The sequence below is a fragment of the Pygocentrus nattereri genome, chromosome 17, assembly GCF_015220715.1.
Source record: "Pygocentrus nattereri isolate fPygNat1 chromosome 17, fPygNat1.pri, whole genome shotgun sequence".
NCBI classification, from domain to species: Eukaryota; Metazoa; Chordata; class Actinopteri; order Characiformes; family Serrasalmidae; genus Pygocentrus; species Pygocentrus nattereri.
The window spans coordinates 17,474,073-17,546,161 of NC_051227.1; the positions used below are offsets into that span (position 1 = coordinate 17,474,073).

General features: G+C 40.3%; 2 protein-coding genes across 3 annotated transcripts in view; both read left to right on the plus strand.

Annotated features, from left to right (window-relative positions):
- Nucleotides 1-17,889: 17,889 nt before the first annotated feature.
- Nucleotides 17,890-42,299, plus strand: LOC108440473 (solute carrier family 25 member 36-A-like). The gene is made up of 7 exons (XM_017719340.2): nt 17,890-18,223; nt 24,222-24,386; nt 32,535-32,612; nt 36,819-36,919; nt 38,082-38,148; nt 39,609-39,898; nt 41,193-42,299. Exons 1-7 carry the CDS (start codon nt 18,183-18,185, stop codon nt 41,384-41,386), a joined length of 936 nt encoding a protein of 311 aa, XP_017574829.1. The 5' UTR covers nt 17,890-18,182; the 3' UTR covers nt 41,387-42,299.
- Nucleotides 42,300-51,901: 9,602 nt separating this feature from the next.
- spsb4b (splA/ryanodine receptor domain and SOCS box containing 4b) overlaps nt 51,902-72,089 on the plus strand; it is a 35,425-nt gene continuing 15,237 nt past the window's right edge. Inside the window, exon 1 of one of the 2 annotated variants that reach the window (XM_017719332.2) lies at nt 51,902-52,047. The gene's annotated coding sequence lies outside the window, so the exon portion shown is untranslated. Of the gene's footprint in view, nt 52,048-62,448; nt 62,590-72,089 lie in introns of those variants that run through there. The other variant, XM_017719334.2, reaches the window with a different exon arrangement.

The following is a 72,089-nucleotide window of genomic DNA, read 5'->3' on the forward strand; positions in this document are numbered from 1 at the left end:
TTTTGCTTGTTTTTTCATTGAAATCCATGAAGCGGGTGGACAGGCACTCAGTGAGTTGGCATGGAATTACCCAGTAAGTTTCCTTTCTGGAAACTGTGCCTGGTTAATGTTTACAGTACTGTGTAAGGTTCCCTTTGAAAAAAACCCTTTGCTTAGGAACAGGGAAGAACAAATCAGTTCAATCAAAACAAGCTCTGTCACGTTTGTACCATATTCTTTTAGCACAGAGAGCACAGAAAGCATTTGTTCATTAACTTTATTAATGTAAACTTAAACAGTATCCAATACTGTGATCTATGGTGGAAAAAAAACAAGGCTGTCTCCTAACCAAACAATGAAAATGCTTTATTTACCACTGAGAAAATCTAAAAATAAGTACAAGTGCTTCACACAGTGATGGGTATTCGGGCTACAGTCCACAGGTAGGAGCAACAAAGCCTACCTAGGTTTCTACAGAACATTCTACACATGTACTGTGGAGAGCATTCTAACAGGCTCCATCACCACCTGGTATGGAAACTGTACTGCCATTGAGTGGAAAGCTCTGCAGAGGGTGGTGTGGACAGCCCAGCACATCACTGGGGTCCTAAACCTTTTGGACTTATACACCAGCTGCTGCCTGAGGAAGACCAGGAGGATTCTAAAGGACTCCACCCACCCAAGCCACTCTCTGTTCTCACAGCTGCTGAGCGGGAGGAGAAACAGAAGCATAAAATCCAGAACCAGCCAGTTCCGAGACAGTTTCTTCCCCCAGGCTATCAGGCTGCTGAACAGCCAGTAGTGCTGGTGTATTGGTCTGTAGGCCTGCCACTGCACCTCTTGAGTCATCATCTCCATGGACAATCACCACTTCATCCACATCTCATCAGACTCACACTGATCCTCTGCACCTTCAATCTAGCAAAACTGTATTTACCCACATAGACTGACAACTTGTGCATCTTCTATCCATATCCTGTATAATCTGGAAAATTCTATATTAGTGTCTATCCCTGTGTACCTGCATCTGATTTATTATCTACTTCAGACTAAAGGTACATACAGAATGTGAACAACAGCATGTTTCATAGTTTTATTTCACAACTTATTACTGTACATTGGGATAGTGCAATAGTAGTGTATATTGTGTATATGTGTATATTCAGAGTCAGTGTGAGAATATATATATATATATATATATATTGCTTTTTCTTCTTAGATATTTATATATACGCTCACCGGCCACTTTATTAGGTACACTAGTAAAAGGTTGGACCCCTTTTGCCTTCATAACTGCCTTAATTTTTCGTGTCATACTTTCAACAAGGTGTTGGAAACATTCCTCAGAGATTTCGGTTGGTTATTTGAGTTACTGTTGCCTTTCTATCATCTCGAACCCGTCTGCCCATTCTCCTCTGACCTCTCACATCAACAAGACATTTTCGTCCACACAACTGCAGCTCACTGGATATTTCCTCCTTTTCGGACCGTTCTCTGTAAACCCTAGAGATGGTTGTGTGTGAAAATCCCAGTAGATCAGCAGTTTCTGAAATACTCAGTCCAGCCCGTCTGGCACCAACAACCACGCCACGTTCAGAGTCACTTAAAACACCTTTCTTCCCCATTCTGATGCTCGGTCTGCACTTGTCTTGACCACTCACTTTCCACCTCTGTAAATGTGATGTGACAATAAACGTGATTTGATTTGATTTATATCTGTGATAATACTGGGATTGATTTGTTGTTTGTTATAAGTGCCACTAGAGAGCGCTACAGATACAGGAAGGAGTTAATGGATGGGGTAAAAATGTAACAGTGCAATCTCAAAGTCTGGTGGCAAGAAGTTCCAGTGAGGATTCCGTGCAGGCTTGTGGCTGGATGAAGAATATTTTGTTGGATGAGGCCAAGAGCAGATTTGTGGTCAAATGAAGCAAAAAAAGAAAGTGTGGTTGGATGAAGGCCCTCTATCTTTATCAAGACAATTGAGAGGGCCTTTGATTCAATGAGGATCCTCTTGCTGGATGAGGTACAGAAAATAGGCTTATAGCTAAATGAAGAACAGCTTGCTGGATGAGGCAGAGAAAGAAGACCTGTGTTAGATGAAGTAAAGCAAGAAGGCTTGTGGTTGGATAAAGCAAAGAAAGGAGGCCTGTGGTTAAAAACGCTCCCCCTTTATCAAGCAGAGTGAGAAGTAATGCAAGTAGATGAAAGCCTCTCATTAAATGCAGCAGAAAAAAAAGTTTATGGCTAATTAAAGAACTTTAAGCTGGATGAAGCAGAGAAAGAAAGCCTGTGGTTGGATGAGGTAAAGAAAAAGGCCTGAGGTTGGATGAGATAAAGAGAAAAGGCCTGAGGTTGGATGAGGTAAAGAGAAAAGGCCTGAGGTTGGATGAGGTAAAGAGAAAAGGCCTGAGGTTGGATGAGGTAAAGAGAAAAGGCCTGAGGTTGGATGAGGTAAAGAGAAAAGGCCTGAGGTTGAACAGAGGGCTTCTGGCTGGATGAAGCTGAGAAACAGCAGCCTGTGGATTCGGCAAAAACAAGGAATTACACAATTTGTGTCAGAGCTACACATTGTGTTCTTTTAGCTTAAATGTAACACTATAAGCTCAATATATAGAAAATAGACCAACTCAATAAATTCACACATATTAATACATTTATTAGAAATTCTGTAATTTAATGACATTGCCCTAGGACAGCAAAATAAAGGTTGAAATAAACAAGATCTAGAATTGATGGTGGAGGAAACAGCCAACAGAAAAAACCTTTTTGGTTTATTTTACAGTTAACTGTTGTGAAACTCATTAAAAGTTACAGTTTAAGAAGTTTATCCTATCGGTTTTTACAGTCTAAGTCAAGTGTGAGACTGTTGTAAAGTTAAGAACATATATATATTTTTAAAGAATATCACTTATTCTGTGGAAGAAAAGCTCAGGAAGAAATAAAGGAAGTTCTTAAAAAGTTAAATATGTAGATGTTCGTCCTTTTGTGAATCCATCTCCTGTTTTTTCTTTTTTTTTTTGGATTTATGTTGTGCTTCTTCCCCCCTTAAATGACCTTCCACATTTGCTGTTTTTGTTTGATTTAATCTATTTTACTGTACTGAGTGGAATTTTAATTGCTTGAGATTCTGTGCAGAGACTGTTTTATCAAAAACTCACTGTTGTGTGCACTATAGAAGATTCATGGGGTCAACATAGCACTAGAGTAACCTACTGATTAATTTTGCTATGTAAATGATTGATTTACTGTGTATCAGTGCTCAGACTGGAGCAGTGCAGTGAGATCTGGAGCAGTGGAAGTGAAAAGCCTTGTCCAAGGGCACGACAGCAGACAGCTTGCTTTGAGGATCCTGCCTAATCAGCCAGAGCAGCGGTCAGCAGCCCAAATGTTAAGAAGAGCCATTTTGTCTCATTTCAGCAAAAATCAAACCACTTTGCGAGCCACAACATTTTATGCCCCTTTTTCAGTTTAACATCATGGCTGCGAACATGTCTCAGTATGTGCTAATGTGATAATACAGGCAGAAAATATGAATAAAAATACAAGCTTACTTTGTTCTGCTTCAATCTTTAGCTAAGGTAGCATTATAGCTGCTTTTCTTGCATCTCTAGCAGGATGCTTTCCCGCTAGAACAGTTTCTCATTGCAGATTAAACATATCCATAAACCAACTGGATCACTTATAAATGCAGATGATTCTGTCCATTTGTCAAGCCCTCACCCCGATAGTCACAAAGTGCTTTGAAAGACTGGTTATGACTCACATCAAAGCCAACATTGACGTCACCGGAGATCCACACCAGTATGTGTACCAGAAAAACCAATCTACAGAGGATGCCATCTCCTCTGTGGTCCACACTGCCCTCACCCACCTGGAGAGTAAGGATTCTTACATCCGTATGCTCTCTGTGGATTTCACAACGGCCTTTAACACCATGATTCCCCAGACCCTGGCTTACAAACTCCACACACTTGGACTGAGCACCTCTCTCTGTAATTGGGTCCTGGACTTCCTGACTAACAGGCTGCAATCTGAGGATCCACAACATCTCCTCCTCCACCATCATCCTCAGCACCGGCTCCCCTCAGGGCTCCTGCTTACACTGCTCACATATGACTGTTCAGCCGTCCATCCAGGCTGTTATGTTGTAAAGTTTGGGGACGACATGGCAGTGGTTGGATGCATCACAAATAGTGATGAGTCTGGCTGTAGGCAGGAGGTGGAACACCTGAAGAGATGATGCAGTGAGAACAATCTCTGCATCAACGTGAAGAAGACAAAGGAGATGATTGTGGATTTCAGAAGGGGCGACACCATCCCTCCCCTCCCCCTACATGTCGGTGGATCTGCAGTGGAAGTGGTCTCCAGTTATAGGTACTTGGGTGTACACCTAAGTAACAATCTTACGTGGAGTAATAAAACATCCAGCCTGATCAGGAAGGCACATCAGCGCCTCTGCTTCATCAGGCAGTTGAGGACTCGGGAGCTCAGTCGTCACCTCATTCTACAGATGTGTGGTGGAGAGCGTTCTGTGCTCCAGCATCACCGTGTGGCATGGAAGATGCTCTGCAGCAGAAAGGAAAGCTCTGTAGAGGGTGGTGAAGGCTGCACAGAGGACTGTTGTAGTCAGCCTTCCCACCACCATGGACATTTACACCTCCAGATGCAGAAAAAGGGCCACCGACATCATGAAGGACCCCACTCATCCAGCACACACACTTTTTGTCCCACTCCCCTCAGGTAGGAGGTTGCGGAGCATTAAGAGTAAAACAACCAGACTGATAAACAGCTTCTTCCCTGAAGCCGTAAGACTCTTAAATTCCAATTAGACAATCACTGCAATGGCACTTCATGTCCACTTATTTATCTCTGCTGCTGTACTGAATCAGTGCCTCTACTACATCACCCCTACATGTCCCTTTATACATTATCAGTATTAAGATGTACTTTTTTGCCTAAAAATCTAATTTTGCCATGGAGCCACAAGGTGGCAGTAAAAGAGTCGCATGTGGCTCTGGAGCTGCATGTTGCCGACTCCTGAGCCTGAAATCTGAATGTTTGCTTCCTTTACCATTAGACGGCCTGCAGTAGGCAAAACTTCACCAAGTTTTTATAGAAATAGAACAAAGAAACCAAGGGCGGAAGTCAGCCAGTGTGCCGGCTGAATATGAATTCTGAAAAGCGAAAGGAGGATACAACAGGTGGTCTTTCCAAATCAAGAAGACAATATACGAAGAGTTTAATTCTTAAATGCATTATTGACCATGCAAGTTGTTGGGAGTGGGCTGCAATAAATTTCAATACTATATTAATATTAATACCATCTTTATTAAAGAAATAAAAATGTGTTTTCCATTTTAAAATCATTATAATAAAAATTTTTACAGTTGAGATAGACAGACAGACAGACAGACAGACAGACAGACAGACAGACAGACAGACAGATAGATAGATAGATAGATAGATAGATAGATAGATAGATAGATAGACAGACAGACAGACAGACAGACAGATAGATAGACAGACAGACAGAGACAGACAAATAGATAGATAGATAGATAGATAGATAGATAGATAGATAGATAGATAGATAGATAGATAGATAGATAGATAGATAGATAGATAGATAGATAGATAGATGGACGGACGGACGGACGGACGGATGGATGGAGGGCCGGCGGGCGGGCGGACGGACAGACGAACGGACGGACAGATAGATAGATAGATGATTTGATTTGTCTGAAATCAACCTACAGACTTCCCTGGAAGTCTATTTATAGCACTAGACAGACAAAGTCTACCAGACAGAGGATACAAACTGATAAACCGTCTGCAAGTCCAGACTTTGTTTTTTGTTTGTTTTAAGAAGAAAACAGCTTCAGCAGCAAAAGACGAGCATTGTTTACTCTCAAAGTTCACCACAGGAGCTTGAGTGATACAGTGACCGTCACGGCTCACTTTCCTGCAGCGTGCCAGAGCAGCTGCTGCACCACACGTGATGAAAACAAGAGCTTTCTGGCACTGAGCTGCAAACTGAGGGCCAAGTCGTGCGAGATGTGGGGGTACGCGTCCACTCTGAAAAGGGACATGGTAGAAGGACATGGAAATACACTGCACAGAAATTCACTTCTGCAGTGGGCTCTTTGGAAATATGCAAAATGTTTCTTATTACCCACTGAAGTGATAGATTTGACCTCTTTTCAAAAATTTTCTGCGCAGTTGTGAAGAGATTTCCAAAATGAATGGCATTTTAAAGCAGTGGTGGCCAGCCCGGCACCTTCCTGCACACTTTAGCTTCAGCACTAATCCACCCCACCTTCTTCAGCCAATTATCGGATTCAGAATTTAGTTTAATGCTTCTTTAGCTGTGTTACATTTGGGTTGGAGGTTAAAGTTGCAAGGATGGTAGGTCTCCAGGAAGAGGGCGACCACTGTTCTAAAGGTCATACCTGTGTCAATAAACTTGAGTATTTTTTTTTTTTCAAGTTTTTTTTCAGTTGCAACTGAAGCACATTAAATTTACTGGAATTAGCTGCAATAAGGGATTTTAAGGTGCAGACTCCTGGCGCAAATAAATCTCATGGGCCAAATTTTGCTTCAAGTTCAACTTTGGAAAATGAATGTTGTCTAACAATAGCGCAACTGGTTTAACACTTTTTTAAAACTGAACTTGCAAAATGCTAATTTAAACAGGACAAGTACAAACTTTTAACTACAACCCCATTTCTAAAAACATTGTTGTGTTTGAATAATGTGATAATTGTATGCTTTTTTTTGGTGAACATTTCCATGTGACTCGAGCAGAAGGTACAAACCCCTGAAGTAAGGCGTTAACTTAATGCTGTGGCTTTTTTTAAAAATATTGTACCGCTTTACCTGAAAATATGAACATGCATCATCTAGAAAATGAAGAATATTGAGCAATCCAAAAGAAATCAGAGTAAGAGCTCACATGCACTGAGAAATCTGATTAATGAGCTCAAATCCAGACTCTTTATCAGATTTCTCAATCAGACTTTTAGACGTAGATCTAAAAAATCAGAGTGTGCTGTTTACATGGCCATTTGAATAATCAGATAACTGCAGAAATCTGATTATAATTGGATTATTGAGCGCATGTAAATGCACTTATTGAAATTGTACTGAACAAAGCCTGTGAATCATGTTGGACACTGCAAGTGGGGCTAACTACCCCTTTTACTAACCTAGCACATCAAGTCATAATGGAAACTCTTCAGAAAGAGAAACTCTGAATAAATTATTAAGGGGCATCAATAATGTTTGCAATGTTAAATTCCCCGTTTGCACCAGCTGTGGGGCTCGGACTACTCTGTCGTTAGTCAGTTGCAATAAATTAATGATTCATTCAAAAATGATTGACATGCAATTTTGATTGTACAAAATTTATTTTGACACACAGCCATGTGCTGGCTTTGAGAAATATACCCCCAGGTTTGGAGCTTTGTGGGTCAAATATCACACTTCATGTGTAAACAGTTGGACAGAACAATGAAAACTAGTCTGTCTTGATTTTTCCTCTAACCGCTTCAAGTACTTGCTGTCTGCATCAACAGCAAAACCTGCATCTCCACCGTCTACAGCTCAATGAAGATTTAAAAGTGCAGTGGAAACTGAATAAATAGATTTATATACTCTATACAAAGAACACAATATAATAGACCAGTCCAATACATTACTAGTCTAAGTAATAGTGGTTTTATTTAAATTGGCTTCTTCACACAAAAAAAAACGATTAGCTATTGAATAATGAGCCTCAATATGCAACAGGACTGGGGTCACTAAAAGTTCGGTAGGGAATCAATTCTTTTGGTTCTTTTTAGGGTCAAAGGTTTAGATATGGGTTGGAATTATTGGAAATTGTATTACACATAGGCCATGTGGTGGCGTGGTGGGTAGCGCTGTTGCCTCACAGCAAGGAGGGCCTGGGTTTGAGTTCCTTGCAGGGTGACCACGGTCCTCTCTGTGTGGAGTTTGCATGTTCTCCCCGTGTCTGTGTGGGTTTCTTCCGGGTTCTCCAGTTTCCTTCCACAATCCAAAAACGTGCAGTCAGGCTGTTTGGACATGTTAAATTGCCCCTAGGTGTGAATGCGTCTGTCTATCTGCCCTGCAATGGACTAGCAACCTGTCCAGGGTGTATCCTACCTTTCACCCAATGACAGCTGAGATAGGCTCCAGCACCTCCTGCGACCCAGAAGGAGCAGCAGCTTAGAAGGTGTGTGTGTGTGTGTGTGTGTGTGTGTGTGTGTGTGTGTCATACACATTTAAAAGTGATGATTCTTCCAATGTTCTTTAGTAAAGAGAATGGTTGTATAAAGAGCCATGAACACTCAAGGTATGATCAAACACTTTGCATGATCAAAATGTTCTTTGCATTATGAAAGCGTTCTTCAGATTGATGGTTCAATATGGTTCCATATAGAACCTTTTTGAGAATATACAATCATTTTTTTTTTACTAAAGAGCCCTTGAAGAACCATCTTCTTTAAGCGTATAGTCAAGTAATAGTGGTCCCATTTAGATTGATGTATTCACACAAAATAAATGGTTAGATATTTATGGTTTCTCTTCACAATGAGTTTAGAAATGGATTGTTGGAATTGTTGGAAATTGTTTTACATGTGTTCTGACATGGCTGATGAAATATACTTTCACCATAATATCACCACTTACCACCTCCAATAACTCATGAAGAATAGAATAGAACAGAATAGAATAGAATATCTAAAACAATGCATTTCAGTTATCAGCCCTTGCTTAATCATATATTTGGCACTTTGACCACATAAGATTGTACTTATCAAACTGGGAAGGGGGCCTTTTTGAGGGCGTGACTATTGATCAAAGTATGTGTGATGTGACATTGTTCTAAGAACATTAGCAAAAGCTGATGGGATCAGGCCTGAATCAAATTACACCTCTTCACTAAGACCAGGACACAGGACACGAGCTTGTGAGGTGAAAGTACTCGTATCGTAGATGTGCGTATCGATGGTGGTGATGGGAGTATCTTTTATATTTAATAGGTCTCTTTGTATCTGCTGCACTCTCAGAAATAAAGTTACAAAACTATTACTGATGCCCCTCTTGTCACTAGGGTGGGACATCTCAGTACCTTCAGTCAGGGAACATAACTGAACCATAATCCGCTGAAATTATATTTTCTAAGTTGTACTGACTCCACACACCCCGTCTCGCCTCCAGGCTTTGATTTTATTGTTCTGTTTTAAAACATTTGGTTATGAAAAGGTTCAAATCTGTACTTTTCACCTGGAAAAACTTATTTAAGCAGATGCTGAGGCGTATAGTGAGCAGAGGTCTCCAACTTTCTGTACAGTCAATTGCTACAGAGCTCCAAACTTCATGTGGCCTTCAGATTAGCTCAAGAACAGTGTAGAGAGCTTCATGGAATGGGTTTCCATGGCTGAGCAGCTGCATCCAAGCCTTACATCACCAAGCGCAATGCAAAGTGTCAAATGCAGTGGTGTAAAGTGCTGCCACTGGACTCCAGAGCAGTGGAGACGTGTTCTCTGGAGTGACGAATCACGCTTCTCTGTATGGCAATCTGATGGATGAGTCTGGGTTTGGCAGTTGATAGGAGAACAGAACTTGTCTGATTGCATTGTGCCAAATGTGAAGTTTGGTGGAGGGGGCATTATGGTGTGGGGTTGTTTTTCAGAAGTTGGGCTCGGCCCCTTAGTTCCAGTGATAGGAACTCTTAATGCTTCAGCACCAAGAGATTTTGGACAATTTCATGCTCCCAACTTTGTGGGAACAGTTTGGAGACGGCCCCTTCCTGTTCTAACATGACTGCGTACCAGTGCACAAAGCAAGGTCCATAAAGACATGGATGAGCGAGTTTGGTGTGGAAGAACTGGACTGGGTCCTGACATTAACCCGATAGAACACCTTCAGGATTAATTAGAGTGGAGACTGCAAGCCAGGCCTTCTCGTCCAACAGTAGTGTCTGACCTCACAAATGTGCTTCTCGAAGAACGGTCAAAATTTCCATAAGCACACTCCTAACCCTTGTGGAAAGCCTTCCCAGAAGAGTTGAAGCAGTTATAGCTGAAAAGGGTGGACCGACATCATAATAAACCTTATAAATTAAGAATGTGAAGGCAGTCGATCGAATACTTTTGGCCATATAGTGTATAATAGAGTGAACTGCTCTTGTTCTAGAAAACTTTCCTTATTGAAATATGAGGTATGTTATGCTTACACTGTATCTGCACTGGAATCGCCAACGTTCCTTACAGTTAGCTGGCTGTAGTAGTGCGCTCGTGTTGTGACATGGTGGCCAAAGTTCTGCCTTTAAAGCTTTCTACAATGTGAGTATTTAGAGAACCAGAGGGTGTTCATTGTTATTATCTTTGAAATATGTATCTTTAGCCGCTGTAAAATTACAAATTGGCATTAATCATTTAATCAGGTTACTATGTTATTGCACAATTATCCTGAAGTAACTATGTAAAAGCTACACTTTATAATAAGTGGTTACCTGTATAGGTTCAGTGAAATTACAGATTGACCATCCAGATGTTGCATTTGTAGCTGTATAACACAAAACACATTTTAATTAATTACACAAAAGTCACTTTTACAGATTTGTGATGCTGTAAATACTAAATACTGTCACATCACAGAAAAGTTTAAAACCAGAAGTTTGATTAGGTCACCATGCCAAGCATAGGAGTACAGCCAGTTGAATGTTAGGAAAGTTGCCGATTCCTGAGCAGATAGAGTGTACGATCTCTCATATTGTAGGCAATTGCACACCTGTTACAATCGGTCTTGTTTGAAAATCAGTAGTTCACTCTATTACATGTGTTATTACATAAGAGAGAATATGCTGTTATAACTATCAAGATACATTAAATAAAAAACTGGATACATGGATATGTACAGAAGCTGCTGTAATCCATTTATAACAGTACATACACCAGTAGTTATATATTCATAGCATATATTATTAATGTATAACTACACAGTAATAAGAGCAAAAATACAGGTCCCTGAGGACTAGGACTGCTTTAGAGAACCCACAGTCGCTCCAATGAACCTTTTTAGTGCAGTTATTTTCGAGGGCATATTTGCCTTTTCAGAAATGGAGTTTGTTATGTTTATTTGTCATATTTATTCCTACACAGAGATTTGAGCCAATAATAGCCATGAGGGAGGTTGTTGTTTGTCCATCTTAGACTGAACTGTGTCTGTATTTGTTCTTTATCTTCAGTTTAGAATTTTTGTTTGTTTTAAGGCTCTTGGCTTGCTCACTGTGTAACAGTGACTCAGCCAAACTCTGTAGTGTCGGAAATTATGATAAAATATGTCCTTGAATCACAGTATAAAAGTATTAATACGATCATTCACTTAGAAATTATTGAAATAAAGTTATAGTCATATAGCTGAGGCAGACAACTCTTTTCAGCAGAAAACAGGCCTAACGTTTGCATGCATGGGACAGAGTGAACTTCTGACCCAGGCATGGGCAGTGCATCACATAAAAGGGTTTTTGATAAGGCACCTGGAGAAGCTTGAAAAACACTGCCTGCTCAACAGAAATATGCTCTTAATTAGAAGACTAGTGAAGAATTGGCAAAAACTAGCCCACAGGTGCCCAATGAAGGGCCTTGAAGAGGTCAGAATGACCTGATATGGAAGGGATGAGAAAATTATATAAAAAATATATCTTAAGATTGATGGGAAATAAGGGTTATCAAAAGATTCAGTAAACCAAGACACAATGGGAACTTAAAAGTGATTCAAGGTCATATAAAAAGGAAGGGGTGATGAGTGCACCCCAAACAGGGTATAAAGAAGGATGCTTTGTACTGATCTTTGCATTTGGTTGTCCGGAAACCATCTTGCCACCTGAAGCTCAATAAATGGAGAAGGCCTTTTCCTTCCTTCAGAAACAACTCACTGACTGAATTTAGTTTTTTCTTTTACTTTTGCAAGAATGCTTTTTAATCTTTTTTTAATTGTGTTACTCTTTTTGCATAGGAGAACAGAATAAGTTTAGAACTAAAACTGAACTTAGAATTAACTAGTTATAACATAACACACTTGGGGCAGAGGTGGATCGTCCCGACAGTAGTCTGAGCTTTGAGAACATTTATTGCTGGTAATGCATAACAAATGAAACAAGCAAAACACATTCTTTTATGAATTCATTCCTGGTACATGGTTAGAAATTAAGGTTCTGTGCAGGTACCTTATTAGTTCATCAAGATACAAACACTTTAAATGTTCCCTCAAAGGTACAGCAGTGGTTTTAAGGTCCAGTTGGGCACATTAGATTCAGATTCCTTTATTGATCCCAGGGGGAAATTGCAGTTGTTACAGTTGCAGCCATTTATGTAAAAATAAACACTTTACTAATAATTTAAAACAATATATAGAATTTACAGCATGTATAATTTAAAACAATATATAGAATTTACCGTATGTATGTGCACCAGATTTAAGTACTCTACACACACAATTGTTGTTATTGCACATATGAACAGTTTTTTGAATCACACACTGAGGGAGGAGTTATGGAGTTTGATGGCCACTGGTAAGAATGACTTCCTGTGGCGCTCTGTGGTGCATTTTGGTATGATGAGTCTTGAGCTGAATGAGCTCTTGTGTCTCATCACCGTATCGTAGAGTGGGTGGGAGCCATTGTTCATAATGGCCCGCAGCTTAGACAGCGTCCTCCTCTCCGACACTGCCGTCAGCGAGTCCAGCTCCACACCCACAACATCACCGGCCTTGCGGATCAATTTGTTGAGTCTGTTGGCATCTGCCACCCTCAGCCTGCTTCCCCAGCATGCAACAGCATAGAGGATAGCACTCGCCACCACAGACTCATAGAAGATCCTGAGCATAGTCTGGCAGATGTTGAAGGACCTCAGGCGCCTCAGAAAATAGAGACGGCTTTGGCCCTTCCTGTAGAGGGCGTCAGTGTTCTTAGCCCAGTCCAGTTTATTGTCAATATACACACCCAGATATTTGTAATCCTCCACAGTGTCCACACTGACCCCGCTGATGGACACAGGGGTCGCCGGTGCCTTGTCCCTCCTCAGGTCCACCACCAGTTCCTTTGTCTTTGTCACATTGAGCTGCAGGTGGTTCCGCTCGCACCATGCGACAAAGTCCTTCACCGTTGCCCTGTACTCATCCTCCACTCCCTTGCTGATACATCCAACTATTGCAGAGTCATCAGAAAACTTCTGAAGGTGGCAAGTCTCTGTGCAGTAGCCGAAGTCCGTGGTGTAGAGGGTGAAGAGGAAGGGAGAGAGGACAGTACCTTGAGGAACTCCAGTGTTGCTGACCACTCTGTCCGACACACAGTGCTGCAGGCGTACATACTGTGGTCTGCCGGTCAGATAGTCAACAATCCAGGACACAAGGGGGGCATCTACCTGCATCACTGTGAGCTTATCGCCCAGAAGAGCGGGCCAGACGGTGTTAAATGCGCTGGAGAAGTCAAAAAACATGACCCTCACAGAGCTGGCTGGCTTATCCAGGTGAGCATAAACTCTGTTGAGCAGGTAGATGATGGCGTCTTCAACTCCCAGGCGGGGCTGATAGGCAAACTGGAGGGGATCTAGAAAAGGCTGGACTATGGGTCGGAGCTGATCCAAGACGAGCCTCTCCATGGTCTTCATGACATGAGACGTCAGTGCCACTGGCCTGTAGTCCTTGGCATCACTGGGTCATGGCGTCTTTGGGACAGGAACAATGCAAGATGTCTTCCACATCATGGGGACCCTCTGGAGACTCAGGCTCAAGTTGAAGACACGTTGAAGTACTCCACAAAGTTGGGTAGCACAGGCTTTAAGCACCCTGGGTGGAACCCCATCAGGGCCTGCAGCCTTGTTTGTGTGGAATATATTTTTCAAGGTGAAAAATGTATTTGTACCCTTTCCTAACCGAATGTTTCAAAACAGAACAGTAGAATAAAAGTCTGGAGACGAGACGGGGTGTTGAGCCTTCAACTTTCTTCAACTACTTAAATGGCCATGGCCCAAGGTTTTTACACTTCTATGACCAATAAGAATATAAGATCTTCTCTACTGAATATGTTCTATTAAAATAATTCAGCTAGTTTGCATTAAGGTCCCTATAGTTACTGAATAACAACCCTTAGTATGTAAGAAGCCCAGGATTTTAAGGGGGTGTAGAATAATTACCAACGGTTCTTTAGGGAATCAATTCTTTCAGTTCTTTTTTGGGTCTTCATTCCAAATACCCTTATTACTATATATATACACTGCTCAAAAAAATAAAGGGAACACATCCTAGATCTGAATGAATGAAATATTCTCATTGAATACTTTGTTCTGTACAAAGTTGAATGTGCTGACAACAAAATCACACAAAAATCATCAATGGAAATCAAATTTATTAACCAATGGAGGCCTGGATTTGGAGTCACACACAAATTTAAAGTGGACAAACACACTACAGGCTGATCCAACTTTGATGTATTGTCCTTAAAACAAGTCAAAATGAGGCTCAGTATTGTGTGTGGCCTCCACGTGCCTGTATGACCTCCCTACAACGCCTGGGCATGCTCCTGATGAGGTGGCGGATGGTCTCCTGAGGGATCTCCTCCCAGACCTGGACTAAAGCATCTGCCAACTCCTGGACAGTCTGTGATGCAACGTGGCGTTGGTGGATGGAGCGAGACATGATGTCCCAGATGTGCTCAATCGGATTCAGGTCTGGGGAACGGGCGGGCCAGTCCATAGCTTCAGCAGTCCACATGAGGTCTAGCATTGTCCTGCATTAGGAGGAACCCAGGGCCAACCGCACCAGCATATGGTCTCACAAGGGGTCTGAGGATCTCATCTCGGTACCTAATGGCAGTCAGGCTACCTCTGGCGAGCACATGGAGGGCTGTGTGGCCCTCCAAAGAAATGGCACCCCACACCATTACTGACCCACTGCCAAACCGGTCATGCTGAAGGATGTTGCAGGCAGCAGATCGCTCTCCACGGCGTCTCCAGACTCTGTCACGTCTGTCACATGTGCTCAGTGTGAACCTGCTTTTATCTGTGAAGAGCACAGGGCACCAGTGCGAATTTGCCAATCCTGGTGTTCTCTGTCAAAAACCAAGCATCCTGCACGGTGTTGGGCTGTGAGCACAACCTCATTCTGTGGATATCGGGCCCTCATACCATCCTCATGGAGTCGGTTTCTAACCGTTTGTGCAGACACATGCACATTTGTGGCCTGCTGGAGGTCATTTTGCAGGGCTCTGGGAGTGCTCCTCCTGTTCCTCCTTGCACAAAGTCGGAGGTAGCGCTTCTGCTGCTGGGTTGTTGCCCTCCTACGGCCTCCTCCACGTCTCCTGGTGTACTGGCCTGTCTCCTGGTAGCGCCTCCAGCCTCTGGACACTACGCTGACAGAGACAGAAAACCTTCTTGCCACAGCTCGCATTGATGTGCCATCCTGGATGAGCTGCTCTACCTGAGCCACTTGTGTGGGTTGTAGAGTCCGTCTCATGCTACCACGAGTGTGAAAGCACCACCTACATTCAAAAGTGACCAAAACATCAGCCAGAAAGCAGAAAGGTACTGAGAAGTGGTCTGTGGTCCCCACTCCACTCCTTTATTGAGTGTGTCTTGCTAATTGCCAATAATTTCCACCTGTTGTCTATTCCATTTGCACAACAGCTGTGAAATTGATTGTCAATCAGTGTTGCTTCCTAAGTGGACAGTTTCATTTCACAGAAGTTTGATTTACTTGGAGTTATATTGTGTTGTTTAAGTGTTCCCTTTATTTTTTTGAGCAGTGTAGAAATATGTCCACATATGCAGTCGTGACTGACGTGGCTTTTTTCTGAATTTCTACAAACACCATTTTATTTTATGGTAAATTAGTTTGGGCTAGTTTATGTTTATGAACAGAGACCTACAGTTCAACATAGTAAAGGAGCTCATTTGTGATCCTGAGTTTAAAGCCAGTTTTTATTAAACTTAAACTTGGAACTAAGTTGTAAATAAATCTTAAACTGAAACTTTGCTTGTGTGTAAAAAGTGATTTCAGAGCCACTCGGTTCTCCCTGATGGAAACTGTTCACCTTCAGTGTTTTGTGCTAATGATCATTTTAATAGACGTCAGCGTCACTAATTAATGACGTTCTATTAAAAGACTGGTTTACCAAGAGAGACGATGGAGGATTTTCACCTGAAATGAGTTCATGAAGCCAGTCTTGTTATAAAAATGATAACAGGACATCAGAGCCAGAATTACTTTTTTTTTAGCACTTTTACTTTTGATACTTAAGTAAATTTGACAGTAAATACTTTAGTACTTTTGCTCAAGTGGAGGTCTAAAGGAGGAACTTCTACTTTTACTGGAGTAATATTTTACCTTGTGTGTCTCTACTTTAACTCTTTGTCCACCACTGGATTCCAGTAGAGGCAGAATGCTAAACTCTGCTATATTTACATTTGTTTATTTATTTTATTTACTTCCCACCAACTTTCCTGATGCCACATAAACCTACAAAGTAAGTTCTGCTGATAGAAACCAAGGCTGAGTGCCGTGAATACATCTGAACAGTCCTGATGCCAGGCGCTGAAACAGTGGTGCTTGCCAAACAAGCAGTAACAGTAGAGCCACATTGATGTGACCTTCAGACAGGGCCTTATTCTGAAAATGTTGGGGAAAAACCACCCAAAACCTGCATTGCCTAAGTGCAGCTAGACAATCAATACAATTAGGGACATTGTTTGTGTTTGTAACTGCGAACGTGCGCTATAGGTCCTGTGTTTACAAGGCTGTGTGCGAGCTTTTGCCTGACCTCTGTTGACAGTACAGACCACGAGGCAGCAGCAGGCCACTCCATTCACATTCGATAATCACGTGAAGCCTGAGTGACTGGGGGCGGGATCTGCCAGCATCAGCCAATCAGATGCTCTGTTTTGCGTTGTAAGTCTTCTGATTGGCCGGTCCATGTGGCTAAACCGCCACTGCTACAACTACTGGAGTAATGCAAAGTTCGATTCAGTTCAACGAACCGAATCTTTTGAACGGAGTCTTCTACGCATAGCTTTTAAGATCAAACGTTTTAGTCTGATTTAACTCCTATTAATGCGCATTATTTAATATATAAAATGTTAGTGAAATAAAAATGTCAACTTTAACATTACCAACTTGCGTTTAAAGGGGAATTCCACCAAATGTTCTAAATTCCTACCTAATTACGTGGTTAAGATGTGAACATAGCCATTCAGATGGTTTGGTGTGAAATGCTCTGCTCTAGAGAAACTTACTGAGTCAGAATTGTTCTCAGTGGTGACGATAGGAACCAGACGTCCAGCTCTAAAAGCTCCCTCAGACAAAGGTGTTACATGAAAAGGTTATGAATGTCTGAGACAATGTTTTATAATAGTTTTGTGATAAAGTTTTAGCTTAAAACGTCTTGATAATTCTTTTATTTCGATCAATTCATGGTGGGTAGGTAAATGCAGAGTGTTGTAAGGCATTGTTGTAGACATTGTGACCCCTGGTTCCTACCCCCACCACTGTAAAGAGATACGAGTTTCTACAATTAACCACACCAAATCACTCTGAATGACCCTGCTTATATCGCATCGAAAGAATTGGGCAAGAATTTTGACAAGTTGGTGGAGTTCTCCTTTAAAGTGTTAAGCAAATCTCTTGGTTAAACGTGTACGAAATCAGGATATTTGTTTCGTGTATACATTAAATATATGTTAGACGACTGAAGCAATGTAATGCTCATGCATTATTTGATTGTATTAAGTTTTTGTTGTTTGGTAACTTAAAATAGATTCGTTCGTTCGTGTGAATCGATTCAACGCTTCGAAGCCCTTGTTCAAAGTCAACCGATTCGTGCGCGACTCACTACAGTGTAAACGTAAAGCGGGAGCGCAGTTGGAGGCGGGTGTGAAGTTGGAAACGTCTTTGTTTTTTTGTGTTTTTTTTAAGCTTTTTTCGCTTAAATGGCATGTAGCCACACAGTGAGACCATATTCAGTCCCTCATGCAGACGACTCGGGGGTTATATCGCAAAGGAGCACAAAAATCCTCGTTTTATTGAAGCTCCAGAAGCAGCGGTGGTCGAAGTGAAGTTAGCCGAGTTTGGGTTCGCCCTCTGCGGCTTCAGCTCTGCCGCCGCCTCGCTGCCCTGCGGATCTCCGGAGAATATGTGTGAAGATGAGCCAAAGAGACACACTGGTTCATCTCTTTGCTGGAGGGTGAGTAACTTCAGCTCAGGACAGGGCTGTGTTCATATAGTCTTGTAGCTAAGCTAAGCTAATTTGCTTAAGTTATATTTGAGGCAAAGGTCAAGATTCAACAAGCTTGAGCTTCATTTAGCTGCCACGAGGCAGCGGGTGACTCTGGTGCTCAGTAACAGCTCTAGGTCAGTGTTTATGCATATGAAAGTGCAGAAATGTCAGCATATGGAGAGGAGGGTGGACAAGGAGGTCAACGTGACTACAGACACGTTATCTCACCCCACTTAGTACGTGACCGAACTCAACTGTCAGGTCAACACGTGAGATACTGCTTCAATAATAACTTGTTCTAATGTAAATTACATTATTAAACCTGTTTGCAGTCTAAATCAGGACTGTTGAACTCTAGACTTGGAAGATTTGACACTTCAACTACCTCATCTTCCAGCTCTGCTTCTGGTCAGCACCTCAAAACCAAAGCATTCAGTTCAGCTCAACTTTAATTGTCCCATAGACTTTTTAAAACATGCAGAACATAAAATACACAAAAGAATATAAGAAGAAATTGCTTCAGATTGGTTGATGGTTGATATTGGTTAACTATATAGGTTAAACCAGTAAGTATATAAGTAATCTATCAGGCCAACAGGTGAATTATTGCTTCCATAATAACTTGTCGGAGGAAAACCTCGTATCTCCAAAACGTCAACTTTACAGGAGAAGGAAAAACTACTTTACTTTTAATGGAAGTCAATGGAACCAGACGTCTTTCCAAGTCATTTTGGGCCATTCGCCATGAAATTTACAGACAATGTAAAGAGCAACAGGTATTTTCAAATTCTGTCAGAAACTGAAAAACACCAAAATTGGACATATGAAGTTTTCTTCTGACAGCAGCGATATAGAGCTTTACAGGAGGCTTTGCCTTTACTGTAAGTCAGTGGAACCAGACTTTTTCCAAGCCATGATGGGTCATTTCTTTTGGTCCATTCATCATGAAATTTACGCACAATATAAAAAAAAACAACAGGCATTTTCAAATTATGTCAAAAACTGAAAAACGACAAAAAAAAAGGGGATACAAGGTTTTGCTCTGACGCCAGTGATATGTGGCTGTCTTATGTATTTTTCCCTGTTTTGGGATGCATAAAATATAGAAAATAGGAAATACACAAAAGAACGTAAGGTATTTAAGCACATATCGCTGCTGTCGGGTGAAAAATGGTAACTTTACAGGAGAAGAAAAAAACCTGCTCTACTGTGAATGGAAGTTAATGGGACCAGATTGTTGTCCAAGCACTTTTGGAGCATTTCTGTTGGACCGTTCACCATGAAATTTCAGCACACTGTACAGGTCAACTAGCATTTTAAAATTATGTAACAATAAAAAAAGTACAAAACATCAAAAAAAAAATCATACATTGATAAATATCTCTCTCTTCTAATGCGATACAGTAAAAGTAGTTTCATATACGTAGTTAAACGTCCAGTAGTGTGTGTGTTGACGCCTATCTAAGTTCCTGAGATTCTATAGCACTGTCAGTAATACTCAGGAGTTCAGTTGGGTGTGTTAGAGTAGAAGAAACCGAGTCCCAATATGTCTTGTTAGACACTACGTGCACTAGTTGGGCCCTGTAGTGCGCTTCACAGAGAATACCGAATCTCAGTTCTTCAGGTGTCAGTAATATTCACACAAGGCTGTATCTGAGTGTGCATGTTCTACTGAAACCAGAGAACAGTTCAGAAAATGTTCTGTGTCATCTGTGCACATTTTTAATGTCCCTGCTGTCGGAACAAAACCTCGTATCTCCATTTTTGTTGTTTTTCAGTTTTTGACATCATTTGAATATACCTGTTGTCCTTTATATTGTGTGTTAATTTCATGATGAATGGACCAAAATAAACAGCTCAGAATTATTCAGAAGGAAGTCTGGTTCCATTGACTTACATTAAAAGTGGAGTAGGTTTTTTGCTTCTCCTTTAAACTTACCATTTTGCCGATACAAGGTTTTCAAGACCGCAGTAGTATGTCTTACTCATATGTATTACTAATACTTCAAAGGACTGGTTCAGAGAAAATCAAATGTTCCCCCCCTTTTGTTCCCAACGCGATCCACTAAGACACGTTTGGTGTGTGAAATCTTCTTTCATTCTGCACTGAAGCTGCAAGGCTGATGTCGCTGACAAATAATGGAAGCTTGTGGAAGATTTCTATTATAGACTCTGAGCACGTCTCAGCATTTGGGGTGAGGGATGAAAATTTGGACATAACTTTTAACTTATTTAATTTCCTGCACATTTGCATTCACTCAGTCATTTGAACGCTCACTCCAAGGCTGCGGTCTGCAAAAGCTCCTTTCACTTCTGTTGCATCATCCTAGTGTTTCTTCCTTTTGCTAAGAAATCCAAAACATGGTTCAGCCAGTCCAGGCAGTGAGCTGGTTTCCCAGGTCAGTCAAGTCCATTCATGTAAAGTATGCTTAGTGTTAAAAAGAAGCTCAGATTATTTTTGGTACATGGTTTCACCATGAGGAACAGATTGGCTTCAGTTACTGGTAGCCCTCTTATAAGTGAGCTCAAATGCATGGCAGTCATCTGTGTTTTGATTGGTATGTAGGCTTTATGTGCCTGCTGAGCGTCCAAACTTAGACCGGTGTGGTTTCAGAGCTGATACACAATCCAGGACAGCCGGAGGTGTAACGTCTGCTCCAGTAAACACGTCAGCGCATAAGAGTAATTAACTTTTGTTGGCTGTTTAATTTGTTTTCTCCCTCTGATCATGAATCTGACGAGCAACTTATGTCATGTAATTTTGGGTTAACAACTTTTCCTGTTATCCCACTTTGACAGGGAAAGGGTGAAGTTTATTATGAATGGCCAGTCGTGTAAAAGGAGTCAAGCGGTTTATTTTTAAGTAAGAAGAAATGATGCAATGTAAATATACAGAAAGAATAGCTTTATTAATGTCCCTTATTGGAGTATTAACTGCTTTATGGAGCAGGTTAGGATCGCCGCTGTGGCAACAAAACCTTGTATCTCCAAAATGATCACTTTACAGGAGAAGGAAAAAACTTTCTTTACTTTTAATGCAAGTCAGTGGAACAAGACATTTTTACAAGTCATTTTAGGTCATTTGTTTTGGTCCATTCATCATGAAATTTACACACAATGTAAAGGACAACAGGCATTTTCAGATGATGGAACTGAAAAATGACAAAAATTGAGATACAAGGTTTTCTTCTGACAACAGCGATACAGTACAGTTGTAATGTAGCCTGGTAAAAGATGTTCCACCATCGTGAGCCCAAGGTATGGTCAGACTAAGCTTAAACTCCTGCTTCGTGAAACAGGTCTCGGGTCATTTGGAAGGTTTTGTGTTGGTCACAAGACTTTTTTCCAATTCTCCATTTGTTGACAAAGCAGGAGATCGCTTTTTTTGTTTTTGACCCAGATCTGTATGCCAAGGCATGCAGTGCTCCAAAGCAGAAGAACTCAAACTTTGACGTGCTACTTAAAAGCTTACTGTCTCTAGTTTCCAGCATCTGTTCTCATTTGTGTGTTGGCGTTACGCCCAAATCTGAAGGTTTATAAAATATGACTCTTTGTTTAGGTTTAAACAGATTTTCTTCAGTCAGTACATTTAGCGTGGTCTTGCTGTCTTATTTAAAATGCACTGTGTTTACCTCAGTGCAGTTCCTCATTAAGGTGAACACCATGCACTTCGCACCTCACCTACCTTGTACTTACACTTTTTGGCCATTTTGTCAGAAACTCCTACCCTACTGGTGCACTTTGTAGGTTTACCACTGCTGACTGTAGCCCATATGTTGATGCACAGCCTATCAGCCCCCATTTTACACCATTTTTTTTATCCATCAATGGAAAAGTGGCCACCCAGAGTACTTTAAATGCTTGAAAGTACTGAAATTCAGGGGCAATTTTTAGAGAAATGCTCATATGTCTTGCCTAACGTTTAAGCAATAGAACACGAGAGGGAGTGTGTTATCGTGAAATAACACCACGGCTGTGATTAGGTTGCCGTAGATCATCACAGCCGTGATGTTATAACGATAACACACGACCTTGAGTGTTCTACTGCTTTTATACAGCAGGTAAATAAATAAAGTAATAAATTAATAAACTGAGCCGTGTACACGGCGTTTAATGTTCAGTTCCTCCCTCCAAATTATAGTTCCTTAACAAGCAGTTTTGTTGCCAAGTCAGAGTAATGAGCTCCGCCCGCTCGCTGCTCAGCCGGCAGTTCTTTCTCCAGCACCTTACACTGAATTCCCAAACTGTCGTCACCACTGAGCAGCTTTTCTGTTTTTTATTGGGTCAGTTTTATGTCTCAGTCTGATTTGGTCAGACTTTGAAGATCAGACCACACGTTTAGCGAATGGTATTGGGTTCATTTCTGGCTGATTCCAGGTTGTTTAGCTGTTCTTCTGTAGCAGCTGCTGACTGAAAAGCTGCTCAGTGGTGACGACAGTCTGACCAAATCGACTGTCAGTCAATTGTGATCTTAAGTGTCCGTTTTCTGTTTGTGGCAGAGTAAGAAGTAAAAATGTTCAAATGGCTTGAGCGTCTCCTACAGCTGTCAAAGTCGCTGCTTAGCAACGACTCCGTCTCAGCAGAGTGATGCAGTGTTTGTGAAAAATCTGTGATGTTATGGTGAAATAAGAGCAGGATTAGAACTCCTCTCAACCAATCATCTTGTGTGGCCGGGATTAACTGTTGTATAAAATGTAATAAATGCTCAAACATACATATTTATTGCACTTGGTTCATTTATAGTGATTTGCTGCATTTCGACTTGAGCCATTTCTCAAAAGCAAGTCTTTAGCAGGTCTTCCATCATAGAGAAGAACCATTTTATCCAGAACCATGGATTCTATGTACTAAAAAACCATTGGATAGCTAGTTTTTAGGTATGAAGTTAACTTTGGGTTTTGTTTTATGGCTGTACTTGAGTTTTATGTGGGGAACATGTTTAATTTCAAGGCCATTTTGGTCTTTTCCTTTGATTTTTTTTTTCTTTTTTTTTTTTTTCTTCTAACATCAGGATCAGATGAGATTGTTTGAGCGGTGGTTCGTTCTCAACATGACATAGTAGCATGTATGGCTGGGGAGTATGCTTATAACACATCGCTATATGAATACATATTGTGATAAATTATGTCACAGCACGGTATAATATGCTTTTCTGAACATTGTGAATGTCGTCAGTACTTGTACCTTCTTAAAAATAATGGTTCTTTCTTTAGTAAAGAAAAAATGCTTCTGTAAAGTGTTTATTGCATTGTTAAATGTTTGTTCATGATTGATTGCGCTGTAGATGGTTCTATATAGAACCTTTTAGAAAAGGGTTCTGAATAGCACCAAAAAGCATTCTTCTGTTGTTATGATGTCAGACCTCTGGTAATAGAAGATCTCCTTTTGGTGCTATATGGAACCCTTTTCAGTATGATTCTATGTAGAACCACCTACAGCATATTCTCCATCAATCCGAAGTGTCTTTATGATGCAAAGAACCCTTTAAGCAAGCAAAGAATTCTTTGAGTGTTCATGGTTCTGCATAGAACCATTTTCTTTACTGAAAAATAATTGAAGAACTGTCTTTTTTTTTTTTTTTTTTTTTAACTATGTAGAACACTGATCAACTGCTTGTTTCATTAAAAACAGATATATGTATGTATAAGATGTATAAGTATTTGTGTTGGTATTTTTGATAAAGATGACCCCTGAATGTAGCTAATGTACCTAATAAACTGGCAGCTCCGTGTACAATCATGTTGAGTCTTCTGTCTACAATAAAAAGAAGAATTTAAATGTGAGGCTGGGCGACTTGGTCAGGATGACATGTCACTTTTTCTTGTTCTCATTCCTTTTTACTCTTATTCTTTCGTCGTCTTTCTGGATATGTGTGTCTAGGAGGCCCAGGTCTTACAGCAGGTTTCTGGATGGTGCCAGAATGTTGTGTAACGGTTGTTTTTCACTCTCCATGTTTTTTCTGAAGATGTGGGGGAACAGTGGGCGCTATACTCACGTGCCCGTTGGAGGTGGTGAAGACAAGGCTGCAGTCTTCTGCAATAACGCTCTACATCTCCAGCGTTCAGCTCAGCACAGTCAGCGGAGCCGGCGTAGCCCGAATGGCCCCACCTGGCCCCCTGCACTGCCTTAAGTATGTATACTGTACTATACTTTCTCCCAGTGGGCTTTTTTGTACTTATCGAGGGAACTTCTTGACCAAATCTGTGAAAGTAACGCAAAGATTCCCCCCTATCACTTCAAATGTAGTCAATCAGCCAAGACGTTTAGTGTAGTGTCTGGAGTTACTTCTTTAGTCTTGGTTTAGAGCTACGAGGCTGATGGAGCTAACAAGTAATGAAAGCTTATACCCCACCAATTAGCACCGTGCAAATGGACAAAATTCGGGCTTCAATATATCTGCTACAACTGTTTTGAGCCATGTGACAACTGTTCTGCCGTTTCTGCATAATTGGCATGTTCACCTCCAGGCCAAGCACACCCATTAAACGTTGCAGTAAACAGAAGTGTTGAATCAGGTCTGAGTAGGGAAATGACCAAACTGAGGTAGAAACCAGCCCCCAGGACAACAACAGACCCTCCTAGCTCTGGTGTATGAACGCTCCTCTGACATAAGCAAAAAAAATAGAAAAAGAAAAGACTTGTTATTAAATTTCATTGTAGTTTTATGCGACATCTCATCATTCATGACTGTTTCCACCTTTTTCCAAATTATTTTATTAAGATTAAGATTAAGTGACCCTTATTAGTCTCACAACGGGTAAATTTTACCTCCGCATTTAACCCATCCGTGAAGTGAAACACCACATACACTCTAGTGAGCACACACACACTAGGGGGCAGTGAGCACACTTGCCCGCAGTGGTGGGCAGCCCAATCCGCAGTGCCCAGGGAGCAGTTGGGGGTTAGGTGCCTTGCTCAAGGACACTTCAGTCATGTGCTGTCGGCTCTGGGGATCAAACTGGTGACCTTCTGGTCACGAAGCTGGTTCTCTAACTTCCAACCCATGACGGCCCCAACCCATGCTGTGTGTGAAGGATTGTGGTGTGACTGGAGGTTTTGATCGATTCACCAGCTGAATCCTTTTTTTCACAAAAACGAAGAATGCATTCCTTGAATGTATTATACAGAAAAGGGGGCTTCCTTGGCTTTGCGACATGGCTGATTTGTCCTAGGTCTTCAGAAAGCTTGTAAGAAAGTCTGTTTGAGAATATTTAACAACTTGACATTTGAGGCAAGTATGTGATGAAACTGGCATTTTCAATCAAGTCAAGTGCTACATGGAAGGTAAGAGATGACCGATTATTCAGTACAATAAGTCGTTTATAATTATGCTGCAGTGCTTTGGTTCAGGTGTAGCAACAGCGTTCAAATACTACACAAGTGCGTTAACCTGAACCATGTTATTTATTAAAATTACAACACCGATCAGTTAAAATACAATGATACATTGGCTGGTTGCAGTTTTGGAGCAGATGTCTGCGGATTCACACGTCAGCTGAGCTAAATATAGGCAGTATCTTGGTGGATCAACTACATTTGAGGTAACGGGAAACTACTCTAGATTTTTTTTGCCAGACAGTCAGTTTAAAGTAGCCAGCAGGTTGTCTCAGTAATGCTGTTATTGAGCATCTAGAGCTTACTTGATTGTATAAGCCAGACATGAAGAAGTGCCATTTTGTCTGTTCAACAAAAATCAAACCACCTTGGGAGCCGTAACATTTTATATCCATTTTATTGACGTAATATTTTACCATCTTGGCTGTAAATATGTCTCTGTATGTGCTAATGTACTATTATAGACAGAACAATATAATGTTAATGAAAACGCAGACTTGCTTTGCTCTGCTTTAAGCTTTAACTCAGCTATAGCTGCTTTTCTCACATCTCTGGCAGGAAACTTTTTCTCAAAAACGTTGGCCAGCTTCTTGTTCGGATTTTTCTGTTCCACCTTAAATGTAAGAATGCAGAATGTAGCTGCTGCGCCATTTAAGGTGGAACAGGAAAATTCAAACAAGAAGCTGGCAAACGGGAAGCGACTTCAGCCTCAAGACTTTAGTTTTCATCAGTTTCTCGTTGCAGATTAAACGTATCAGGAATCCAGCTGGAGTGATTATAAACGCAAAGAAGCCCATTCATCTCCATTATCGATGTTAGTCTTAAATCTTTCTCTTTGTCTTCTCGTTAGCTACTAGCGAAGTGAGATTGTTGTCCGCATTGCTATGGTGACCAGCAGTCTGCGTGCCAATCTTCAGAGTTAAAGGTTGAATTAGAAGTTCTACATTAACTCCAGTGTTTAAGACCTTTTATTGTTAAAAGTGTGTTAGAATGATCAACAGAGCTTTAATTTACTGCAAAGGAGGATTACTTTATTTTAACCTAAACATCTAATTCTGCTGTGGAGCCGCAACGGGGCAGTAAAAGAGCCGAATGTTGCCGATTCCTGGTATAAGCATTCAGACTGTAAGTAAGTGGTTGTGAGGCTGTAGTAATGGCCAGCTTCCTCACTGTTCTACGCTCCAGTGGCTGGTCCATCTGCCTTTTGGCTGAGATCTCACTGCTGAAAGTTAAGCCAGAGATTATGTGAAAAATTTGGGTCGCGTGTTTGACGAAGTCATGATTTGGATGACAACTCTGTGCTTTGCCCTTCAGTCTTGTTTATTTTTGCTCGGATAGACCTTCTCTGTTATTCACATTCCATATTTAATCTTCCTTCTCTTCCCTCACTCTTTCCTCTTTGCTCTTTCTCATGAAAGAGTCTGTTCTTGTCTGAATCTCATTGATACACTCCCCCTTTCCCAGCCAATCCCTGCACTCGCACCAGAGCCGTCAGTTCGCCTTCAGGAATCTGATGAGAGCCAAACTGTTTGGCTCATGAGGATTAGCTGAATATACCACTTTGAGAATGAAAAGAGACAAAGTCATCCAATGGGTGAAGAATTGATGACCTAAACGTTTGGTGGCTGTTGTAATAATGACTCACAGAAGTAAAAGAAGTAAATTGAATTTATTCTGTTGGTCTGGAAATATTCACACAGTCTAAAGCACAGCTGGCATTTCTTTGTTTTTGTCTGCCATTTGTGTTCAGCATAAATTGTGAAAAGTATTGTTTTAGGACAGTAGCAATGTGCACATTACTCACTCATCATGGCTGTCTTAAAGTGGAAATCCACCGATTTTTCAAAATTTTTGGATAGAAACACAGTCATGTGTTTTCATGTGAAATGTGCCTTTCTAGAGAAACTTGCTGAGTCAGAATCCGTGGTGATGGGAACCAGACGTCTGAAAAGTTTCATGTTTCTAAAAGCTTCCTTACTGAAAGCTAGTACTTCTCTGAAAGTAGTATTCTCAATTCAATAAAAAAAATAAAGAACATGCTGTTTGGCTCTCTTCCGAAGTCCTGTACCTTTAATTCACCACTGTCAAAGGAGCGATAAACAATCCCGATATGTTATCATATGGGCCTAGTAGCTAATGGACACTCCCTAAATACACTTAACCTCTTACTGGGAGTTCATTCAGAATATTTCCCTCCTTTGACTGATTAAATCTGCTCCCAGAGTAGGTGGTAAACATGCCAGTGAGGTTGGTCAGTAAACTGGAATAACATGTGGATCTGGAGATTTCTGTGAGCTACTGTGGGAAGTAGCTACTAAGCTGCTGTCCTGTCACTGTGTAAAAGAAGCTCCATGCTGCCTTTTACTGTTGCACTGTTTCGTAATGAGTGTGGACGCACATTCAGAACATGATTCACATCATCATCGAACACTTAATGATTTCGTTTAACCAGGGTAACAGTAAAACCGCTTTTCCTCTGCATGGTACCCTGTTGGTTCCAGCTACTTAGGTCTTCAACTGCAGGTATAGCACACCCTCATTGTAGCTGGTCGCCATGGCGACGGCAAAGGAAACTGAGACATGAAGGAGTTCAGAAATGTGTTAATGTCACCAAAGGCATTCAGTTTTGGAGACACAACATCAGAGTTCAGCTGACAAGACAATTCTGATGGCTCAAAAAAGGTGTCTCAAAAGGCTGCGCTGACCTGGTAGCTAATGTTAGCATACGTGTTCAGCGCTTCTCTCTGACCAAGCCTCGCTCTCTGATGGCCTCGCTCTCTCTGTGTGGGCAGGATGGCCCCCCTTCTCCCCCCATCACTTAACGTGATGCTTGGCAGCGCAGGCGTCTGTTAGCTGACGTAACAGATGTGGCGGTTGGCACTTTCCTCTGAGTGCGTTTGGCTGTCCTGTGACGTTGCGTGAGTGGCAGTTCGAAAAGAAGCGGTGGCTGGTTTCACAGGTCTCGGAGGAAGCCTGTGCTGCCTTCACCCTCCTAGCATTGGTAGTATCGTGTGATTAGGGGAGTCCTAAGTAGCAGGTGGAATTGGAAATGACTAAATTGGGGAGAAAACAGATTTGGGCCACTTTTACCTGCTGTGTAAATGTAGCCCAAGTCAGTAGTGTGTAGAGTTTTTACATCACCTTTTGGTATCGACTCAGCTCGCTTGGAACCTAGACAGAGATGATACCGAAAAAGTACTATCCAAACCGGGTACTATCCAGCAAACCTTGAGTCGAGTCAAGTTAAGCCAATACCATGCAGTGGAAAAGCACCTTAAAAGGCCACCAAAGTGTGCAGTGCATTCATATTCATGCATTTGTTTGCTCAAAATTATAGTTTGTGACCCAAGCAAAACAGAAAAAAACTACATTTTTGGCTTTGTTAGATCATGATCTGCATATATTAAAACAAATGCAACAAAAGCACTGAGAAATCACAGTATCAAAGCAGAATTGATCAAAAGGGGACATTTTGGCTCGGCATAAAAGGGTTGGAGGTGTTTCCACTGGCTGTTAGAGTTTGATGGCTTGATAATAGACCATATACAGTGTAGATGCAGGAAAGAGGCCGGTGTATGGTAACTTACATTTACAGCATTTAGCAGACGCTTTTATCTAGAACGACTTACAAAAAGTGCTTTGTCTATTTAGAGAAAGTATCTTTGCAAGTTACAAATAGGCTAGAGAGAAAGCGAGTCCTGAGCTCAGATACTGCTAGAAACAGAAACCCATGTTAATGCGTAGAAAAGATTAAACACTGCAGTGCAATACATTACAGTTAGTTACTTAGCTCAATTTAGGCCCAATCCCATTTCTTTTTTTCTTTTTTTTTTTTTACCCCTACCCCTTGTTTTCAAGCATCGCCCTAACCGTAGTGGTTGAAATCTTGCCTTATGAAATGGGACAACCCTCCAATTAAAAAACATAATCGCTTTGTTAACAGCTAATAGCGCTGCTCTGTAGGTGACACTGCCCGTCTGCCATGACCGCAGAGGAGGGTAAAGTTCAGCTCCCCACGGCTGGGCTTAAGTTACATTTAGGGATCATACGCCTTCAAAGAGGGGGTTTAAGACAATTATTTATTATTACCCACCGCTAACTCTTTGGTGATACGAAGCTGAAGCTTGTTCAGATTTTCCCCATTCCACCTTAAGTGGTCCAGCGATTATATTCTGGTGCTTCAGGTGTCAATACTGATGGACTATTTAAGGTAGAACGGGAGAGTTATTATCTCTAGCTAGCTACCAAGATGAGAAATGGGATAGGGCCTTAAGTGCTGTATAAAAAGACGTGTCTTCAGTCTGCGTTTGAAGACCACGAGAAACTGTACAGCCAGTGGGAGTTCGGTCCACCACCTGGGTGCCAGTACGAAGAGCATTCTTGATGCTTGTCTTCTGCGCTTCTTGAAGGATGGCTGGTCAAGCTGAGCTGTACTCGAAGCTTGAAGGGCTCATGGGGTTTTGACCGTTGCCATCAGGTAGGAAGAAGCTGGTCTGTTTTTTGGCTTTGTGGACAAACAGGGTTTTAAATCTGATGCGTGCCACTATAGGAAGCCAGTGAAGGGAGCTCAGAAGTATAGCGACGTGACTGAAGACAAGCTGTGCTGCTGCATTCTGGATGAGAACTTACAGATACTCCCCGAGTATTATTTAGCAACTAAATTGATATTGAGCCTGTTTCCACAAGCTACTGTGGCTTGACAGTTCAGTAATAAGCCTTATCCCGTGCACGTGCCTGGTGACAGTTAATTTCAGAGCTGTCGTTGTCCGTGTGGAACGCATCCAAAATTTGGTGCGTGTGCTCAGTGCTGGACCAAATAAACACGCTGCAAGGTTAAACACTCCCTCAGCTTTATTACTGCCCTTTTTAGAACAGCATGGTAAAAAGAGCAGCTACAAAAGGGTGTGAACGATTGTTCACGTTGGCACTTTGTACTTTGTTCCTTGTTGATCCGTGATGTTCCTGGAGGAACGTAATTTCACTCCACTGTGTACTTGTACATAGATGGAATGACAATAAAAGCCTCTTGACTTGACTTGATATAAAATTTCTGAATATTCTGTCTTGGCCAAAGCCAAAAGCTTGATCTTAACTGGTAGAGAGAGTGTTCAGTGTGATACTCGCTCTACCATTTATTTGTGCTGAGATGCTTTTGGGAAAGCCAGTTCTGTGCAGTATGAAATCAGAGCTGTGTAGAAACAAGACCTTTATGTTTAGTTTTTTCACTGTTCTCTTCAGTTTAATCGTGTCAAATTCCACCCACTAGCTTTTCTCTTCTTATCCCATGGTGCTACCAAGCTGTAAGGGTGAAGGCTAACATATCACTGCTGTCGGGACAAAACTTTGTATCTCCATTTTTGGCGGTTAGGTTTTTTACCTAATTTGGAAATGCCTGTTGCTCTTTACATTGTATGTAAATTTCATGATGATTGGACCAAAAGAAACAGCTAAAAACTGGCTTGGAAAAACGGTTTTCCTTCTGTTATTTTGAAGATTTTAATATTAATTTTAGCTCGTTTTACCATGAGCTGCACTACAGTTCCCAGCATGCACTGCAGCGTAATGTGCATTTCGACCCCCTCCCCCGAAAATGATCTATGGGCCAGCAGTTACACAAAGAAAAGATGCCAGGTGTCTATTTAAGGCAAATAGGCAGTTTATAAACACCTTCCTCATGGGGACATTTGAGGAGGTTTAACAGTGTTCTGTAGCCAGTGTAGCCTGGTGTTTTACATAAAAGAATGTTTTTATTTTCAGTTATTTTATTAGTGGTTCAGGTATTCAGTTGACTATTTTGCAGTTGTATATTTTGAATAAACAATGGCCAATTTGGGTCACTGCAACATGAAATAAACACAGCTGGCCCACAGATTTGTCGAGCTTTTTAAAAATGGCCCTTTTAGTGCATTTAGTTGCATTAAACACGTTCAGGATTGTCGGCTGTGCCCTGAACACACTGTGCTGAATGTGAGTCAGTGAACGTGCAGCGCTAAGCTCGTCCTTGTGGTAACAGTCACTTACGTGTGTGTGTGAAAGGACATACTACCATGGTGCTGACTGACACCTTAATCTTACTAAAGCAGCCACACCCTTAAAAATGAGAGGCTGTCGTAGTGGCTTATATCCAGTTCAGTGGGATTTTTGTGTACTGTCAACTGTTTAACTGTGTAAAATGTGGTCTTCATACTAAGGAAGACATTTTAAGTATATTAAATGTACATAAAGAATTACTCTTACTCTCCAGGGTATATTTTGGTTTGTCCATCTGAATTCACATGACCAAATCGTAAGGCAAATTATTCATGCATGAACTACGTCATTTTTTTTTTTTTTTTTTGTTAGTTTTTTTTTTAAACAGAAAATGTTTTATCATCACACATATTGCTCTATGCTTACAGTTTACTGCCAAAAATCTTTGATGCTCTTTGTATATTTTATTATTTTATAAAAATAATTTTCACAGAGCAGATCACTGAAGAGATGCCATCTGTTTGTAGTTTATAGCCCAGATTTCGGGAAAAATGGGTCGACTTTCAGTAGAAAAACAAACTTGAGTTCAACTTCTTTTATTATAAGGGTTTAAAATGACATCACTGTCTATTTGACTGGAAAGAAGAGTTACAGCCTCATATGACGCCCAGCTTCTGAATGTAGCTTATGAAATATACAGTTATGAAAGAGTGGTCTAAAGGAGTTTAAGAGGCTACTAAAAACAGGTGCAAAAAACATAAATGTCATAAATAGATGTAGGGGCATAGGGTAAAATAGGATTGGGACCAAGACTAGGCTTAAGCTATGTAAGAGAAGCTGTATTTATATGTGTATTATTACAGATTTGATGTTCAGCTATTTAACTAATGCCATTTCTCTCTCTCTCTCTCTCTCTCTCTCTCTCTCTCTCTCTCTCTCTCTCTCTCTCTCTCTCTCTCTCTCTCTCTCTCAGGTTAATCCTGGAGAAGGAGGGACCTCGTTCTTTGTTTAGAGGTTTGGGCCCCAATCTAGTAGGAGTTGCTCCTTCCAGGTAAATACCCCCTTACAAACACAGCACTGCATGACTCAGCACTACTGTGATTAAGGATTAGGCCATAAATTTCACACATTTTTAACTCATTCTTTACCTGATGCATCCGTATCAGACAGCCATCTATCACATGCAGTAACTTCCCGTTAGTTTGTTATATTAGTTTATTTAAAAAAATGATATTAAACTCGCTTATTGTGGTAGTCAGTTGACACTTTCCCAGTCTCCTTTATTATTAATACATTTAAAGTCATTTGCCTCTGATTAAGTTGAAAAACTGAAGTATTGTTTTAAACACCACTTCAGTTTCATCAAGACAAATGTTTTTGTATGCAAATATGCTTGACCTAAAAAGTGATTCTGATACTGTGTTGAAAACGAAACCAAATAAACCAGACTGGCTTGTGAGATCCTCGTTTCTTTCTCATTGTAATGTCAACTGCAATCAGCAGTAATGTACTCAGGTGCCATCTGCATATGGAACAGCACACCCAGCTGCTGGTATGTTTATGGCCTCGGTAGATGTAGAACAGAACAAAGTCTCTGGGTCTGTGAGAAACAGCCCATATTTATCATACTAAGCACACATGTGCAGGAGCAGTGGCCTTCGTCTTCAGTCGTTTGTGGACAAACACTTTCTCTCATGCATGCTCTTAATAAGGTTAAAGTTCATCAGAGACAAAGTTGGTAGAGCTTATATCCAGTTCAATGAGATTTGTGCATACATTCAAAAGTTTGGGGACTGTTTAGGTAAAACTTGGTCTTCATACTAAAGAAGACACTTATGAATTATATGCAAAGAATTAGGAGATAGCTGTTTTATGTTAATTAAAAGCAGATATAAATCACATAAATGTCCCTTCAAAGGTACAACATAGTGCTGAAGTTCCAACTGTGTAGTTTTAGTTTTAAAAAAAAAAAGTTTTAGGTACGCTGTGTTCTCTTTCTCAGACAAAAAAGGACATAATTGTACCTTTTGATAAAAACCGTATAAAATTGTGAGACATTGTGTATAGAGTAAATAAAGCTTAAAAATAGAACTGCAATGGAAAATGGTACATTCATGTTCCCTAATTAAGTCAATCGATGTAGCCCTGGGGTGCCACCCCAGCAACAGCTTTTGTACCCTGATAGGCACAGTATTTTTCTAGGAGTGTAGGTATTTTTTGTAGCATACCTGTAAATCAAACAATTAGAAAATTGAAAAAAAAAGAGCAAACATTTGTTTGGTAGAGTATAAAATAGCTGCGGTGTCTAGTGTGAACTGGTGAATTTTAGAGACTTCTATTAACAGTGGAGCCATTTTTGAACAGGGTGCAGTTTTTTGTGCAGTTACATGCAAACGTTTGAACGCAGCTAGTCAAATGACATGTTTTGTTGATTTTCTTAAAATATGTTAGTTTAAATACTTTATGCAATTAGGTTAATCCATCCTCAGAGTTTATATTTATGTGCTAGAGTTTATCTTGAGGAACAGGGTTTCTTAATAAGGTTAAAGTTTATCAGAGACCGAGTTGGTGTAAAGGGGATGAGGTCGAGTGGAGGAGGTCAAGACTTGAGTAAATTTAACCTGCGGCTTCATAAGAGGCAGCCTGAGGTGTCTCCACATTGAGCAGTGTTGAAAAATCATTGCATTACAACAGAATTATTGATAATTTTTTTTTTTTTTTTTTTTTTTTTTTTTAACTGTAGGTAGATTACAGTTCTGTTCTACATTTTGCATAGTATTGAATAGTGCTTTTGTAATTTTGTATTTTAATTTTAATTTTTTTTTTTCAATTTACTTAAAGGAGAGGCTCCTTAGATTTCTAACTAAAAACATTTAAAAAATAATCTTGCTGCAGCTCCAAAGACACACTATTGTAGTGATAATTCACCGATTCTCTTAGTCATCGCAAAAACCAGCAACTGAATTCTACAGCAGTAGAATGACTCTTGTGAAAGCTTCAGGAGATCCAATGCAGTTGTGTTTTCTGATTTTTCTCTAGATTTGACTTAAAAGCCCAGGACTGGAGCTTTGACCTACTAATGAGAATCAGGCTTTATTGACCAAGTGTGTTGGAACATGCAAGGAATTTCTCTCTGGTTACTCAGTAACTGAGAATAGAACTGCCTCTCTGATGAGACAGTCATGCCTCAGTTCTGCCACACACTGTCTCTCTGATATGCAAACCTTATATAGACATTTACACATGTACACGGTACAGTGTAAAAGTCCTATTTTTCCAGTCTACATGGCTGTTAAGAACTCTTAAAAATAAGATTTCTTTATTTTTCAGGAGATATTTCAGATGAGATTAGATATAAGGTAATCTGCTTGTTAATGAAAGGGGGAGTCAAATTATATATATGATATATCAAATATATGAAAAACAGTAGTTTCCAAAACTAAAATTCAAAAGATGCTTAAAAGCTCCAGAGAAAATGCCTAACAACCACCTGGAAGACCTGGTAGACACAAACTGCCCCCATCAGATAAACAGCATTTATAGCTTTCATCTCTGAAAGAGAGGAGAAAATCAAGCTGCTTCAGATCTGAAAACATCCACATTTTGTCCTTTCAGCAAAAATCAAACCACTTTGGGAGCCACAACATTTTATGTTCATTTTACCATCTTGGCTGTAAATAAGTCTCAGTGTGTGCTAATGTTCTAATGTAGACTAAAAAATATAATATTAACGAAAATGCAGGCTTACTTTGCTCTGCTTTAAACTGTAGCTCAGCCATAGCCTCTTTTCTCACATCTGCGGCAAGAGACTTTTCTGCAAAAGTAGAACAGTTTCTTGTAAAATGTCTCTCGATGTTCGACTTTTTACAAGGCTGATGTCACTTCTCATTCACCAGCTTCTCGTTCGAATTTTCCTGTTCCACCTTAAATGCCAGAATGTATCTGCTGCACCATTTACGGTGGAACAAGACAATTCAAACTAAATGCTGGTGAACAAGAAACTGACTTAAGCTTTGTGACTTTTTAGTGTTTGACATTTTCTTGTTGCAGATTAAACGCATCAGGAAATCAGCTGGAGTGATTATAAACTGAAAGTCCATTCATCTCTGAATTATTGTTGTTCGTCTTAAATCTTTCTCTTTGCCTTTTCATTAGCTACTAGCTAGGCCAGACTGCATTGCTATGGTGACCAGCAGTCTGCGCGCCAACATTTAAAGACTGGTGAATTAGAACTCTACATTAACTCCAGTGTTTAAAACCATTTGTTGTTAAAACTGTGTTAGAATGATCAACAGAGCTTTATTTGACTGCAAAGGAGGATTATTTTATTTTTACCTGCAACTATAATTCTACTGTGGAGTAAATTCTACTGTGGAAAGTAAAAGAGCCGCAAGTTGCCAACCCCTCCAGACCTCAACATCACTGAATGTGTTTGGATTACTTGGATCATAAGGATCAGAAAATGCAACCAATTTCTAAGACTGAATTTCAGAATAAATATCCAGCAGATTTCAATGAAAAACTGAATGCAGGTCTCATAAAATGAGTGGAGCCTATAATAATGGCAAGAGTGGACACTAAATACTGAAAAATTTGCTATTATATCTTGTTCCTGTAGCTTCTGTGTGATTTTCTGTTAAACTGTGTTTTTTTTTTTTTTTTCCCTGACATGAAAAATGACCTTGTACTTAATGGACTGGCAATTGAATAATTGCAGGGGGTCTTTGCCTTTAGCTCATTTGGTGAATTCTGAACTGCAGCATTACTCCTGTGTATCCTAATGAGGGAGTGTGCTCAGCAGCGTCCTGATGGAGTGATGGATGACTGTGTTTAGTCATCATGATCACTCTTTCTCTCTGTAGCTGACGTGTGCTGATGATGCTGAGGGTTGTAGTCAGTGCTTTAATGAGGACAGAAAACGGTCATTAAAGCGTTGTCTAATGCTGCACACGCGGCAGGGCCGCATTAGCTGACGTTAATGTGCTTGTTTAGTGGAGCGTGCTAGTTGGTCTTGGTGCAGTGTAGGGAGTTCACTCTGATGTGTTTGTTTATCCTACTGTATGTGTTCAGTGTTTTGCAGCTGACCAGTCTGACCACCTTGTTGACCTCTGATCATTTTTTTGTATTTTTATTTTTTTGGAAGTGACTTGGCTGGTACATCGTGTTCTCTGTGTCAGTGTGTGTGTGTGTTTGAGTGTAAGCGTGCCTGTGCACGTGAGTTTGTGTACCGATTGTCTTGTGTTTGTTGTTTTTTCAGGGCGATCTATTTTGCTGCATACTCGACGGCTAAAGAGCGACTGAATGGCCTGCTGGTTCCAGACTCCACTCAAGTGCACATGCTTTCTGCTGGCATAGCAGGTAAAGCACTCACCATTTACCTGTCGCCTGCTTTTCCTTTTTATTTTTCACTCTAACAGGCACCTGAGCACCTGAGTTTGGGGATGCAAACTTCTTTTAAAATGTTTCACTGTTAATATATCAAATTTCTTAGTAAAGAAAAAACCCACAGAAGCAGCTGTTCAGAAGTTTAAAATCATGTATTGTTACTTGTATATACAATAATTAAGTTGATTAAGTTAATCATACTGTAAGTACTTTAATTCAAGCCTGTCATATTAATGATGGGTATTTTTTTTTCCCTTTCTTTTAAAATTGGCTTCTTGTCCATGTTTCCCAACCCATCTGTACAGGCACCTGAATGTAAGAGCTGCACCTTTTAAGGTGGATAAATGTTTCCATTTCTGAAGTTCTGCCAGGCCGAAGTTGGTTTCTGATTTTTCCAATCCACCTTAAAAGGAGCAGCAGTTATACCAGTGCTTGCTGGACCTGCAGAACTAGTGTTAGAAAGAAGTATTAACATGGGTTTATTTATATATTGTTCAGCTTAGTTTTTCTATTTTGCATGGTAAACATATTTCACATTCAGTTTGGTTTGTTAAAATGTTTTCTATTAAAAAGTGAAGAGACATCCCAGAATAATAAGCCACTGCTAACTTAAAAAGCTTTGTATTGTGATACATACCATACTGTCAGAAAGATTAATTATGCAGTGATTTTTGGCTACACATCCTCACAGTACATCCCCAAATTTCACAAGAGACAGAAATTTGTTGCATAAAAAATCTTGCACAAGCCAGGAACTTGTGTAAGAGACCCAAAGTAGGACTGAAAATTTAAGGGAACCCATCTTTCCCCAGCTCACTGTTTCTTTCTCTTTTCGCTTGATTTTGGGTTTTTCGGCTGCTGTACAATCAAAGTAAAACCCCATGTTTATTTACAAAGTCCTGCTGTCTAGAAAGAGAGAAAATTGAGGGTTATGAGTTTATATAAACATCTATTGGCTGGCTGTAGAGACTTGAAGGCCCCTTGAGAATGAATATTTCATAACTTCACTTCTCATCCTGATCCTGGCTGTTAGAAGCTGCATGTATTCCTTTTTTTCTTCTCTTTTTTCTTCTTATTCTGTATTGCTATATCAGTTTCAGTACAAAAGGCTGATCTTATTTCTCCTTCCAATCAGGGTTCACAGCCATCACCGCGACCAATCCGATCTGGCTGATCAAAACCCGCCTACAGCTGGACGCCAGGTAAGCACCATGCTTTAGACGCAGCTCTTAGGGTTATTACCCAAAGAGCACCCAAATCCTGAACTTTTTCAGTTTTTTTATGTGGTTTTTGACAATTAATTGTACATAAGTAGTTATTATTAATGATTTCAGTTGTTCTTTTTTTCATTTTCTGCAGCTAATGAAGCCATAATAAAGTCTAAAGTAGCTGCAGTGGATTATTAACAGGAAAAAATTAGGCCCAATCCCATTTCACACCTCGCCCCTACCACTTGGCGCTTAGCCCTCTGTTATGCGCGTTCACGTCTAGGGGTAGGCTGTCCCGATTTTTGCTGAGATAGAGGGGTAGGGCGAAGTATTAGGGCGACATGGCCCTTCAAACAGAGGTTTTTCAGAGACGCACTCCAAGCAAGATGGCTGTGCGAGTGACCAAAAAAACCCACAAATGTGAGAACTTCGGTAACCATTGTATTGTCTTAACAAGCATAAAATATCACTAATAGTTTGATGTTTCGGTAGCTAGCCATCTAAATGTCCCATTCCACCTTAAATAGTCCAGGAGTTCTGACGCCTGAAGCGCCAGAATGTATCTGCTGCTCCATTTAATGTGGAACAGGAAAATTCAAGAAGCTGGTGAATAGCTGACTTCAGCTTCATATCAATGAAGAATTAGTGGTGGGTGATAATAAATAATTGTCGCATTGCCCCTCTTTGAAGGCTTATGATTCCCTAAATGTAACTAAAGCCCAGCAGTGAGGAGCTGAACTTTACCCTCCTCTGCTGTCACTGCAGACTAGCAGGGGCGCCTACAGAGCAGCGCTAGTAGCTGTTAATGAAGTAATGAAGAATTTTTTTGTTTTGTTTTGTTTTTTGTTTTTTTTTTTTTTTTGGATGGTCCTATTTCATAGAGGGTGGTTTCAACCACTATCCCTTATAACTCAGTTTCAAGGGTCAAGGTGACACTCAAAAACAAGGGGTAGGGGTGAAAATAAGAAATGGGATGGGCCTTAGTGTTAGTTGTGCTAGTGATAAAATAACAAACATTCAACTTAAACAACACGTAATTAATATTTAACATTGTAAGTTAGAACTAGACAGTTAGAAGAAAGGAGTGATTTTCTTTTGTTTACTGATTGTTTACGTTTGTTTGCCTTAAGACAAGAATATGATGAAATCTGAGGAAAAACTGTGGAATATTGCTGTCAATTTAAATAATTGTGATTATCTCAAATAATTGCGATCAGACCATTAGGTTGTAATTGTGACAGGCCTAGATAAAAGTATAGATAAAATTTCAGCTTTTTTTTTTTTTTTAAGCAATTTTTTAATGTTTATTTTTGACAAACTGTTACTTTAATGTGCCACAAATGTTATTGCATCTCCAGAGTTTGAGTACCATATGAAAATAGGTTGACCCTGATTGATCACACTTAGTTGTAGTGGATTAGAGAATGATGTTATGGTTCTCTCCATGCATTCAGGAACCGTGGAGAGTACAGGATGAGTGCAATCGAATGCGTGAGGCGAGTGTATCAGACAGACGGTCTGCGGGGGTTCTATCGGGGAATGTCTGCGTCCTACGCTGGAATCTCTGAGACGGTCATCCACTTTGTGATCTACGAGAATATTAAACAGCGTCTACTGCAGGCCAGAGCGGCTACGCACATGGACGACGAGGACATGACGACGAGAGACGCCTCAGATTTCGTAGGCATGATGTTGGCAGCCGCTACTTCTAAGACCTGTGCCACCTGTATAGCTTATCCACACGGTGAGTGGAAAGACATTCAATATTCTCAGGTTTTTATTTTATATATTCAGTTTTTATTGAGTGTTTGTATGTTTTCATTCATCATCACATCTTTATTTTATAAACTTTCTCAGTCACTATTCTAAGATCTTCATTTTAAATATTCAGGCTTCAGTCAGTATTCTTAGGCTTTCACTCACTCACGTTTGAAATATTGAACAAATAAAAATAGTTTGCACTGTTAGGAAGGTTAGAGTTCTTGTTTATCTCTGATCAACAAATAAGAGGGGCATATCACCACCTAGCGTACCAAGGTAGCAAATTTCAAGCACAAGTTCAAGGCTTTTTTGTTAGTAACAGAACAGTGCAATCATTTTATTGAAGGCACTCCGAAAAGGAAGCTTTTGGTCACCAATCAGCATGTTGTTTTAAAAATGCTAATTGGTGACTGTTCACTTTCATTCATTTCATTCATTAGCAACGTTAGCAGTACTCACTGAACTATTCCGTGAATCTGTCAAATGGGAAATGGATTTGCAAGCAAGAGTCTTTTGGTGCATTTTATCTTAATGCTCAGTGTTGCTATCTTTCCTTAGGCATAAGGTAATGAAGGAGATTATTTTTTCCTCTAAGGCTGGATATACACTACACAACTTTTATAATCTTAAGATTTTTAAAACTGAGAGCCCCACAACCTTAACGTCAGTTTGTCACAGAATTTCCTGTCTTTTTTGTTGCGTGTGCGCTCAAACTAGACGACAAGGCAAAGAGAGAGTTTAACCCACAGAATAGGTTTGTGCTATGAATAAGAACTCCGTCCCAGATCTCCTCTGGTATCACATGACACAAATAAAGCTAAAATTACTGGACCTATTTGTGCTTTTCTGCTTAGCGAAAGCGCACATTGGGGAATAATATGGGGTTGAGAAATGCTGATATCACAGTGAGAGCTGGAGAAATATTTCACTGCTAACTGGCAGCTGAGCTGAAATTAAAGAGAATGTGTTCAACATTATAAACATGATAGCAGCTCTTATATATATCTGCCTGTGTTTTTCACGCAGTTCCTCTGCCTCCGTGTTCTGCTGATCAGGCGGTGTTCATGCACGTCTCTTCACCTGTTTCCACTGTTCTAGCTCTCTGATTGGCCGTTGTTTGAATCACTCATCGAGTAAAGCTCTGACTTTCTTAAGACAGGACTCGTGAACATTTTGAGTCATAAATATCAAACATGTTTGATAATGTCAGAGGGTCAAAAAAAATGTATTCCCAGCCTCAAGTGATATGGTTTTTCTTCTTCTTCTTGCATGTGCAGAGGTGATCCGGACGCGGTTGAGAGAGGAAGGCACTCGATACCGTTCCTTCTTCACCACCCTGAGCACTGTGTGTAGGGAGGAGGGCTTTAGGGCACTTTACCGTGGACTGACCACACACCTGGTCCGCCAGATCCCCAACACAGCCATCATGATGTCCACCTACGAGCTCGTCGTCTACTTGCTTCACCGCTGACCCCTCACCTACGACCAGGGATGCATGCGGAGAACATCTCGGAGTGGAAAGGACAGTTGCTGGTTATAGTGTGCCACTTTTTAACTGGTTTGCATAAACAAACATGCAAAAATGAGCTGGAAGCTTGAAGTTTGGTGAGTGTATGGTTTATGTGGAGGATGCAAAACGTCATTTCAAACCATGATTTATCTCAAACTAAAGCATCCAGAAAGATGGTATAATAGAAGGAAGAGGAATTGTTTTGCTACAAAAAAGGAAACTTTTCTATTTTTGCTTGTCCATTCCTCCACTTCTTTCCAGCCTTACATAAAGCTGCATCCAAAGGTGGTCTTCGTCCAAGATCTAAGAAGATGTCCAAGAAAAGAGTGGATCACTATATGAACAGTACTGGTTCACTTCTAAGCCAAATGAAGAAAGGTGGTGTTGCATTGCACAAAGCAGGCTGGGGGGCTGTAAAACAGCCCTGTGAAGACAGGCTGGTCACTGCTATGGAGAAGATGTACGTTAATGGGGTAATCTTAAGGTTGTATGTTGGAGGGGCGGCTGTAGTTTTGTTCCCCCTAGCACTGGTGTCAAAATGATTTCACATGGTGTGATGCCAAATGCCGCACCCTGATTGATCAGTGCTGGAGCTCAGGGTCATATAGAAAGTGGGTGGAGTCAAGCCAAGTCTGGGGAGAGCCAATGAGAAAACACATTACTCACAGCCATATAGAAGTAAGTGTGGCTCTACAGTTCTCACAGTTGTGTCCTAGTGGTTCTTCGTTCAAGTCCTGGATAACCCCATGCATTGCAATAAGATCAAGCTTGTTCCGTCCTCAGATGCTTTCGTAGCAACTGTTGCTAGGCTGGACAAGCTCAACAGAAATGTCTTGTTATATCTAATGAATAAAAAGGCATTTTTCATTAGAAATATGGAAATACAGTCTGTTATTACTGATTATTGATCACATAGCAAGATGCACAACACTTTAGTCATAGAAATTAATAATCTATGGCTTTCTGTGGTCTCCATGCAGTGGTGTGCAAAAGTGTGGGTGCCCCAGGTCAAATGTGACCTGTTTTGATTTTCTAAGTAAAAAGAAATAAACAGACCTTTACAGAGAACACACTTCTGCATATTTTAATGCACAGTTACTTATTAATTACAATTTATTTGCTGAATTTAACATATTAGGAGGAGGCAAAAACATTTTGCTGAAAAATGACACATCGTTGCTGTTGGACCAAACTTTATGTCCCAAATGGTAACTTTACTGGAGAAGGAAAAACATACTTTAGTTTTAATGTAAGTCACTGGAACCAGACTTTTTTTTTTTTTTTTTGATGATTCTGAGCTGTTTCTTTTTGTTCAGTCATCATGAAATTTACACATGATGTAAAGAACAACAGGCATTTTCAAATTATGTCAAAAACTGAAAAATGACAAAAGTGGAGATACAAGGTTGTTCTGACAGCAGTGATATGTAAGTTTGTTCCCTGTACTGGATGTTTTCACTTATTTTTGCTTGGAAAATCAACAAAACATCAAAGCTTTTGCATACAACTGTATGGCTTTCATTGATTGCAGTAGTGGCAAAATGCTGAGTGGCACGCTGACAAGTTGAAACAGTGCTCAGAGTCATTGAGCGTAGCTGCCCATTGACACAGAATGATGCCACTGTTGTGCATACCTTTGTTGAAAACCAGGAATTTTTGGATACTGCCCTGCACCTATATATATATATATATATATATATATATATATATATATATATATATATATATATATATATATATATATATATATATATATATATATATATATATAGCAAACAATACAGTCCAGCTCAAATTCCTTTAGGCTGAATATGATTTTTCCTAGTGGTCTGCAAAGCTTGTCCAACCTAGCAACAATTGCCACAACAGCATACATGAAATCCTCCTCCCCTGATGTGTTGGAGCTGGAAAACATTATAATGCACATTGTATGGGCTACACAAGGCTGGTACAGAGAACTACTGTATTAAATATTAAAGCTCTGTTTGCACTCACCTGTTCAACACAGGAGAAATGAACTCATACGTATGGTCGTTTAAATGCAATAGGCAAGCGTGCTATGATTTTCTTTCTCCTTGTTCTGACACTGCAGTGGTGTGTGGGTGTTTGAACGTGTTTATATTTGTTAACATAGTGTGTAAATATGTATACATTTTATTGTGACTGAGTTTGGTTAAATGTGCATGTATGTGTATGTGCTTTTTGAGTCTACCTGTATTTGTGTTTTGTTTTTCCACAGCAGGGTGTTTTTGCTTCATCTTTAAATATGAATGTATACATAACTGCAAGAAATGTGACTCCAAGTAACAGCAAAGAGGAATTCCACTGATTTGTTGAAATGTATGCATTATTAAATTGTCAAGATGTGGTCATTCAGAGTGGTTTGGTGTGAAACCATTTCTGGAGAAGCTGATGAGTCAGAAATGTTCACAGTGGTGGTGATCGGAACCAGACGTCCACCTCTAAAAGCTCCCTCACAATTATTACAGTAAATGGTTATGAACACTGCCTGATGTCTGGAGACATTGTCTTATAGTAATTTCAGAAGGTTTTGGCTTAAAATATATTTCTTTAAAAGCCATCAATAGCAGAGACGTAGATGGAGGGTGTTGTAAGGCAAAATATTCATCATCACTATTTAACCATCAACATCGCACTTAAAATCTCAGCAGGTTTGTGCAGGTTCACTTCTGGATAGTAAATGGAATGGCTATATTTGTGTTGTTGACATTGTGACCCCTGGTTCCCATCACCACCACTGTAAAGACTGTTATGCAGAAATTTGGATAAATGATTGAAATTCCCCTTTTTCACATTTATATTTAATCTGTTAAAGACATTATCAATGTTGACTTGTTCATTGACATTATCTTTAAGGAGAATGTTTGTTTGGCTTTTAGGTGGGACCAGTTTTACCTGACATTCCCATTCACTGATTATATGCATTGGCTATATAGGACATAACAGGAATCTGAATATCAGTCATGATGTCTGTACATGCACATTTACTGGTGCTTTGGCCTGCACTGTAGGCCAATTAAGTTCAGCAAGCAAGTATTGTTAGGCATACTGCATCATTGAGACCATTGACACTCTGCTATGGGAGATATTAGGCATTTTTAAACTTGTAGGCTAATTTATATTAGCATAATGCAATCATCTCATTTTCCGCTTTTCAGTTTTTGTTGTTTTGCCATGTTTCTTGTCATTCTTCAAGTTCCCCAGTCACTCAGGATGCAGTGTCTAATCTCATTCAGTATTGTGTTTACCTTCATGATGTCCAGTTGACCTTCTGACAACCTTCAAATATCATGTCCCCTCGGTGTTCAGTAACTGACATGTTGACAAACAAATGTTCATGAAAAGAATCAATAACGTCATGCATCACTTATTCAGTTTCATGCATCTTATTACCTGCATTAAAGGGCCTGTATTATAGAAAACTGGATTTATTAAATAAAAAAAAATGTGAATGTAAACATGCATTTTCCAAATTTTCTGTTTACTCACTCACTCATGTGAAGTAAGTAGCAAAAGGGTTGTTTTGAATTCATTGTTTTTGTGATGTCACAAAACATAACACATTTACAAAATCACTGAGCACTTTATCAGAAGCATGTGTACACCTACTCATTCATGCAATCAACTGATCAGCCAATTGTGTGGCACACTTTGAGCCCATTAACACCAATCATCGCTTGAATGCCACAGCCATACTGTTGTTGCTGACCTTTTGCATCCCTTCATGTCCACAATTTACCATCTTGTAACGGCTACAAAGCAGAAGTCGTCTCAAACTGGTTTCATGAGCGTGACAATGAGTTCAGTGTTCTTCAGTGGACTTCCCAGTTAGTAATCCAATAGAACACCTTTGGGATGTGATAGAACAGGAGATTCACAGGATGAAAGGAGGAATTGCATGATGGAATCATGTCGATATGGACCAGAATCTCAAAGCAGTGTTTCCAGCATCTTGTGGAATCCATGCCATGAAGAATAGATGCTGTTTTGAGACCAAAGGAAAGCCCTGTAGACCAGGTGTGGTGCCAGACTGATGTTGTCCAGTGTACCCAAACACCACAGAGGAAACCATGACAAATGTAACACTTCCGCCTTTTCATATTATTTCTTACAACCATTTGTCAATTGGAGGCTGGTTCTAACGTATTTGTGTATGGTGTGTATTTTCAGAAACTTGTGCAAACTGAATTTCTCAGATTGCTGTAATATGAACAAACACCTAGGCCTACCTGTCAAGCCTCATGTTTAATTCATGAACAGGTACGCATAAATCACTGCAACAAGCGCAGTGATACAAGTGTAGTTGGGTGTCTGACAGGTAGTGTGAATTTGGCCCAACACCTGGTCCTGTCTAGAACTGAAGAGCAAGTGGTAATGACAGAAATTCATATAATGATAATGGGCCTGGGTTCAGTGCCCCAGTCCTTTCTGCATGGGTTTCCTCCCACAGTCCAAAGACATGCAGTCACGCTAAATTGCCCCTGTGTGTGACTATATATCTGTCTGCCCTGTGATGGACTGGCGACCTATCCAGGGTGTTTCCTACCATCTGCCCAATGACTGCTGGGATAGGCTCTGGCTCACCCTGTGACCCAGAAGGATAAGTGGTTTAGAAAGTGTGCGTGTGTGTGTGTGTGTGTGTGTGTGTGTGTGTGTGTATTTGACATAAATAGAACCACACAGTTAAGAGCATGTGGACAGAAGTAAATAATCAGGTTAACGACCCCATCAGGAGGCCTTTGTTCAGTTAATGGACAAAGATTAATTGACAATGGAGGTTAATGAGGCCAGATACTGTATAGCCAACCTGTCTTGCTATGAAGCTTATCTTCACACTTAAAAGTGATTCACTTACATTCTCTTTATTAAAGAACCCTTGAAGAACCATCATTTATAAGAGTGCAGGACATAACAATAAAAGTCCAGAAGATGTAAGATATGGGCTCTTTAAGACTCATTTAAGATTCATTATATGATTTCTCACCTCCACTCCACCTCTGTTTTACCTGATTTTTTTACAATTATTGTCTTATTTTCATTCATTTATTATTTATTTCTTAGTGGTTATTTTATTATTATTTTAGTCATTTTAATTTTTATATTTATTTTACTTTTTGATCTTATTCTCATTTTATTTTGATTTTATTAACCTTTACATTTTAGCTGTTTTAGTTTTATTATTTTATTATATTTTTATGTATTTTTTATTTATGACTCACTTTTTTAATACTTACCTGATTTGAGTCTTTTTACATTTTTTTAAATTGACTTTTATTATTTTATATGTTCTACACATCATATCAGCCATATCAATCCCAAGCTCTGTATCTACTCGGCAACGTTAGATGAGGGTCACCCTCAATGTTCTCCGAGATTAAACAAAGGTTGATCATTATATGATTTTAATTCAGTACTCACAATTCCTCATATACTGTTAGGTTTTATCACTTTTATCATCATCATCATCACAAACAGTGCTTTATAAATAAAAGTGTTATTATTATTATTAGTAGTAGTATTATTGTTGTTGTTGTTGTTATTATGAGAGCTCCCGTGATGGGAAACTGAATATATTTACTTTTTTGTATTAAGCGAGTTTTATTTAGGTTGCAAACATTGTTAAAGTTTCAAAACATACTGTTCGCTGCCCAGTCCATACAGTCTATATACAGAAACCAAGACGCAGCCCATTTTAAATTCATTATTTTGGTGATGTTACTGGCCCTGAGAAATACAGCTCTTTAGCCCCGCCCACTCAGTCTGAAGCTACAAGGAGAGTTTGAGCCTGAACTGCTAAATGGACCAGGTGCAACACATGGCAGCCAATCAGAACATAACAGATCAGTCTTAGTTAAGTGACCCTTATTAGTCCCACAGTGGGGAAATTTCACCTCCTCATTTAACCCATCTGTGCAGTGAAACACCACATCCACACTAGTGAACACACTTGTCCAGAGCGGTGGGCAGCCCTATCCGCAGCACCAGGGAGTAGTTGGGGGTTATCCGCACTGAGGTGCTCGAGGACACCGAGGGAAACAGCCACGTATAAAATGAACTGATTGAAATGATTGTTTTGGTAAATAAATGACACTAACATCACAAGTGGACTTTGTGTGTGTTAGGGGGAGAGGGAGGGGGGAGTGTGGGTTGGATAGCAATATGTACATTGATGATAATTAATTGGCATTACCTCAGGGGCAGCTTGGGAACGCCCACACCTGTATAAGTGGCCAGAATGCTCCACAAACCAATTCTGGACAATTTGGGCCAAATGGCACAGTCCATAATCCTGCTGGAATATCCCATCATTGTGGGGGTACATGAGGTCCATGAAGGGCTGCAAGCGTTCACCAAGCAGTGGAACGACGAATGATGTGCTCAGGTGGACCAGTGTTCCCAACCCATGCCATGAGAACACATTCCACATTAGTATGGAACCCCCACCAGCCTCCACAATGCCTTGCTGAGAACTGGGGTCCATGGCTTTATGGGATCTGCACAACATACGAACCCTACCATCAGCCCGAGACAGTTGCGAGGAAGTTCTCAATAAATAGGAATGAATGGAGCTCAACAGCTAAAAATGAAAAGTTAAAATAGTTTCTAATCACTCACCCGGAGCCTTCCTTTCATCCTAAAAAGTAGAAGGATGTATTTTCCTAAAAAAGCAGAGAAATCTTACCCTTCCTTTTCTCTCTTTCCTTTCTTTCTACAGTAAACGGGTTTTGGCCAGCAGAACTAACTTTACTGCTACTGAGTGCTGATTGGTTGGTGAGCAGAGCAGCTCATTGGCTGGTCGTGCTCACAGACATCATGAACGTACATGAGGCATCATTTTGAACTCCTTTAACTTGAGTTTAAAAGCTCTTAAAAATACGTAATCATATGATTTTGCTCAAAAGCTCCTTATTGACCCATTCATTTTGGACTCACCCAGGAGCGCCCTCTAGTGTTTAAGGAACCTGGAAGACATAATGGAAGTCGTAATTCCTCTCTCTACAAGTCCCCAAGCCCAGCTACCCTCCAGACGTCCTCTGTCCGCTTGTTTAACCAATGCCACGTTGAGTTGATGCACTTCGCCAGACTAGAGGGTGTCCTACAGGATACTGGTTCCTGTCCCATGACTTTTAGCATGTCAGTGTATATGGGCTCTTCAAATACCCAACTATATAACTGAATAACTGAATCTGGTTGTACATGTAGCATCAAAAGACTTGAACTCTCTGTCTTCTGAAAGTGCTTTGAGACCTGAAAGTACACTAACTTACACAGCTTACAATCAGTGAACTGGCGAAGGCTCTGAACTTACAAGCATAACATTATGACCACCTCCTTGTTTCTACGCTCAGTGTCCATTTTATCAGCTCCACTTACTGTATAGCTGCACTTTGTAGTTCTACAGTTACAGACTGTAGTCCATCTGTTTCTCTGATACTTTGTTACCCCCTTTTACCCTGTTCTTCAGTGGTCAGGACCCCCATGGACCCTCACAGAGCAGGTACAATATGGGTGGTGGATCATTCTCAGCACTGCAGTAACACTGACGTGGTGGTGGTGTGTTAGTGTGTGTGGTGCTGGTCTGAGTGGATCAGACACAGCAGTGCTGCTGGAGTTTTTAAACACCTCAGTGTCTCTGCTGGACTGAGAATAGTCCTTTACTTTCAAATTTACTTTCTCTCTGTCTCTTAATTCTTTTTCTTCCTTTCTGTCTTTATTCCCTCTCTTAATTTTTTCTGTCTCTCTTTTCCTCTCGCTATCAAACTCTTCTCTCTCATGCTTTTTTCTCTTTATTCTTTGTCTCTCTCTCGCTGTGATTTTATTCTCTCCCCCTTTACTCTCTCTCACCCCTTTACTCTCTCCCTCTCTCTCTCTCTCTCTCTCTCCCCTTTACTTTCTCTCGCACCCCTTTACTCTCTCTCTCTCTCTCTCTCTCTCTCTCTCTCTCTCTCTCTCTCTCCCCTTTACTTTCTCTCGCACCCCTTTACTCTCTCTCTCTCTCTCCCTCTCTCTCTCGCTCTCTCTCTCTCTCTCTCTCTCTCTCTCACCAGCCAAAAGTATCCAGCCAACAGCATCCTGTGAACACTGATGAAGGACTAGAGGATGACCAACACAAACTATGTAGCAGCAGATGAGCTGTCGCCTCTGACTTTACATCTACAAGGTGGACTGACAAGGTAGGAGTGTCTAATAGAGTGGACAGTGAGTGGACACAGTGTTTAAAAACTCCAGCAGCACTGCTGTGTCTGATCCACTTGTACCAGCACAACACACATAACAACAACAACACCACCACGTCAGTGTTACTGCAGTGCTGAGAATGATCCATCACCTGCTCTGTGAGGGTCCATGGGGTCCTGACCACTGAAGAACTGGGTAAAAGGGGGTAACAAAGTATCAGAGAAACAGATGGACTACAGTCTGTAACTGTAGAACTACAAAGTGCAGCTATACAGTAAGTGGAGCTGATAAACTGGACACTGAGCACAGAAACAAGGAGGTGCTCATAATGTTACTCCTGATCAGTGTGTGTGCAAGATGCTGAAGAAGAGCCTCATTCTGAGATTACTTGAATTACCTGATGAAATAAATCCTGTTATGTTTCTACAGTGTCCTTTGTTCACCCAGAGGCTCTGCTCTGCTGGGTTCAAGCAGCTTTGGCTCTGATTCAAATCTCATTACACACAAAACTGGATTGCAGCGGGTCAGGTTCAGTTAACCAACACAGCCACCAGGGGGCAGCATCACTTATAGAATGAGCCTCCTATTCAGACATTTCACTGCAGGTGGGTCCAGCTGAGTGGTTCACCTGCTCTAACACACCTGATTGAAGCTGTTAAAGGGGAACCAACAACTTTCCAAACTTTCTGTAAAGCTCAGTCTTTGAGATGTAAGCAGAGTCAGTTTCATGTAAGATGGCTCAGTGTAGAGGAATTTACAGACTCAGATGTCTTTACAGTGGTGCTGAAAGGAACCAGGGGTCACCATGTCTACAACACAGATATAGACATTTTATTTACTATCCAGAACCACCAGTGGACCTACACTTGTGTTTATATGTAATATGGATGATGGTTAAACAGTGGAATTTGGAAAAATATGTTTTCTTTGGTGACTATTTTGCCTCATAAAGTCCTGAATGTATCTTTACGTCACAAATGGCTTTTAAAACATGCATTTTAGGCAAAATCCGTCATGAAAACAGTGTCTCAGACATCAGGCAATGCAGTCATGTTCATTTCATGTAATAACTTCCTATGAGTGAGCTTCCAGGCGTGGTTCCTGACAGATTAAAGAACCTAAATCTTATGATTTGTGCACTTAGAAAGATTAATTTAAATAGTGAAGTTATTGAATTAATCAAAATCCCACCACACCCAGCAGTTAATCAGCCATTAACCCTGAAGAGTAAATTCACTAAAGGAGCTGGATGATCTCCAGACCAGCTGTGTTAAAGGACAGTAACTTTAGGACATGCTTTATTTATGTTATGCCACATTAATCAGATTACGAGGCCACGCCCACAATGATCAAATTACCGCACACTAATTAAGTAAATTAAATTAACTCTACCTTCACCTTTCCGTTTCTCCTTGTTTTTGCCCTCTCTCTCTCTTTCTCTCTCTCTCGCTTTCTCTTCACTCTCTTTCTCTCTCTCTCTCTTTCTCTCTCTATTCTCTCTTCACTCTCTTTATCTCTCTATCTCTCTTTCTCTCTCTATTCTCTCTTTCTCTCTTCACTCTCTTTCTCTCTTCACTCTCTCTCTTTCTCTCTCTCTCTCTTCACTCTCTCTTTCTCTCTCTTTACTCTCTCTTTCTCTCTTCACACTCTCTTTCTCTCTCTTTCCCTTTACTCTCTCTCTCTCTCTCTACTCTCTCTCTACTCTCTTTCTCTCTCTCCACTCTCTTTCACTCTCTCTCTCTCCCTTTACTCTCTCCCTCTTTCTCTCCCCCTTTGCTCTCTTTATTATAAAAATTTATTTAATTATTTTTTCTCTTTCTCTCCCCCTAATTCCCCTTTTATCTCTTTGCTGCTTTACTCTTAAATTTACTTTCTCTCTGTCTCTTAATTATTTTTCTTCATTTCTGTCTTTATTCCCTTTCTTCATTTTTTCTGTCTCTCTTGTCCTCTCGCTATCAAACTCTTCTCTTCCTTGTTTTTTCTCTTTATTCTCTCTCTCTCTCTCTTTTCTCTCTCTCTCTCTCGCTTTATTCCTTCTCTCATTGTGAATTTACTCTCTCTATTCTCATATTCTTCTCTTTGTTGCTCTCACTCTCTCTCTCTCTCTCTCTCTCTCTCTCTCTCTCTCTCTCTCTCTCTCTCTCTCTCTCTCTCTCTCGTTCGTGACCAATCAGTGCAGCGTCAGTGGCGCGTGACTGACTCGCCGTGACGTCAGCGGCGAAACAAAGCAGCCCATTGGCCGCCTGCGCTCCTGAGGCTCCGCCCCGGATCGCTCATACAGGCGCTCTGAGCGCAGCGCTGTTTACACGCAGCTCGCCTTAATATCGGCGGATAACCTGGTCCTCCGCTTTTCTGCCGCGTCGCTTTCATTTCTGCTCCTCTTTTGTTTGTGGAGGAAAAGTTGGAGCGCTCGAGGCGTCGCGGTGAGTATGTGTGTGTCTTTCTGGGTGTCTGTGTGCAGTTATGGTGGAGCTGTGTGTGTGTGTGTGTGTGTGTGTGTGTGTGTGTGTGTGTGTGTGTGTGTGTGTTTGTGCTCGTCTTGCTATCCTTGTGAGGACTCAGTGATAGGACGTGACATTTTGCTGATTCTCACTTGAGCACGAGTTGTTTTCATCACAAATTAAATTTTGTTGGGAAAAATTACACCTAATCTTTGGGTACTGACGTTAAGTGTAGGTGTAGTATTACTTGGCTACATTACACTACAGAAAGCAGCAGAAATTAATGGAAGTCCTCAATAGTAACGTAAAACAAACACGCGTGTGTGTGTGAGAGAGAAGTAGGTTTTCTCTGCATTTCTGTGTTTATGTTGAAAATATTCCTGCAGATTCATTTAAGCATTTTTGTCTTTGTTCTTCACTGCCAGAGAACATTATCCAACCTGCCAACTGTAAATAAACGTTTTTTCAGCTCTCAGTATAAAAAGCTTTGTTTTCCGCACATATAACTGTTAAAATGTTCCTGTATGTTGAGCAGGCAGCAGCTGTAAGACCTCAGTGTGTAGGTCAGAGTTCGAGTTCAGCTGTAACTTTAGTGAAATGTTCCTTCTGAATGATCTTTGTGGAGTTTTGTTTGTTCAGATGATTATCAGGTTGATCTGATCAGCTATGTGGTTTCAGGGTGAACTTTACTAACAGTTATCTCTGGGCAAAGTTCGTGTGAGGTCTCCAGCATAATATGACCCTTCTCATTTGAAGATGCACTGAAGTCCTCAGGAGGAGTCTGACCCGTCTGCCCAGTCAGAACCAAACTGTACAGTGGTGGAAGCCTGCACTCTAAAAAATAAAACATCAACAACAACAACGACAAAAAAGTTTGGTCGATTAGCTTTTCAGTCATAGTAAAAAGCTTTTTTAAGTAATATGAACTTTCAACATGAATAGACATCAAGTTGAGTAAATAAAACATTGGGTTAATAAAAAAAATAATAAATTAAGGCAACATTTTGCATTAGTCTGTTTGAGTTATGCCATCTGCTGGTAGAATTATGTTGATCCAACACAATATTTTAAGTTTGACGGATTAGATTTTCCCCTCTAATAAAAAGCATTTTTAAATAACATGAACTTAACTGAAATTGAACGAATATTAAAAATAACTAGCTATAATGTTTTAATAACTGTGTTTTGGTAGTTCTCGGAATTTGTAAGCCCAATGCGTTGTGTTAAATATTAACAAAAAATACCTCCACCGCTTTGTTATAGTTGCCAACTTGACGAAATATTAACAAAAGAATTCCTCTTTAAGATCCAGAATGAAAAGGAATTACATATGTCAAAACAAGTTTGGTGTGGAGTAAACCATAAACATGTCCAGCTATGATTATAGTCGAGAGTAACTTAAGCGAACGCAGGACGCAAAATGGTGCGAAGCTATGATACACCAAATGTTGCCATGGCAATTAACTGAAAGACGCGTCCCGAACAGTAGATTTAGAAAATGAAATGCATTAAAACAAAAGAGCAATGTTTATTTTTAGGAAACCGCACACAATGGGAAGGTACTGCTGAATATTAATATGCTTCCTAGAACATGAACACGTACTAGTTACCTGGCCAACTTCAGCGTAGCCGTTGTCTCCTGTTCCTACACAAACAGTGCGGAGTAAGTTCGCGTCTGTGGTCTATGGCAGACTTATGGCAGGTTAGATGGCTAGCTTGTTAATTCGCACTGCAGCCTCTCTCTCGTAGTTTGTGCCTACCGACCTTCAGCCACAAAGCGGGCAGAACTGTTCATATCAGAAGAGTAAAATCTCCAGTGAGCTATATGGGTCAAAGATGTGCTGTGGTTATAACGCGGCCTATTTTTCGGCCTATCTTTCCTAAATTTCCTTCGGGATCAATAAAGTATCTATCTATCTGTGGCGGATTTAAAAAAGCGAGATGGCTGGCTAGTTAACCTAGCTAAGCTAGCCTTAACTAATGTGCACAGCAGTTTCTCGCTCTCTCCTTCCTCTGTCTACCGACCTCGCTTTACCACAGCAGCAAAGCGGGCGGAGTTAATCACATCCCAAAAGCAAAAGGCTGAACTGTGTAGGTGATAAAAATGTTTTGAGACAGCTAGAACCCTCACCCTGCTTATGGAAAGCGTTCTCCGTTTTTCGTGAATCATCCACAATCAAGAAGTTTTATGCCCTGAGAACTTGGACCAGCAGGGGATTCCGATTTGTCCGTGTGGGCGGGGCGAATTCAGTCGATTGAGAGAATGAAGTCGTATAATGTTTGTGTTTAAGTTGCTAGAAGGTGAATTTATTATTTAATCAAATAAGTTCAGGTTAGTCATTAAAGTGTGTTGAGACAAGACTTATAATTTGTGCATCATCAGAACTCAATAAAATAACAACTGAAAGTAAAAAATCTGGTGATACCATGTAACTTGATTTTTTTTTTTATCGTACAACAGTGCATATATTTAAGTACGGGGTAAAGGCCACCTGAATTATTTTTCAGTTTAATTTTACTCCGCTCAGATTTACGACCTTGCAGGCTCGAGGCTCCGCTCGGATTTGCGGCCTTGCAGGCTCGAGGCTCTGCTCGGACTCACGCCTTGCAGGCTCAAGACTCACGTCTCAAAGAAAACAGACTCTGTCAAATGCCTGTTACTGTGTTTAGGCTCAGTTTAAAGCATTGATGGTTTAATGTGCCATTACTCAGCCCTTAAACTCTTACTGAAGAAACTTCCCAGATGAACTGACCACTTTGGTCATGGTAGCAAAACAAAGGAAACGCAGCTCTCTCTGTTTGACCGATTTTAACAGCTCCTGCAGGTAAAACTATTGCAACATTCACCGTGAGTTGACTTTTTATTCACCAACTTTATGTAAAATTTTCCAGATGGTGCCGGAATGTAGATGCTGCGCCGTTTTAAGGTGGAATGGAAAAAAAAGGTTTTCAGCTTTGTACGTTCACTATTTTGCTGTCTGTTCTGTAAAATCTGTTCAGCTTGGTCATTTTGGTTTCTGTTGACATCTAAATTCAAGTCAAACTAGCACCTGTTTTTAGTTTGAGCTAATTTTAGTGCTGAGCTGCTCTTAGTTCAGTTCTATTCACTCAGTTTACTCAATCATCAAATATGATCTTATATATATTTTAAATTGAGTTTAATAGTATATTCTTTCAACGTCCACTCTTTGTGTATACCATTACGTCTGCCATGGTTATCTGTGTACCATGGATTGTTCATTTTATTTGAAAAGATAAAAACAAAAAAATATGTAAAATATGAATGTACTCCGATCAGGCCTAACATCATGACCACCTCCTTGTTTCTTTTACTCAAGTGGAGGTCTAAAGGGAGGAACTTCTACTTTTACTTTTACTGGAGTAATATTTTACCTTGGGTAGCTCTACTTTAACTCAAGTACATGGTTTGTGTATTTCGTCAAACACTGGATATGGGCGCTTTAACCACAGTGCACCTATGGACTGTATGGTTGTTTTTGATTTCCTAGGACCAGACAACTCGCTTGCCTTTGCCACTTCTTGCTCAGCGTGTCCAGATGACTATGTTCCCTGGAAATCACGGCTGCAGATTCCCTCACAGCATGTGCACCTTTTTTTTTTTCCAAGACATGGTTTTTATCTCTTTACGCTACATGAAGTACCTTTTTGTTGTATACATATGTGCATGGACAGGTGTGTCACCACACAGGACACTGTGTCCTTCACTGACCCCCATGTTCAGTCGCTTTTATCGGTACTCTATGAACTCGCCCCCATACTGTTACAGCATTTGCGTATGATCGTTATTTGTTGCAGTGATACCTTGTTCTGCCACCCAGGATGCAAATTAGGTATGAAACAGGTTTGTGTGTGTGCGTGTGCGTGCGTGTGTGTGTGTGTGTGTGTAAAAGCGTGTTAGTGCCAGCAGTTTTTTATCTGTAATGGGGGTCAAGGCCTTGAATGTTGTGAACTCTGTGGCTAGTAACTGACCTGAACATTTACTTCTTGCTTTTGAAATCTTCTACCGCTGACTTTCTCGTGACTGCCTTGTATAGCTTAGTAATTGACTACACAGCATGTTAGTCATATAAAGAGCCTGTATCCCTCATTTGTCTGGCATTTTATTTTTTGCATGAGTTCCACTCCCTACATTTTTTTTTTTTTCTAGTCCTGTGTACCAGAAACATTCATTCACTTTTATGAAGACTTTTTAAAGGTTTATTTTAATTTTGGGATCCACGAGAGTATGTTTACATTCTTTAATATTCTCAAAACATATTTTTTTATCATGCTGTACATCTCTATTCACGCTCAGTTAGGGCTGGGTGATAAAAACGCTTCCAATAATTATCGCAGTATAACATTCCTCGATAGAAATACATGAAATGTTCGATATAATAGAGCATTCTCACACTTGTTCTACAGCCCTGGTGGTGATTTCTACTTCAAGGAAAGCGACGCCACTCTGGTCACCATGAGAGTGATGGTAGTAAGGCAGTGTGATCCATCATTGATGTATTGATGTTTGCTGTTTGTATTAAACTGACGTTGCTGAGAAACTAAGCAGTTTAGCACTTGTAACCAGGCAACTAGAAATAATGTTGTTGTTGTTTTTTGTTTTTTTTTTTCCTTTCTTGAGTTAGGACTGTCACAAAAATTTCAGCTGTGCTTTTTCAGCTGGTAAAAACAGTTGACCCAGAACTTTTTTCCAGTATCCCATGACAGGTTTGTGTAATAGTCCACTGTTTGGCAAGTACTTATGTTCTGACCATAAAGGATAGTTTAAAACAGCAACTGACCACTCGAGTAAAAATCTACCTCCAAACTTGAAAGAAATGATGATTTGACATTTATCGCGATGTTTCAATGTAAACTGATATGAAATTTATTTTGATAACATTTTTGATAACATGACAACAGGCCTACCTTCAGTCTGAAACTGTCTCCGCCCCCCACAACCAGATGAGTCTGTGATTGGTCAGCTCACCTGCTTTCTTCTGCTTAACCACAGCAGTTCTGCCTCTACATGTTCCGCCCCTGTCTTGCATTCTGCAGACAGACTCTCCTCTCTTGATCGGCTGTAAACATCGCTGTGGCTGTTTTTCCAGTAGATTTAGTTCTGCCATGTGAGTTTGATTTAGAGTCCGATCCTGAAAGTCAGGTCAGTGAAGGGTTTGTTCAGTTTTCACCTGGTCTCCAGTAGCTGCTCTGCGCTGTGTGACAGTATGCCAAGCTTGGTGGTAAGTGGGTAGTAAGGATTAACAAAGGAAAAGGGCTGGAGTTCCAATGAGCCGTTTCAGGCGGCTGTTAAAAGCTTTCAGTGGGAGAGATGTACTGCTTCTACTTCTACTTTTCTGCTTGTACTTTGCAACTTTTATAGACTGTTAACATGCACAAACAAAAGCTATGTAACCGACTAAAAGAAAGGGGGGGGTAGAAAAAAGTAGGTTTCCTTGAATTTATTATTATTTTTTTTAATATCCAAAATGGCGCCACGTACGGCTGCCCTGGCGTTCGGGTGTTCTCAGATCATGTCATGGTTCACCTGATCCCTGCGTACAAACAGAGACTAAAGCTCTCTAAACCTGTCGGGAGGACATATAAAAAGTGGACCAGTGAAGCTGTGGAGGAGCTACGCATGTGTTTGGACACCACAGACTGGGACATGTTCAAGGCTTCTACAGACAGCTTAGATGAATACACAGATACCGTGATGTCATATATACATTTCTGTGAAGACAGCATCATCCCATCACGTTCCAGAATCACTTTTAATAATGATAAACCCTGGTTCACACCAAAACTCAGACAGCTTCGCCAGCAGAAAGAGGTTGCTTTCAGAGAGGGAGACAGAGTCCGCTACAGAGGTGCAAAGTATGAATTTAGCAGGGAGGTGTTAAAGGCTAAATCCAAGTATGGATCCAATGCTCGTCTGAAGCAGCGGCTCTATGCTAACGATTCTGCCACTGTATGGAGGGGGCTGAAAGAGATCACCAACTATAGGCCCAGAGCACCTCATTGTTCAGAAGATTTCAAACTGGCTAACGACCTTAACAACTTCTATTCACGTTTCGAAGTCATGGACTCACACCCCCCATCCTCCACCCCCCACACCACAATACACTCAACCACTTTGGATTGCCCATCTGCCCCCTCTGCCCTCTCAGTCCAGGAGGAGGATGTGAACAGGCTGTTTAAGAGGCTAAATCCACACAAGGCTTCGGGCCCTGACTCCGTGTCCTCTGCCACCTTGAGACACTGTGCTGATGAGCTGGCCCCAGTCTTCACGGGAATCTTCAACTCTTCCCTGGAGTCATGCCATGTCCCAGCCTGTTTCAAGTCCTCCATCATCATCCCTGTCCCCAAGAAACCACACGCCACAGGACTTAATGACTACAGGCCTGTGGCCCTGACGTCCGTAGTCATGGAGACCTTTGAACGTCTGGTTTTATCCCACCTCAAGTCCATCACCAACCCCCTTCTGGACCCCTGCAGTTTGCCTACAGAGCCAACAGGTCCATAGATGATGCCATAAACCTGGCCCTCCACTTCATCCTGCAGCATCTGGACTCCCCAAGAACCTACACTAGGATCCTGTTTGTGGACTTCAGCTCTGCATTCAATACTATCCTTCCCACTCTGCTCCAGGACAAGCTCTCTCTGCTCCATGTGCCCGACTCCACCTGCAGGTGGATCACAGACTTCCTCACGGACCGCAGTCAGCGAGTACGGCTGGGGAAGATTCTCGGACACGCGGACTTTAAGCACAGGATCTCCTCAGGGCTGTGTACTTTCCCCTCTGCTCTTCTCCCTGTACACCAACTGCTGCACCTCCATCCATGACTCTGTCAAACTGATTAAGTTTGCGGACGACACCACCCTCATTGGACTCATCTCAGACGGTGATGAGTCTGCCTACAGGAAGGAGGTGTACAGGCTGGTGACCTGGTGCAGCAAAAGCAACTTGGTGCTCAATGCCCAGAAGACAGTGGAGATGACTGGACTTCAGGAAAGCCACAAGCCCCCTGCCCCCCCTTATCCTTACTGACACCCCCATCACCACTGTGGACTGTTACCGGTTCCTTGGCACCACCATCACCCAGGACCTCAAGTGGGAGCTGAACATCAGCTCCCTCATCAAGAAGGCTCATCAGAGGATGTACTTTCTGCAGCAGCTGAGGAAAGCCAAACTGCCGGCCCAGCTGATGGTACAGTTCTACACGGCCATCATCGAGTCCATCCTCAGCTCCTCCATCACAGTGTGGTATACTGGGGCCACTGCCAGGGACAGACAAAGGCTGCAGCGCATTGTGCGCTCCGCTGAGAAGGTGATAGGCTGCAGCCTCCCATCTCTCCAAGACCTGTAGGTCTCCAGAACTGTGGGGAGAGCGGATCGTATTATAGCAGACCCTTCTCACCCCGCACGCGGACTATTTGATCCACTCCCCTCGGGCAGGAGGCTTCGGTCCATTCGCACCAGAACCTCCCACCACAGGTACAGTTTCTTCCCCTCTGCCATTGGACTCAAGAACAATATATAATCACGTCACTTACCTCTTTATAACCCTGCCTTGGTCACTTTACTTGAATTGCACTACTCCACGTGCACTGTTGTATATAGTACTGTTGCACATGCCTTTTGTATTTTTATTTTTATTCATTCTATCTATATTTTATATTTGCTTAGAGTATTTATTTATGTGGACTTAATTTTGCATGCCTATTACTACTTGTTTTTTATGTTGCACCTTCATGCCGAAGCAAATTCCTAGTCTGTGAATCCTGTTCATTGACCATGGCAATAAAACTTCTTCTGATTCTGATTCTGATCTTATATTGTCAACTTTTGACAATCTCAGCTATTGTGATAACACCAGTAAAAGCAACCTGCTAATAGCTGCATTTACATGCAGCTAAATAATCCGTTAATTATCCGACTAATGGCTCAATTGGAATACGTCCATGTATACACCTCAATCTTAATAGACTAGTTCTAATTATGCCATACGGAATGCAATTTCTATCCTATTGAGTGAGATGGGTAATCCTGTAAATAATCTGGTGAATAGAAGATTAATATCCATGTAAACACCTGTATCTGGTTACATTCCCATTCGGATCATTTAAGTACATTCTGCACATATGCATCACATCATAGTGACAGTTTATAAAGTTTAACATGGCGGAGCAGAAACTGGTCTGCAGAGGAGACGAAGTTTATGCTTTGATCTTTAAAAGATGGTGGTGGGATGGATGTCCAGCATACGTCTCTCAGAACACATCTTCCTCTCGGCCTTCTTTAATAAGGACATGTGAAGGATGTTTTCCTGAGTCTGGCATCATTTTAAAGTAATGAAAAACCCAAGCACAGCTCACTGCTCCTCATCTCACTCTGACTGGACTCACGTGATGCTTGTTGTCATGGTAACATCTACACTAAGCGGTTCTCTACACATGAGCGTAATTTTGGATTGGATTACTCATGGTGAGCATGTAAACGGAGATTTTTCCATGATGTTGAGTAGAGTGAGCATGAACACCTCCGTCTTAATCTATAATCCGAATGTATTCGATTGGATTGGCAAAAATCGTTGTATATAAACACAGCCAGTGTTCCGGGTTGTTATTAAGCTCTGTGCTGATTGGCTGTATCATTACTCATTCAAAGAGTAGCCCACCCCTTACATTGTCAGTGTGCTGTAAAGCGAACAAGTGGATATAATCAATTATACAACAGTGAGTTCCGACGCCACAATCTGACTGAATTTATTTGTTCCCCATTTTGTGGTCCTGTTTACAGGCCTCTTTCATGTGGTCTGTTGTGTTTTTCTCATGAATCAAAGTCTTTCATGTGTCATGGCTTCTGCTGCAGGCTTTGGTTCTGTTGGTGTTCCTGACCACGAGAATGATGGGAAGTGAAAGTTTTTATCTGTTGGGTTTTGCTGTGTGAACCTGCAGCAGAGCTATTTGTGGTGGTTTTTGGGGTTTTTGTTTTCTGGACAGATGAGCTTTTTAAATAGACATCAAATGCTGCCAGGGCTCGGATGTTCAGTGAGGTGCAGATTGTTTCTTCACTCAATATGGAGTGGTTATGGCTCTATCGAACATATCGTTGTTGTCAGAACAAAACTTTGTATCTCCAAAATGGTCACTTTACAGGAGAAGGAAAAAACCTAATTTACTTTTAATGTAAATCAATGGAACCAGACATTTTTCCAAGTAATTTTGGCCCATTCATCATGAAATTTACACACAATGTACAGGGAAATGGGTATTTTCAAATTATATCAAGAACTGAAGAACAAAAATGAAAATGCTAAAAATTGTGGACAGAGTTGTGCTGTCATGTGGTGTATCTAGTACGGGCGTGACAGTGCACAGAAATCGCAGATCTGTTTACACCATAGTTTTGACATCATGCTTCAGTACAAGTTTGATACAGTTATAAAAAACCAAATGCATGAGAATACACACTTAAAAATGGTTGCTTCATTAGGATGTCCTTGAAGAAAATGGTTCTCTATAGAACCATGAACACTCAAGGAAACATTTTCATGATTTTAGTGGTTCTTTGCATCGTGAAAGTGTCCTTCCGGTTGATGGAGAATGTGTTGTTTATGGTTCTATACAAAACCTTCCAGTGCTGCTGGAGTTTTTAAACACCTCAGTGTCACTGCTGGACTGAGAATAGTCCACCAACCAAAAATATCCAGCCAACATTGTCCTGTGACCACTGATGAAGGACTAGAGGATGACCAACACAAACTGTGCAGCAGCAGATGAGCTATCGTCTCTGACTTTACATCTACAAGGTGGACCGACAAGGTAGGAGTGTCTAATAGAGTGGACAGTGAGTGGACACAGTGTTTAAAAACTCCAGCAGCACTGCTGTGTCTGATCCACTCGTACCAGCATAGCACACAAAGCACACCAGTCCAATGTCAGGCTTGTTGCAATAGAAGAACCTGTTCTGGTGATACATAGAACCCTTTTCTAAAGGAACAGTCTGCAGCCTCTTTTAATCTGACACAGCATTTCATGATTCAAAGAACCCTTTAAATCAGGCAAACATTCTTTTTTCACTGTTCATGGTTGTAAATAGAACCATTTTCTTCGCTGAAGACCCCTTGAAGAACCATCATTTTTAAATGTGTATGAGTACCTGGCTCAGATGTGTTGGGAGCTGGAAGCTACTCACCCAGAGCGGCCAGCCTGAGGTCATGAAAGTCAGGAAGGTCACATGAATGTGCCCGCTCCGAGACCGGGAAGCAGGAAGTTTCCCTTTTGAGGCCTAGACTCGTTTCCTCTTCCTCTTCACTCTTGCTTCTTCCCTTTCTTGTGTCCCGCATCTTTTTTTTATGGTGTCTCTCCAGCATGCAAAGAGATGTGCCCTGTGCTGAGGTCAGCTGCGGGACAGCGGCTGTGTCATCCATCTGATTTCAGGCTGAACTCGCCATCACTGGTGACTTTATATTGATCACTTGGGCTCGTGAACTTTGGTTACCTCAGACTCCATTAAAGACGGTCAGTGATTCATTGCTATTACATTTTAGAAATGCTAACAGGGTTGTAATGTGAAAAAAGGTAGCAAACAAATTACTTCATTAATTAAAGCCATTTGTTTATTTATTTTTTTTGTTTTGACTAGGTTTTTGAAATCATATATATATATATATATATATATATATATATATATACTACCGTTCAAAAGTTTGGGGTCACATTGAAATGTCCTTATTTTTGAAGGAAAAGCACTGTACTTTTCAATGAAGATAACTTTAAACTAGTCCTAACTTTAGCAATGTATAAAGTGTATTTGTTTAATGTGGTAAATGACTATTCTAGCTGCAAATGTCTGGTTTTTGGTGCAATATCTACATAGGTGTATAGAGGCCCATTTCCAGCAACTATCACTCCAGTGTTCTAATGGTACAATGTGTTTGCTCATTGGCTCAGAAGGCTAATTGATGATTAGAAAACCCTTGTGCAATCATGTTCACACATCTGAAAACAGTCTAGCTCATTACAGAAGCTACAAAACTGACCTTCCTTTGAGCAGATTAAGTTTCTGGAGCATCACATTTGTGGGGTCAATTAAATGCTCAAAATGGCCAAAAAAAGAGAACTTTCATCTGAAACTCGACAGTCTATTCTTGTTCTTAGAAATTAAGGCTATTCCATGCGAGAAATTGCTAAGAAATTGAAGATTTCCTACACCGGTATGTACTACTCCCTTCAGAGGACAGCACAAACAGGCTCTAACCAGAGTAGAAAAAGAAGTGGGAGGCCGCGTTGCACAACTAAGCAAGAAGATAAGCACATTAGAGTCTCTAGTTTGAGAAACAGACGCCTCACAGGTCCCCAACTGGCTTCTTCATTAAATAGTACCCGCAAAACACCAGTGTCAACATCTACAGTGAAGAGGCGGCTGCGGGATTTTGGGCTTCAGGGCAGAGTGGCAAAGAAAAAGCCATATCTGAGACTGGCCAATAAAAGAAAAAGATTAAGATGGGCAAAAGAACACAGACATTGGACAGAGGAAGACTGGAAAAAAGTGTTGTGGACGGATGAATCCAAGTTTGAGGTGTTTGGATCACAAAGAAGAACGTTTGTGAGACGCAGAACAAATGAAAAGATGCTGGAAGAATGCCTGACGCCATCTGTTAAGCATGGTGGAGGTAATGTGATTGTCTGGGGTTGCTTTGGTGCTGGTAAGGTGGGAGATTTGTACAGGGTAAAAGGGATTCTGAATAAGGAAGGCTATCACTCCATTTTGCAATGCCATGCCATACCCAGTGGACAGCGCTTGATTGGAGCCAATTTCATCCTACAATGACCCTAAACACACCTCCAAATTGTGCAAGAACTATTTACAGCAGAAGCAGGCAGCTGGTATTCTATCGGTAATGGAGTGGCCAGCGCAGTCACCAGATCTGAACCCCATTGAGCTGTTGTGGGAGCAGCTTGACCGTATGGTACGCCAGAAGTGCCCATCCAACCAATCCAACTTGTGGGAGCTGCTTCTAGAAGCATGGGGTGCAATTTCTCCAACTTACCTCAACAAATTAACAGCTAGAATGCCAAAGGTGTGCAATGCTGTAATTGCTGCAAATGGAGGATTCTTTGACGAAAGCAAAGTTTGATGTAAAAACAATGTTATTTCAAATACAAATCATTATTTCTAACCTTGTCAATGTCTTGACTCTATTTTCTATTCATTTCACAACGTATGGTGGTGAATAAGTGTGACTTTTCATGGAAAACACAAAATTGTTTGGGTGACCCCAAACTTTTGAACGGTTGTGTGTGTGTGTGTGTGTGTGTGTGTGTGTGTGTGTGTGTGTGTGTGTGTGTGTGTGTATATATATATATATATATATATGTATGTGTGTGTGTGTGTGTGTGTGTGTGTGTGTGTGTGTGTGTGTATATATATATATATATATATATATATATATATATATATATATGTGTGTGTGTATATATATATATATATATATATATATATATATATATATATATATATATATATATATATATATATATATATATATATATATATATATGGTTTGTATATATATAACACCCAGAAGGCACGTGTTGGTTTACTGGAGGTTTTGAATAGTAAGTAAAATGTATATATTTGTGTTGGAGACGTCATAAACTCTTGGTTCCTCTCGCCACCCTGTAAAGAAATTTCTCATCAAACTCTAAATGTATCAACACACCACTGTTCCAAACGGGAATGAAACTGTTCTAAATATACTTCAATCAGTGTGTAATTAGAAAACTGATACTCCTAGTATGAGCGATTAGTGCTAAGGCTACTTAAGAGCTCAGTTAAATGGCACTTCTCAAAATCCAAGCTGTTCATGTGGCACTGCTTGAGTGCCTTTTGAGTTATATGTGCATAAGCATTCAGGTTTGATTGTTATGAGGCCGGATTGTACCCATCTTGTTTGAAAACAGACCTGAGCAGTCACTTTTCCCCTAATCCTCTGTGTCTCCCTCAGTTGTTATAGAATTATTTGAGGCTTTGAAGATCAGTGGAGTGATTTCAGCAGTGTGAGCATGTTCATGCTCGCAGGAATTTGGTTTGCAGGCTGGCCTTCTTTCAAAAGTTTTTTGGTTTGGTGTTTACTAAACCGTACTGTTTACTATACGTTGGGATTTAAAGGTAAGAAAACTGAACAGTTAGTCATTTTTACTAGCTCCTGATTAGGGGTGCGGGAAATACTTGATTCTTACATGCATCGCGATGCGGACATGAACGATTCTGGATCGATTCATAAATGTCAAATCGATTTTCTAAATATTTAATTTATAATGTGATGTTGACGGAACGTAAAAGGTGGAACTTGGCTAAGTGCAGCACCTGGACAGTCTCTGGCAGTACATAAGAAAAACGCAACTGGGTGAGCGAGAAATCTGACCGGCTCGGTGTTTTAAAGCCAGGTTCGGTCAGGAGTCACAGCCCAAATGTTAAGAAGAACCATTTTGTCCTTTTCAAGTCAAACCACCTTGGGAGTCACAACAGTTAATACCCAGTATACCTCAGTGTGTGCAAATTTCCTAGCAGAGGCTAAACAATATAAACGAGAGCGCAGACTTACTTACTGCTTTAAGCTTTAGCTCAGCTGTAGTTTTCCTTCCATCTCCGCCAGAATATTTCTCAAAACTAGAACAGTTTCTTATAAAATCTCTAAATGTCTTTTGTAGTTACTGGCGAGATGAGACTTTGCTAGCTACGTTTGACGTTGCTCTATGGCCTGCAGTCTGCTTCTAAGTCACTGAGAATCAGGGCTTTCACACTGTGCTGCAAACTATATGGAGCCAAGATTCAGCGTCCAGCCTCAAAGATACTTTTACTAATGTAGTGACCCCCCAACTCCCTTCAACGAGACCAAAGCCGAAGTTATAAAATTATTTAAGGAAACAGGCAGGACAGCTGTAACGTGCCGCGTGGACATCCAATAACGGCCCATTGTATCACAGATGAGTGGCAGCAGCGTCTCAGTGAATGAGAGGCTTCTAGTTCACTTGCCACATCACTTCCATTTGATTTATTAATAGAAGATATTTTCGATATTTAAATCAAATTAAAGTTTTTTCCTTCTCTAAAGTATCTTATTTTTAGGGATACAAGGTTTTGTTCCTACAGTAGCATTACATAATATTATAATCCCATATTGTATTAAAACATGCCATATATTTTGCAAAGAGCAGATTTTATGTATTACTTTTTTCCATTGTGTTAAATGAAGTAAATAAACAGTAAGTGTGTATTAAAATGTATAGAAGTGTGTTCTCTGTAGAGGATGTAGTAACTTAGTTTTAACTTTCAACAAAACATGTTTGATTTGACCTGTGGTGCCCAAACTTTTGCAGACAAGTTCACAAATTATTTTACAGAGAAATAAAAATAAAAGACGGTAAACCTTACTGTAAAATGAAGGACATTCAAATGAAATACATGGAGAAAATACAATACGTTGTGATAGTCTTATCGATACCGTCCAGCACTATTTCTGACTGCATAATAGATAATCTTTTCACCCCGTGCTCCATATGTTGCCCCACCTGACACTATATGCTGCGTCCTCATTCAGATCCGTTGTACTGGATGAGTTTTTGACACTTCAGTCGTCCCCAGAGTGCAGGAGCTTGAGACCCACCAGCTTGTGGAAGCTCAGGATCAGTTTCACTGGGTGGTTTTGTCAGCTATTGTTTGTATGGGCTCTCAGGTATGAATAATTTAGAGCTGTGTGATGCAAAACACACGAACACCCTACACAGTTACACTCCCTGCGAGAGAAACAGGATTATTTGCCCTCCAGTGAAGTTGCACTTGTTGTTTGTTTGAGTTTAGCTCTGCTGACCTGAATGTTGTGGAATATGTGTCAGTTGGGATGGATGATGTGGCAAATATTTAATGTTGCGGTAGTTGAAAATGTCTTCATGAATCTTTTTAATACACAACCAGGTGGGTAAGTAGCCCACACGCAAGCTCATTAATGCTATAATAATAATCACTCGAGTATAAATACTTTTCCAAAGTAGAAGTAAAAAAAGCACTTGGGTGTCAACCAAATTACCTGAGTATGATCAAATTTTAAGGGGAATTCCACTGATTTCTCAAAATTTCAGTGAAATTTGTCTGAGATGTAAGCAAAGTTGTTCAGAGTGGTTCCATGTAAAGTGGTTCATGGTCCACAGCCCAGATATGGATGTTCTATTTGCCTTCCAGACCCACCAGTGAACGTATGTGTCTTCTGAGTTTCTACATATAATGATGATGATGATAGAATAGAAAAAAAATTCTGTGGGGACTCTTTTGCCTATATGCAGCTCTACACCATGATTGGGTTTCAAAAAAGTGCCTTTAAGGCCAAAATCATATCGCAAAGCTATTGTAAAAGAAGGTAATATAACAGTAATCTGTTTTAACAGTAAGCATGCTTGTTACAAAATTCAGACTGCAGACTGTCTCTGATAACATCAGCCCTTTTTTTTGTTTGTTTTTTTGTTTAGTCTGTAATCCACCTCACTCTCACTACTTTTGGCTTGGAATTTAAAATGGCTGTTGTTGGAATGAATACAACCTCATATTTTCCTTGTATGTTTATCATGTTTGACATAATTTGAAAATGCCTGTTTTTCTTTACATTGTGTGCAAATTTCATGATGAAGGGACCAAAAGAAACGGCCCAGAATGGCTTGGAAAAATGCCTGTTTCCATTGACTTGCATTAAAAGTAAACAGTTTTTTCCTTCTCCTGTAAAGTTTGAATTTTGGAATGCAAGGTTTTATTCCAACAACTGCAAATTGGTAATTCCACCAACGTTTCCCAATTTTTACTGAAATTTCCACATAATTAAATAATTGAGATGTAAGCAGTTATTCAGAGTGGTTTGGTGTGAAATTCTATGTTCCAGAAGAACTTGGAGAAAATTGTTCAGTGTCCAAAGCATTTAATGTCTTTAGAAGCTCCTCACAAAAAGTTATATCAGAAAGTTACAAAAACATTGCCTGATGCCTGAGGTGTTGTTTTATGACAGTTCTGACATAAGCATGTTGTTTTTTGAAACCTATTCGTGACAAAGAGCTACATGCAGGACTTTATATGACAAAATAGTCCAACTTCTTTTTTCAGATTTTACCATCATCAGCTGTACATATTAAAACAGACACGTTAGTTCACTGTTTGTTTTAGGTAATTAATAAAATGGATATATTTGTGTTGTAGACATTGAGACCCCTTTTTCCCGTTTCTTTTGTTTACATGGTAACTGTTGTTGAATTCAATGCAGAAGCTGTGGAAAAAGTGGTGGAATTCCACTTTAAGGTATCGGTATTGGTATTGATACTAGGGGGGGAAAAACCCACAATACCCAGTCCTAGTAGTATTTTAATAGAAATCTAGCTTTGTGTTTAAGTTTAAGCTTTGTGTATAAGTTTAGAAGTCCAGTTTAAAGTAGGGACACGTGATGGCAGAAATACATGGAACTGACAGATCACTGCTTAAAATACTTTTAAAATTATTTTTAATTATGCATCAGGCAGACGTTTACATTTTGATAATATTTCAAAGCAATATTTGACATACACTGTTGGAAATAAAGGTTCTGAGCAGGTACATTTTTCAGGCACAGTATAAATGGTCCGTCAAAGGTACAGCAGTGGTTTTAAGGTCTAATTGTGTGCCTTTTAATATGTTTTTCCAGATTTTATAATCTAATGTTTTAAAACAGAACAATAAAATAAAAGCCTGGAGGAGAGACAGGGTGTGTGGAGTCTGTACAACTGGTTTATGGTACAATTATGTTCCCTGTCTAAAGGTATGGAGATGTACCCTTGAGGGTCGAACCCCAGTGACCAGAGGGGTCCTGCCCTAGTGACATGTCTGAGAGTGTTTATTGTGCTTTGGAAGATCAGAATGCTTGGGTGAAGCTGAGTTACTGCACTTTTATTAGTTTTACCTCATTTGCAACCCTGTGGAAATACACTTTGTCTCTGTAATGCTAATAAAGGTAGGTGTAGTATCAGTGTATGTATTATGTGAATGTTTATGCTTCAGCATCATCAGATATATTCATGAGAAATACTGTTTACTGGCATTGGCCCACAGTTCCCATACAGGCCCTTTCCTGGTTAAAAGATAGATCAGCCTTACAAGAAAAACAGTTATGAGATTCTGCTTTTAATTTCCATATAAACTCAAGATGTCTGATTTACTCCTTAATGTAGGACAGAAGACTATTGGTTCTGTTGGAGGCTCACATGCACACCGGCTGGTATGAATAATGCAGAGCTGCACACAGCAGATGGAGTGTGTGTTGTAAGGCTGGGGCAACTGGCTACATCTCTTACTGCCTTTCTTCCTCTGTGTGCAGATGGGTATTAAACAGATGGGAGGTGTGAAAGGGCAGGGTTCAGGGGGGTTATGAAGCACTGGGTCAGATGATGAGATGGTCTGAGGAAGAAGGCTAGAGTTCCACGCATAAAAAGTTTTTCATCCTGCACTTTATTTTTATTTTATTTTATTTTGCTGTTTGAAAGACTGTCACTCACAGATTGTGTGAATACTGAGATCTCACTTCTCAGACAGTTGTCTAAAGTATAATTGCACCGTTTATCTACATTTCTGTGTGGTTCAATCACTGAGATGTAAAAGTCATTCAGGGTGGTTTGGTATGAACTGGTTCACTGTAGATAAACTTACAGACTCAGATTTCTTTACAGTTGTCCTGATAGGAACCGGGAGTCACAGTGAATACAACACCAATAGTCTTTTATTTACTATCCAAAACAATCAGTGAACCTACAGGAGTCTTCTGAGTTTTTATTTGGAATATGGATGATAAAATGGTCATAAATCTGGGGGGATGAAGTGTAGATTAGATAATTAGACAGAAATGTTGAAATATCTATGGAATTCCCCTTTATGCCATATTAGTGCTGAAAGGTTTACCACTCAGGTTAAATTTAAGCCTGATTGGATGCATCATTTGTAGTTTTTGCAGTCTAATATTTGTGGAGCGATTTTAATCCAGTATAAATCTGGGGTGTGTGTGTGGCTTTACTGTCTGATAGTAATAATTGTGGAGTGATTTTAATCCAGTATGAATCTGCAGCATGTGTAGTTTTACAGTCTGACGGTAATAATTGTGGAGTGATTTTAATCCAGTATGAATCTGCAGTGTATGTAGTTTTACAGTCTGGCAGTAATAATTGTGGAGTGATTTTAATCCAGTATGAATCTGAAGTGTGTGTAGTTTTACAGTCTGACTGTAATAATTGTGGAGTGATTTTAATCCAGTATGAATCTGCAGTGTGTGTAGTTTTACAGTCTGACAGTAATAATTGTGGAGTGACTTTAATCCAGTATGAATCTGAAGTGTGTGTGTGTGTAGTTTTACAGTCTGGCGGTAATAATTGTGGAGTGATTTTAATCCAGTATGAATCTGCAGTGTGTGTGTAGTTTTACAGTCTGACAGTAATAATTGTGGAGTGACTTTAATCCAGTATGAATCTGAAGTGTGTGTGTGTGTGTGTGTAGTTTTACAGTCTGATAGTAATAATTGTAATAACCCTGATCTCCCTCAGTAATAGCAGTCATCTTCCAGTAAACCTTATGCTAATAGAATACCAAAACCTGTTAATAGACGTGATCGTCTGGTGTGTTGTTATTGGTATTCAGTGTGTTCTTTGGTCTAACCGTGATTATTAACATCCAGGCCATGACCTTTCAATCAGGTGAGTTTCGTGCTGTGGTACATTCATTTATCCTTTGCTGTGGTGGAAGTATTCTTCTAATTATTGGTGACATTCCCCTAGTAATGGGAATATTCATAATGGAAAGCTTCTCACCTTATGTGTATAGGTAAAGCTAAATATGGAAATATAACCTGTACAGTGTAGTCTGTGTGAAGCTGTGTGCAGTTTAGTTTTGTTGAATTTATTTATTTATTTATTTGCTTCTACAGAGAACACACTTCTGCACATTTTATTGCACAATTACTGTTTTTTTTTGTTTGTTTTTTTTGGTTAAATTTAACATATTTTGAAGTAAAGGGAAACAATATAACATAATAGCCTGTGCAGAAGTTATGGTGCCATGTTTTATTTATTTTTTTCAATATGTTAAGCTCATATGTGCACCCTGTAAATCCTGAAATAATTTACATATTAATCCTGAAAGTCTTTACATATTAATGTCACACACAGGCTTTAAAAGGGGCTCAGACCCTATGTTTGGATCTCAAATGCAAAATCAACATTAAGCTGATGATGATGATGATAGTAGATAATTAACTCCTTTAGAAGACACGTCCTTTACCTCATTTTGACTGAGTTCTCTCTGAATTCTGTTAACACCCGAGCAATAATCAGATTAATACGCTCAGGAAAGGGGTCCGAATCTCAGCCCACATTGCAAAATGTTCTTCCTAATGTACGTAGTGTAGCTTTGACTTTGGCTTGTTTTGGGTTGTTTATGAACACAAATGATGCAGAAATCAAATGTGGGCTAATTGTTGAATTGAATGAGTTGAGAAAAAATATCTGATTGGAATTTTTCTGACCAATATTGTGATTTAAAGGCAGTTATTTTGTATGAATTTAATATTGAGGCCTTTTTTCCCTTGAAGTCCAGCACATCCATTTTTTTCAATGTGTGTCAGAGCTGTTCATGGGCTCTACATTATTAGGTTAAATTTCAATTTAAATTTCATTACAGCATTACAAATGTTGTAATGCTGTAATGAGTCTGGCTTTGTACAACACTGTACGTTATTGTTTGATAACTTTCCACTAATGGATTGTTGGCTTCGTTTATTTGGCTGTGATGAAAATGACATTCATGTCACAACTCGCTCGTGTCATTGAGTGTGTTTACATGCATAATAATCCAGTAACGGCAGAAAATCTGTCGATAATCCATTCAAAGTGTGTACATGCACTTGAGTAATCAGAAATTTTGAAACTCCGTGTCACACGAGTCAGACAGTAGTCAGATTTCTGTA

Coding starts and splice junctions, on each gene's coding strand:
- LOC108440473 (XM_017719340.2), top strand. CDS start 18,183: ATGAGCCAAAGAGACACACTGGTTCATCTCTTTGCTGGAGG. Junction 24,387..32,534: donor GGCCCCCTGCACTGCCTTAA/GTATGTATACTG, acceptor TCTCTCTCTCAG/GTTAATCCTGGAGAAGGAGG. Junction 36,920..38,081: donor GCTTTCTGCTGGCATAGCAG/GTAAAGCACTCA, acceptor CCTTCCAATCAG/GGTTCACAGCCATCACCGCG.